Below are 72089 nucleotides of genomic sequence, written 5' to 3' on the forward strand. Positions count from 1 at the left end.
TCTCTGTGCTGTCTCTTCTCGGCGACAAGTTTGTACCTCGTATTTATGACTATTCTTTTCTTAATGTTGGAATCTCTGTTATCTGTGCTTTCACGTATACATGTATATGCTGACAATCATTATTCTTCCGTTGAAATTAATCAATGAACATATAACTGACAAAGTTTCAGAGAAGTTCGTTATACCATGCAGTAGCGTCACCAAAATGAACACCTTGCCCGATATCTTGCATCCCTCCACCGCCTCCACCCTACGCCCTTCCTCCCCTCTTTAAGCCCTCCATCCATCTCCCCCTCCCTTTGGTGGGTGTATTGTGTATTTTTCCATCGACGAATCCAGGGACATAAAGGAAACCACTCATAGATTCCGATCTTTAACGAAGCTGCGTCTTACTGAGTCATTCTGCCTAGATGCCATTGATAATGACGAATTAATGGACATAATTATCTCGCTGTTCCTACAAAGAACACTGTATACTGAGGCATCTCCACTGGAACCATTATGGGCGACGCCGATAAGGAAGTACAAAATAATATATATTTTTTTCTTTGTGACAAACAGTATACTTTCTTGGAACTGTCGACCACATCTTCGATTACGTGCGGAGGGTGTCTTCCTGTATGCTGCACGGGTGCGTGTCTTTTCTACCATGAGTTAAAGGAACTATGAGATGAAAATACATGTTGACTTGTATTGATTTATGATATCCTCGCGGGATATTCTGCTACTCACTTATGAGGCCAAAAGGATATCTAAATACAATGTAGGTGCTATATATTTTATAGTATTTCTACTATTTATCTTCAGATTACTTTGATAACGCCCACAAACGACCTTCCATCTCAAGATTCGGCTAGTGACGTCATTTGTCAATCATTGCTAAGGTAACCGAAGTGATTAACAAATGACATTGGAATGCACCTTCCCCTTGACCGAGCATAACTTACATGTTTCCTTGCAGTGTCTTTTGTTAATCATATAACATGGAAACATGCGGCTAAGGAATCTGAAGAAAAATAGTAGAAGTACGTGTACAGTACATTGTCTCATTATAAAATATATGACATGTACACGTGTATTTAGATATTCATTTAGCTACATAAGTGATGTTGAGGGCATCATGAATCAAAACAAGTTAACATGCATTTACATTACATAGTTCCTTTAATATGTAGTTCATTTAAATGCAAGGCTACCATATTCAGGCTGCCAATGTTCACACGTTATGGGGGGGGGGGGGGGGGGGGGATTCCAAAGAGCTAATGGATATAGTGTTTGTGTTGCATGCATCGCTCAAGGCAAAAAGAAGATTAATCTGGTATCAGGGAGGATGTCATTCATATTCCCTCGCAAGGACACAAAGATATTCTTGGGAGTTTTCAGAGAGCCTGCTGCAGAAGAATCAAGAAGACTTGGCCAGCTCTGGTGATGGAGAATTCCAAATTCACCCCGAATCAGACTGCCAGCAACCAAATCACGGAAATATAGTTTTATTGGCAGTGAAGATATATCCAATACAATACACATGCCTGTTTTTGTCTTTTTGTGTGTGTGTGTGTGTGTGTGTGTGTGTGTGTGTGTGTGTGTGTGTGCCACTTTAAAGACCTATGCAATGCAGAAGCATACCGGTATTGACTTGTGTTTACTTATGATACCCTGATCATCACTTATGAGGCCAAAAGAATATACACTTGTATCTAAATGTGCAATATATATTTTATATTTTTCTATCATTCTTATGATTACTTGGATACACCCACTCACAAAACACACGCACGCGCACACACACACACACACACACACACACACACACACACACACAGACACGCACACACAACACACACACTTCTAAACCAAGATTCTGTCGATGAGATTATCTATCAATTACTGCTAAAGTACTAACGTACAGCTTGTAATTAACAAAAGACACTGGAGTGCACCTTCGCCTACACTGAGCATAACTTGCATGTTTTTAAACATAGAAGACATGGAGAGATGGAAGTCAGCGTATTATAAGTCGACACAAGTCAACATTTTGTTATATTCTTGTGTGAAAAAGGAATGTAGACATCCAATCAAATCAATTCTAATCATATCAAGCAAACATGCATTTGCACTGCATAGGTCCCTTTAAACTTTTCAGTTAAACTATATCCTTTGAAGGTATACAGTCTCGTAACTGAATGTATCCCCCCTCATAGTATCAAAATAAAGAAATATGAAACGACAGTGAAAGTAGAACTCGCGACTAATCCCCAGGGATCTCAAAAACCTCGTCAAAGACCTTTCAAGGAGGGCATCAGTCTTTGATTAATGGTCTTCTGTTTTAAAGGTCCTTGTGTGACACTACATCACAGTTATCAGAATGCATTAATGATAAAATCACCACGCACAGAAGGCAAAGGCTAAACTCAGACAATACTCCTGAGGATTTCTGACAAAGTATGAGTATCTCTCTGATCGACTTTATTTACGCCTCCACAAAGTGTATCAATCATTTGTTTCCATGCCCTTGTCTGGCTGCAGGGAAGGACAAAGAGAGAGAGAGAGAGAGAGAGCAAGAAAGAGAGAGAGAGAGAAATGAATAAATACATTATTAGCGATTCACAAACAGCATACCATATTATCCCATCAACTGGGATGATGCAATTGCCACCTGGCTTCCGGGGTATGGAATACAACACGCTCCTCCTGCAGTTGGACACACAGTGTGCCAAATCTATATCACGTGAAATATGCGAGATCATATCTCTCTCTCTTTTTTCCCTCAGATTTGGACTGCATCTTGTGTTCAAGGGTTTATCTTAAATGAAATAGACTCAAGCCTAACACAAATATGACAAGACTATGGACAATCTGTATGACAGACAACTACTGGGACAAACTGCTTTACACGGTTGAACAGAAACTGAGTCCATGCTATTAAAGTCATTTGCGTACCCTTCGACAGTGAAGTCTTAAATAGTTGATGAAAAGATTGTGCATATTGCATGGTAAAAGAAATAAAACAATTCTATTTTTGTTACAGTCAGAAAGACATGGTGGCTAAAAGAAACCTGTTTATTGACGCTTACGTCAAGGGAATCAATTACCAACAAGGTACGTACAATGTTTGTTCTGACGAGTATCACTTGCTTTTTCTTTTTCAATCTGTAAGCTAGAGGGTGATGTCATCGTCACAGGAAAATGGTTCTACCGATGCCTTCCACACAGCTTCAATCCCGGAGGGAAGAATAAATCAAATTGCCTATTGCCACAGATTACTCAGACTGTTATGTAATTATTTTCCCTGGTCCAGGGGCCCAATTCATGCAGAGGTTTGCAGTAACCGCAAGCTGCAATAATTGCAGTTGCTTGTGCAGCGAACCTCAAACCAACCAACTCGATGTAGGTACTTTAGTTTTTTATTGTGACAACTGCAGTTGCTGCAACTTCCAATCACTGTCAAAGTCTTTGTACAAAACGGACCCGAGCTTTGAGAGACAAGTTACCTTGAGAACAGTTTTTATAGCAACATAATTTTGCCTATTTTTTACTTATCTTTTTTTTTGACATAAATCAACCCCATTTAGTTGCCTTTAATGTTGAAATGAATATTGATTGACTGAAGTTCAAATGTGTCATGTTATCCAGTACCCAGTAACTATGCAGCAATGCCTCAATATCCTTGCCATTATGCCTGTAACTTTTAATGCACAAGATATGGAGCTATTATGGAGCAGAATCTACCTTGCTTCAAACTCACGAACAGTTCAGAAATGCAGCTTTTTGTGCAGCAAATCACCAGTAACTGTATGCGTGCCTGACAAATTGCAAACTCGGAACAGCTTTATCATAAAACACTCGTTGACGTAGACATACATTATACAACAAACTAGATAAAATAGAATCCCTCAAATATAGGTGTATATCCAATAAAGTGCATTCAAATAGAATAAATATCTACACTGACACTATCAACCATTGCAACACATATTTCTGAATACCATCCGCTTACATCTTCTGAGCTCAACAGGAATTCCTGGAAATAACACAAACACAAACAAACAAACAGTAGTGCAGACAACAGTGGACAAACCGTGTCTTCAAGAAGACGCTATGCATCATGAATATTCAAAATGACATCACCATGGCAACCATATTGGTGATGTGGTATGCCAGACTCGGTGAAAGCCCAGTACCGACGGTGCTACATTTCACTGGTAACATAAACTATTCAGTACAACATATCATACATAACAATACAGCAAGTAAGTTGTACTATTGACCTGAAACGTTTAGCAGAAGACGTTTTCGACTACCACTCGGTCTCATCTTTCCTCTACACAGGCAAACAATACAGCAAGATGACATTTCGTTGGCAAAAGAAGACATAGGTACTTATTGGAAAACATTTATAGCACAAACATGCGTGCAATTTGCCACGTAACGACAGTAAGGAACATGGCATGTGATAAGAGGCCCAGCTGGATATTGCAAGAATACCTCCCATTAATTGTGCTAGATTTGAATCAATGCCAAACTCAATCCTCTGCTACAGATTGGCAAATACAGCATGAAATCAAAGCTTAACAAACTTTGTAGGCAAATTAACAAATAAAAAGATAAACCCCAAAAGAAAACAAAAGAAAACAAAACAGCCAAGCCCCATGCATAATGTGAATATGGATTTTGGCAAGCTTTTGCTTTGTTTGTTTGTTTTTTTTTCAATCATTAATTTGTTGCTTTCAAATAACTACAAGGGCCTATACATGTAGGTCCAGGAAGACGTAAATTAAAACAAATGAATTACTGATAAACAATTAGTTGATAACACAACAAATAAAATCCTGTATCTTGATAGAATGAACATTTGAAAACCTATAGTCGAAATCTGAGATATTCTCAATGCTCAGGTGAATCTTTTCACCTCAGTTTTGACTTCTGTCTGAAATGCGGACAGCTGGGGCACGAAGAGTCCTGCTGTTGGAAAGCAATTCATCACTTTTCTTTATTAAGCCACCGAGGATGAGCTGATAACGATATAACACACATTTCCCATAGACATCTGCCCGAGCATACTCTGGACTAGTTTTCAATGGGTTAATGGCTATTGCAAGAGGGCTTATGACAAAATAATGGCAGTGCCATATGTATGTATTACTGCACAACCCATCCTGGAAAATACATTACTGAACAAACATCACTCCACAAATGATGCACGGGTCTGAGTGCGTCAGTAGGAATTGTGTGCATACGGTAACTATGGAATGCTTACCCCACAAGGCACAGCAGGTTTAGGCGAAATTCCATAGTTACTGCATGCACGCACACAATTCCTCTTGATGCACGGAAAGACATTTACATTATTTGTTTTATAGAACGGTGACAAATTTTGCCTGAAATCTATTGTTTTATCGTATTTCTAACAATTTGCAAGTCTCTCTTTTTGGCTTGCTATAGATGAAACCATGCATCAGTTTTTACTGATGCATGGTAACGATGCATAGCTAGCCATCTCTTGTCACGTACACCAACGCTTGCCAAGCACATGAACCCGGCCTACTTCTTGTCACTGTGAACAGCAAGCCATCTCTAGCTACATGCGCCTTCTTTAGTACAAACACGTGTGACAACACGTTTGCTGCATCTATCGCCAGTGATAAGTGTGCTGCCAGTAAAAAAAGATTGACACATGGCTTTCGACCAATAAGATCGCAGGATTCTCTCTACCCGCCCTGTAAGATAGTTTATATGTATGTATATATATATATATATATATATATATATATATATATATATATATATATATATACATTTTGCCTCTCTATTATGGTGTGCATTCTATGAAAACTCCACTGCACTGAATGGATGTGATCCACACCTTCACTCCATACTTCAGGGTCACTGCAACAGAAGCTGCTGTCACGAACAGGTGACTACCCGAGCACGAGACTTGACTCGAAAGGTGACACACTATTCACGCAATGTCATTCCGACACATTTTTTTCCAATGCACACATTCGGCTGCCAAAATGGATCGTGTGGCCGGCTGACAATCGACAGTGAGGTGCAACAGAATTAGCAAGCGGCTATTTTTAGGATGCCGTGGTTAGAGAAGAGTCACGGCTTTGCATGCATCCTTGTGGAACTTGAATGTTGAGGCCGAGAAAGGGCAAGTGACTCTCAACAGACTGGCACACGCGCAAACCAAGGCCAGTTTGTATGTGTGTGTGTGTGTGTGTCAAGAATTTTTGCATGGACAACTCCTATAAATTATGACAAAACTCTGCGGTGGTAAATGACAAAGGGCAAATGAACAAATGTCCCTGCCCTTACTCACTTTTGACGCTAACTCCTCGTTCCCGTCAGGTACTTCCAAGCACCATTTGACGACTAATGACAGGATCGCCATGTATCACGCGAAAGTGACGCTTCAAGGGGTCAGATTGCAATGAAATGAGTGGAATTGTAAGAAATGCATATTCTACGAGACTCTCCCACCCAATTTGCAAAATTTGGTTTGATCTGATGCAGGAATTGTCGAAGAATATCAGGCAAGAAGTCAACAGTATTGAGATAGTTTCACACACAGAGTCAACCTGTGATAGTAGCTTTAAGATCACTTGATACGCTGCCAATACAAGACCCATCTTTGACTATGCTACTTGCACGCTATTAGCTAATTCCGTTCACGTGGCAAGGCGAGAATGATGCCTACTTCACCCACCCACATGTTTATCCAACTAATCCCAGAGTCGCATCGTTGGGATTGACAGAAGCAGATGAGAGAGTTCCTGCCTCTCAGACTCTGCAGAGAAATCGGCTCATTCTCAGTTTGCTGAAGTTTAATATGGCGGGGCCAAAATGTGGCGTTACCAGCAAACTACGCGTGTACCTTCAAGCTGAACATGCTTCCAGTGTGAAATGCAAATTTTGAATTCTCAGAAAATAAAATGCATACTGTATAACGAAAACAAAAGAAAGCAACAAGAAACATCATTTGTGGGGATGCAACGCATTTTTCTGACTTTTCAAACTGACATGATTGCCTGCCAAAAGTAGAGAGATGATTCTTGCTCCTCCTATATAACAGGTGTTTCACTCTACAATGCTCCAAAGCTTGGTACTGTTAAATAACAATAATTTAAAAAAAAAATAGATTGAATTATCAATTATTAAAAGAATTTGGAGCATTCTCAAACTTTGCCCAATGGTCAAATCCACTTCAAGCAAGCAAATCCAAGTCTCCAGGGCACAGTGAATGTGTTTCGTCCCCACAGACATTTCAATTTTAAAATCTTCAAACATATGATTAAACTTTTGCTTATTTTACAAGAGAAGTGTTTCACTTTGCACATATTTGAGCTGTAGAGAAGGAGAGAGACGCGCAGGGCCAAGGGTCGAGCTCTACTCCGAGAGCTTGGAGTAGCTCGGGGGGCTGAATCGACGTCTCAAGAACTTGAGGATGTAGAGAGGCACGTTGCTGACCAGCGTGATGACGATGACCTTCCACCAAAACGCCCACGTCGTGATGAAGTCACGATCTGGAGGATGAAATTGTACATGACAACATCAGAATTTTCATTACTCAGTTCTTGAACAGGCAATGTGAATATTCAGATAATGAGCTGATGATGTAGTTAGTACTAAATATCTTAAAATTTCATATATATATATTTTTTTTTGGCATAAATCCAATCATGCCCCAGTATCAAATCCTCTTACATCTAAGAGATCACTATTCTGAAGTTATCCAGCCAGGAATAGCACTACATGTATGTTTAAACTTTCATAGCAGAAGAATTGTATTTTTGACATTTTTTTTTTTTTATACGATCACCAAAAATTTGTGAGGTAATGACATCATCTGCTCACTAATTTGCATATGCATATCAACTGTGAGAGAATTGTCATGCAACGATTAGCAAATCTATACAATTTTGTAACTTCCTTACTTTTAAAGCGAGTTTGATCAAATTTTCACAAATGGGCTTATAAACTTTGACTCTTTCTTTTCAGTCTAACTTTTAACTGGTCTGGAATTCCCTTTTAAATGAAAAAAAAAAAGAGTTTCGTCCCTCTGCAGAGACAAGCTATAGCATGCTTCCACGAACCAAAGTAGGATGTGAAGATAAACATGGAGGCGATGTAGACGATGATGCTGAGGATCTCCGAGATGACCATCGTCCAGTGCCACGTCCGGATGGTCAGTGCCACCATGAGCAGCTCGGTGATGATGAGCGCCGTGAAGGTGATGGAGATGATGTGCAGGAACTCGCCCTCGAACAGCCAGAGGGCGCCATACATGATGATGCCGCCCTGATACACGCTGATCAGGATCCAGATGAAGAACATCTTGTACGACAACTCTCGGCCCTGCCAGAGGGAGGGACGACAAGAATTTAGGCATAAAATATCCAGCCATGCATTTCATTATTACATCACAATGAGTAGTGAAAGAGGAAAAGATTAGTGTCTTTTTTATTCAGCCAGAAAGGTAAGTACTATTTTCTCATCTCTGGATGAATGCAAGAGCAGTCCCCAAAGTGGGTTATCTTAATATCTCCAGAACTTTGCGCCGTTCAGAGGTACTGTAGACAGCATACATTTAGCCAGTCTGATTTTTTGCTAATTGGGACCTCCCAACACTTCTTGAGAGTGGTTATAATTTGCAGTCATGGAGTACAGCAATGGATAGAGAAACGAACACGTACACATCACATTCATGTCGGGATCAGAATTAATATTTACGCATGCTTTATAATTTTTGTGCAATATTCTGTCTAAAACCCTGCAACACATACAGCATATCTCTGTCGCTGGGGCTGTAAAATAGACAAGACCTCGTATCTACAAAATTGTCAAATGTTCAGGAGAGCCAAAAAACATGGCGGCCAAAGCACTGTGGTGAATGGGATAGCCTTTCCTTTGACATGCCATGGTGGCTTCATTTTTGGAGTAAGACAGTTGGGATTTAGACAGGACATCACTTACAAAACCCATTATTTGACCATTAATCGAATGGGGTTTTTTTGTGAGATGTGGACAATGAGTTACAGTTTCATACCCTGAATTTGTATTTAGATTGATGCAATATTTTTAAAGATATCATTGCGGATGGCCCTGTTGTAATTTTTTTGGGGACATACTGTATGTCCCATTCATGTCCGGATCAAAAGTCATTTAAGCACCAAAATTGCAGATACAAGGTCTTGTCACCTCAGTGACGATATACAGTAAGTGAAAGTTTGTTATGCTGAAATACAGTATATAAGAGATACAGCCAATAAATCCGACATCTTTTCCTCCCTAATTGCCTTCCATCAAAGTGTTTGCGAGGTGCAAAGCACGTACATAGTGTCTGCGTTACAATGCCATATTTTTTGCATCGAAATGCAAAGAAGGGTGCATAATAACCTCTCTTAACAAATCTAATCTGGTTGCCCATACACAGCCTCTCCCGAAAATACTCAAGCACCCCTTGGGGCAGAGTTTGGATCTGTCTGGGAAACGAGAAACCGGACCCACCTTTTGTAAGTCTTTGTAGAGCTCAGGATACCGCATCGCCGTTTCCGGTGGAACATCTTGGTCCAGGACGAGCAGAAATACGGGAAACATGGTGTATGCCGTCACGTAACTGTGCATGGAGTAAATCCACATGGCGACCTCAAAATTAGGTTTAGGTCTTACAATGATACCAGCATCTGAGTCTACAGAACTCACCCAAAGAAACCTTAGAATAATATCTCCTCTTGTAGAAATAGCAGTCTTCAATTGTCATAATGTGATATAAAATTTCTTCACCTACTGACAGCTGGGAAATACCTCATGAATCCAGAGAATATGGCAGAATTCAAAGGTAGGGGTCTCTTCATGATGCCAAATTGGGCAAAGAAAGTTTTAGTATTTTATCCGTTGACATTAAACTAGGACCAAAATAAAAGCGTGTGAATTTTTTGCTTGTAATAGCAATATAGCATTGTATCTTTGACCTCAAGATAGGTAGATTGTAGGAGTATAACTGCTATTTGTAGTTTTCTTTCATTTTTACTAGTCCTGTATTGTGAATGACTTTGCTGTTGTAGTGCAGACCAGTTACCTTTAACTGTAGTATTTGCTGCCAAAGCTGTTGTACCACTGGGAGCAGTGATTTAAAACATTTTCATATATCAAATTTGATGCATATGTGTAGGTCAGTTGTATCACAAAACATCCTACCATACAAAAAATTTTGCAATAAATTCTACAATATAAGGAGATATCAATATTTTTCTCAATAAACCATAACTGCAGAGAGTTTATTCTAGAAACAATTTGTTTAGTTATAGAACTACTGCACGTTATGTACATTTAAAAATACTTAACATTAATAATACTGATTAACATCTTTACATTTCGTTTGTCTCTATCACTAACTCACATTTTACTGTTTTGAAGTGCTAAAGCTGGGTTTTTGTTTTATGTTTATGTTTTGCAAATGGTAAATAATGTCTTTAAATGCCATGTCGTGACAACGAAATTAAAAACATGCACGATACATCTCACCAAAAATTAAAAAACTTGCATGAAAAATTCTGATTTTAGTCATAACTACTCTACCCACTCTGAAGACAGCGTGATCTGCAACAGACAGGAAGTTAAATGGTGAGATTTGATATTGAAAGAAAGAAAGAAAACAAACTATATCCAACAGACAGCAAGCCTTGGGGGACAAGACGTAGACAAACAGACTCCACATACTGCAATGACACATAACACGAAAAAGAAGGAAAAAAACTTACTCTACAAGGAGCACATCCCAGCAAAGGGGATAGAAGAGTAAAGTTGAGATATCATAGAATACTTAGAAACAAAAATGAAATAAAAAGAATGGAGGACACAACAATACCATATGTCCCCCCTTCCCCCCAAAAAAAAAACCCAAAAAAACTATGGGACCCTCCGCAACGATAACTTTACAAATAATGAATCAATCCAAATACAATTTCAGGGTATGAAACTATAACTTATTACCCACACCCTACAGAAAACCCATCCGATTTGCTTCAGTGGTCAAAGAGAAATGAGGATCTTTGTAGAGCATGTCAGGAATCCCTTCCCTCCAAGTTATGTCCATTGTGTTCACAGTTCCAAGAGCATTCAAGTGCTGAACTTGGAAGAAATGGACCCATGACATGCTTTACAATGATCCACATTTCTCTGTGACCATTTAACCAAATTGAATGGGGTCTTTTGCAAAATGTAGGTAAGAAGTTACAGTTTCATTCCCTGAAATAGCATTCATATTGTTTAATCATTTTGAAAGTTATTAATGCAAAAATCTGATAGTAATTTTTTTGGGGGACATACTGTACAGGTTAACAAGATGATAAGGGGAAGAGCATACCTCATACAGTAAGAGGGATAAAAAAAAAAAAAAGAAAGACGAAAGAAAGCAAGAAAGAAATAAAGAACGGAACAAGGTATAAGAACACTTACCCGACAGAGAGCACGCCCTGATAGAGGGCGACAGACGAGAAGTAGAAGAGAGAGGAGAAGACGGCCTGCATGGTGGATATGATGAGGCCTCGGTGCATGACGAAGTGGCTGAGGGAAGCGGAGCGCTTGTAGTTATTCCTCCCGTGCACCATCAGCAGTCTACCAAGGTAGCGGAACTGGGTGAGGGAGAAGTCTGCCGCTAGGGAGGCCTGCTTCCCTTCCTAATGGGGGAGGGATGAAAAAAGGATGAGCAGATTAGAGGAGGGATAGATGGATGGAAAGATGGATGGATAGAAAGATGTATGGATAAAAAGATGGAAGGATGGATGGATGGTGCAATGGATAGGTGGAGAAGTCTGCTGCAATGGGAAGTCTGTTTCCCTTCCTGATCGAGGAAGGATGAAAAAGGATGAACAGATTAGTGGATGGACAAATGGATGGATGGATAAATGGATGGATGGATGAATGATGTGTGGAAAGATAGATGGTTAGATGGAGGGATGGATAGATAGAGAAGTCTGCTGCAAAGGGCGATCTGCTTCCCTTCCTTGCTGACATAGAGGGAGGAAAAAGGATGAGCTAATTATTGGATACGTAGATGTGAAGATAAATGAATGATGCACAGGGAGATATTCACCTTGGGATACAAAATGAGTGGCTGCTGGCCGCGTTAGGCAGGTGACCACTATAGAAAGGGTCTATAATACAGCAAGTTTATGCGGGGGATTTTTCATTGGCCGCTATAAGCAGGTGGCTGCTGTAGACAGGTTTGACTGTAGTCGAATTTCATTCTGTAGTTTCACTTCCTACGACTGACCTATCAGACTTTGTGAAAAACATGAAAACCAAATTGCACAACAGTGCTTTCTCAATCACTTGCAATTTGCACAAAGAAAGATTTTCAACTGAACCTTTAACCCTGAAATAGTACAGACATTTTCTGGAATGTGCACAGTCAGTGAAGTACACAGTCGGGCCTTTCTATAAGTATGTTCTGACCATACTCACATTCACGAAAGAATGCATGGGGTACTGTGAAACCTGCCAACACTATAAAACATTCTACTACTGGGAAAATCTCCAAAGAATATATCATCATTCTCCCCACTTTCAGCCCAAGAAAGCAAAGGTCATACCATATTGCAACTGATTGACAAATTGCCCTACATTGACGTAAATAAGTACTGAATTGATCAGTGTTTTAGTAGTAGCCATGATAAAGAAATCATAGGCGTACATACTTGAGCAGGATTCGAACCTACGACCTCCTGATCTCTAGACAGGCGTCATCTCCACTAGACCACCGAGCTTTCCGCCCGACAGCAAGTGTTGGTTCTAATCCTTATAGCATGCAGCGGGTACTGCGTAATTATTCAAATTCATGAAATTCTTGCGTCGAGATGTTTCATGTCGATGTAGGGCAATTCGTCAATCAGTTGCAATGAAAACATCTCGACTTCATGAATTTGAATCATACCATGTCATTAACCCTTTTTGAGCCATTGAGTCAAATATACACACATGACACATACACCTGTAGTCAGGTAATTAATGTAGCATGCAGAGGGTTAATGTCACTAAGGTTAACATGAGCCACAACTAAGGCATAGCAGCTGAGACTACAAAGCTCACCTTTCCAGTGATACCAACTCCTGCATTGGCAGCCTGAATCATGCTGACATCGTTGCCTCCGTCACCTTGGTAACAGAAAAAGACACAGAGTACAATGAAGGCAAATTACACTTAATACACTTGAGAGTGTCTTACAATCGATATGGTCAACTTACTGTTGCAGATCATTTTCAATGCTTTTTTTTTTTCTCCTCATAAACAGGTCCTCATATGCAAGTCACAAAGACTTGACTTTTTTTTTTTCCTGGAATACATCCATCCTTGCAGTTTGACTCATTTTAACAATGGTCTTATAATCTTTTCCACTGTTCACTTGTCTTGCTTTGAAAATATCACACATTTTCAACAGAGCAGGCCAAGAAAGTACTTGGTTGGAGGTAGCAAAATGATATACAAGGCACATGTGGATATCTGTAGCATGAGTGATAATGCATAACAAGTGTATCCAAATATCCACCACAAAAAAGAAAAGGGGGGGGGGGACAGAAAAAGCACAATATTGGAAAGGAATTATGATACGTTATCATTGCATGCACTTTGAAGACAGTTTCTAGATGTCTGCTCTTGTTTAATATAACCTTTCAGATAGCTTAATAAGAACAAATAAATATGATCTGCTTTGTATCTAAAACTCTCATGGATATGTGGATGGTGGGTGTGGGGGGGGGGGGGGGGGGGAGGTGGTGTTTGGGAGGAGAAAGGAGGTCAAATTCTCAAGCTAGATCTGGTCTTACCGATGGCGCAGGTCCGCTTGCCGGTGTGAGTCTTGAGGAGGTTGACAATGTCTGCCTTCTGGGTCGGCGAGCACCGGCACACGACCACCGCCGGGCACTGGCAGGCGAGCTCCATGAATTCATGCTCGTAAAACTTCAGGCAAACCTGTCGAGCAGAGAAAAAGAAAGTTTTTTTTGAAATGGACAAGAATTCCAGCATGCACTTGACTCTTGGCACATACAGTTAGACAGTTATAATCACAGTCAATCTTTGATCTTTGATCACCCCTGCCTATTTCTAGTCACAGTCAATGTTGATACCAGCAAACTTTAGACAAAATCATCTCTCGATCTACTATCATTCTAGTAATAATGTCCATGCTATTGATGTCAACAACAGTCATCATCCTAATCATCACTATCATCATCATCATAATTCATATGGTCCTTTCTGCCATGGGTAGCTTGTTGAACGTGAGGTCCGATTTTCAAAGGGACCTTGCCTCTATCATTATCCCAGGGCCCCATTTCATAAAGAGTTGATATGATAGCAACTCTTGCTGGAATGGCAATTGTCATGGTAATGACAAAAATCCAGCTTTCTGATTGGCTGTTGCTATTGGAAGTTGTCATTCCAGCAGGATTTGCCGTCCTAACATCTTTTATGAAATGGTGAAAAGGTGAAAAGGTGAAAAGGGACATAGTGAACAAAACATCTTGACCACAGACGTATGCACCAGACGGGATTCGAACCCAGGGACCTCAAGTTCTAGAGTCCAGAGCCTGGTCCACTAGACCACAGCGCTCCTCCAACAGACTGCACCCACCTCCAGGGATTCCCCCATGATGACCAGGGCACAGTCACTCTTTCTCCGGAAGGAGTTCAGCTCCGAGTGGGCCTCCGACCGGTTGCTGACCTTCTTGAAAACAAAGATGTCCTGCCGTGTGGACACCAGCTTGGAGCTCTTGGCGATGCAGCAGGCCGTCTCCAGCTTGTCACCCGTCAACATCCAAATCTTCAAGGAGGAAGATTTTCAACAGCATATCAGATTGAGGATAAAATTTGTTGACATGTTTCCAAAAATTGATAGGCTTTGTTATTGTTTTTTTTTTCTTAAGAACAGCATCTCAACCTCACTCTCATGAAATTCTTCAACAGACAAGGAAATCATAATATTTAGCCAGCTGAGATAATGTTCAATGATATAAAGCTCATAATATCATACAAGTTCATCAGTTTTACACCTAAAATATCTAGGCAATGAACAGTTTTGTAAAAGACACTTAGAATAATTTTCGTATTAGAATAATTTTTATCACCACCATTGTCAACACCACTATTATTATCATCATCACCACCACCATCACCATAATTATCATCACCATCATCACTATCACCATTACAACCACCATCATCATTCACACCATCATCACCACTGCTACCATTTCCACCATCACCATCATCACCAACACTATTACTAACATCATTATCACAACCAACACCATTTACCGCCATCACCACCACGATCACCATAACAACCACCACCATCATCGTCTTCACCACCACCACCACCACCATCATCATCATCATCATCATTATCATCATCACCCCATCACCACTCCTGTCATCATCATCCCATAATCACAGTGGTGTCATCATCTGATCATTCTACCGGTGCTAATCCCAGAGCTGATGTACCTTGATGCCTGCATTCCTGAGCATCTCCAGGGTCGGTCTGACGTCCTGCTGGAGTTTGTCCTCCACCCCCGTCAGACAGAGGAGCTCCAGGTCCCTCTCGATGCTCTCCACCACAGCTGCCACCTTGACTGGCCGGTCCACTATGCTCAGCTTTGCCTGTGTGTATCGGTTCTATAGGGAGCAGGGTGGTTGAGAAATGATGCAAGGAGTAATTCCACATTTTTCTCATGTGAACAACATGTAAATGCATCACTGACGATGAATCTTCTGGGCTGAAATTGATTCCGATGCTTTTCTTGATGAAGGCATATTGAAATAATGTGTGAACTCCCATGAATAGGAAACACATACAAGTTTGTTTAGACAGTCAGTTGTATTACAGGGTTCATACTCTTTCTCATGAATTAAATTCTATGACTTTCCATGAACATTTTAGACAGAATTCATGACCTTTCCATGACTTTTACACAATTCTTTTTTTAATACATTAAATTGAAAATTTGATCTCAAATGAAGGCGTAGCAAAGGGAATACATACACATCTCACACAAACAACAGATAAACTTCTATAATTTTTGCAATTCCATGATTTTCCACGACCTTTTGATGAAAACATCAATTTTTCATGACTTTCAAGGCCTGGAAAAAGACTAGGCCAAATTAGATGACTTTCCTGGTTTTCCATGACCCGTGTGAACCCTGTATTACTAATTCTAGACCACATTCTAGTTTATGATTTGTTTCTCACAGGAATTCTGCTAAATTATAAAGATTTTACTTTTACGTTTTCCCTTCAGTGACAATCATTTCAACAATTGGGTAAATGCAGCAGCTGGATTTGAGCAACAACTACGCAATAAAGGTGAGTTGATACTGTGATACATGTATGCGTGACATGCCAATGCATATAATGCATATTATATGTGTAGGGTATAACACAAAGTGAAATCAAGATTATGGTTGGGGGGAAAACTGAAGTATCGATATTCTTGCCATACATTTCTTCTTCATAATAGCAAGGATCAGCTGAAAAAAAAGTGTAGTTTACAAAAGAATTGTATAGTCAAATGCAAACCTGACAACTGCGGTAAAGTATTGTCAATAAATAATGAGAAATAACATTTGACGGCTTTCTTTCAAATCTTGATTAACTAAGATCAAATTGCACTGGGGATTTTGAAAAGAGGAAATCAACGAAGGACCAACCTCAAAGTCTGTATACTGTTCCTCGGTCAGTGTCCGCTTGCCAACAACCAGTGTTCTAAGGCCTTCTCTCGCCATATTGCCACTCTGAAGAAAAGAGGATGCATAAAATTCTCACTAAAATGTAACCTTCTTTCCTTCCTGGAGCAAGAGGAAGCGAGTTTTCAATCCTAGCAAAATCTTTGTCAGAGGCAAAATGACCTCTGACGAAGATTCTGCTAGTATCAAAAGCTCAGGTCTCTATTGACTCCTTACTCCACTGGCTCGATATCATTGGATATTATGCAGTTTTCAACAGCTTTATTGCCTAAATATCTTTTCTTCTTGTGTAAATAAAGACATACCATCATAGAATATCTTTTCTACCATACTTTTCAAAGAAACCAGGGAGAATTATCAAAACTTATAACTGCATCGATACATGGTTTCCTAAAAAATTCAATAAAATCACCCAAACAATTTTATATCAGACTATTTATCAGATAGGCTAAGGGTCTACATTTTACACTCTGGAAGTCTTTCAATGTTTCCTGGTTTTCAAGTTTCACTGTGACGTTCTCAGAGCAAAGACACAGAAATCCTGCAAATCTTGCAGTGAAGAGTATCTGAAGAGCAATTCTCAGTTCCATGTGTGCTGCAATTTTCTAAACTTTACCATATCAAAATACCTAATATGCTGTGACCCAATATCTTTCAACCATCTCTCCATTCAAACAGATGACACGGAGAAAACGTTGACTGCTAATGAAATTAAAATCAAGGGCCTTATCCACTGAAAAGATTGGTGCCATGCATCAAAATACCTTGTACAGAATAAGGTTAAAAGAAATTGTTTACCACTGGGAGCAGTGATTTAAAAAATGTTTCAGATATCACATTTGATGCATATGTGTAGGTCAATTGTATCACAAAACATCCTATGATACAAAAATTTTGCAATAAAACCTAAAATACAAGGAGATATCACAATTTTTCTCAGTAAACCATAACGGTAGATGGTTTAGTCTAGAAACCCTTTATTTTTAGCTATTGTTCACATTTTGTACATTTAGCAATACTTAACATTAATAATACTGATTCAAATTTTTACATTGGTTGTTTCTGTTCCTGACTCACATATTAGAACTATTTTGAAGCACTAAAGCTGGGTTTTCGTTTCATCTGCAAATGGTGAATAATGCCTTTAATAAACATACATGATGAGACTTGGGTAAAACGTACCTCCTCCTCAAGCCAGTCATTATATTGGACGATGGAATTCATGACCGTGTCGGCGCCCTTCATGTAGAAGATTATTTGACCCGTCTTCTCCTCCTGTGAGATTTAAATGAAAGAAAAATTATCGAACTGAGCAATAATCCTGTCTTGACTTACACAAGATTTACCTACCAGGCCACCCTCTTGCCATTCTGTGATGAACGATGCATTCTCTGGAAATTTTCAGTGGACAATCTTGAATGCCAACGTGTCATGGCAAAGTTGTGTGGATGATTCTACATTGGAAAAAATAATTTCCTCTGTTTCATTCAACCTGAAGGTTTACTGGATTTCTCCCTCATCAGCTACCTTTAGGTCAATATTCCCCAACCTGCACAAAATTGGGTTTGAATCTCTACCAAACTGATGTAGACTGTATAATCATACAACCAATAGTCATCATCATCAGCAACATTTTCTGCTTACTGCAACATATATGTGATTCATGCCAAAATTTGAAATAATGAAATTCTAGATCAAAAGTCATAAGATGAACAAGATAACCAAAGGATTATTGTCCAGATCTGATATTTTCCAATAACTGGTACTCTGCATAATCAGGTTTGAGGAAATGAACATTTCTGTTTTTGTTTTGTTTTGTTTTTACACTATTTGATATGCTCAATGTGAAATGTCAGGCCACACTTGATGCTGTGAATCCAGAGGTATAGGTGGGATCTTTTATCATAATAAGGATGTTAATGGCATGTCAGTCCCTGCCCACATGAAATTTATAATTCAATTCAACACCATGTTCAATGGAAAGGGTAAATCAGACAAAGAGAATGGTCATGGAATGATAATTTAGATAAAATATACTTAAATCTTTCTATTCTTGGGGGTGGTAGTGGTAATTTGCTGTACTATTTTCATTCAATTTGTTACAATGAAAACTGAAATGTGTGTCTCAATTATTGTTACCTTTGTTGATTTGTACATGTATATCCAAGAGAAGAAATGCTACTGAAGGAACTATTTTTGTTATGTTCTACAGTAATACCAAACTGAATTGCTGATTTGGTTTTATCTGAATGCAAGTGAATAAATATTATAGGGGGGAAAAAAATGAGGGTATGGCTTAAATCTGAAAGAAGCTAGAGTTCTTCAGGGTTGAGTAGAACTCACCCTGACAATAATCCCCATGCGCTTGGTCTCTGACGTAAAGGGGAAGATCTGAAGGATGGAGTAGTCGTCCAGCTGCCCTGTTGGGGTACGCAGCACCATGGAGTTGAGGTTGCGCTTGACGAGGGTCAGGTCGACCGTCTCCGTCCACGTCACCAGGGCGACCTGGACACCAAAATGGCAGAGTTGATGTCAAGTACTGTAAAACCAGAAATCTTTGCGGCATGATAACTTTTGTGAGTTGAAGGCAGCGACCTTTTTCGCTATATGAAATTTTTATGAATTACCATTAGCATTCAATTCATGGTACCTCTACATGCCATGCTTCAGTACCAATGCACTTGTAAGAGTTTTCTCCGGTTTCAGTGTCACATCCACGTTTTTGTCATTCAAATTATGTTTTAACCAGTTGAGCATGAGTCCCGAGTGTATTTGGGCAAGTGTCTATGGGAAATGTGTGTTGCAGCAAAATCAGACTGTCCTCAATGGGTCAAAAGTGGAAATATTTTGTAGTCATCTCCCCTTAAAAGCAAAGATATCTTTGGCAATGATGCATGCACAGATACAGCAGTCTCATTCTGGCAGGAGACCATGTACCATGCACATCAAACAAGGCATTAGTTGGAATTATCCATCTGATCTTTGAAACAGTTGGAAACACACAAGGCAAAATTTTCCCTTTAAGTACCGTACCTCATCTGGACTGGAAGCCTGGTATACAATCTTGTCCTCCTCCCGTGTGTCGTTAATGACCAGGCCATCCGCCTCCTGTTCCTGGACGGGGGTCACGTTGTGGCAGAGGGCCAGCGCCTTGACCGACTCCAGCACCCGGGTGACCACCGTGCGCCTCACGGCCGACTTGCGGGCCGGCGTGGCCCCGCCCCCGCTGCCGGGGGTCTGGGAGTAGGCGGACAGGAGGTGCGTTTTGACTTCGTCCAAGCTGTCATTGCTGAAGGCGACTGTGCCAAGGTGCAGCTTCTTGAACACCTAGGTGCAAGGAGGTAAGTCATAAATTGACACTTCATCCACAAATATATTTATTCATAATGATGCGGAGGCTGCGGAACCCATAGGTCGGGGGGGCGGGGTGTAGCCTCCCCCCTCCACTTTTAGTCTGGGAAAAAAAAATCAGAAAAAAAATTGGAAGAAATCACAGCACTCATACTTTCTGAAGGTACCGTCCTTAGACTCTTCCCATCTAATGTGTGTGTGTGTTGGGGGGGGGGGGGGGGGGGGGTACCACTGACCCGCAGTGCCCCCCTCAGCCTGTAGGCCCCCCCCCCCCACCTTACGAAACATTCCACATCCCCTTAGACAAAACACACTTTCCTCCCTTTTATTTGAAGACTTGTAATCTTTGTACTAAACCTTTTGTTTACCCCACATGCACTTGCTGATAATTGTATATACCAGGATGCATTACACTATTGTTATGGTGCTGGAAAGTTCACTGTCATATGTTGGCTGTCGATAAAGAAAACTATCACTGTCATAGTCAACAAAAAAACTAACAGATGTATGTAGTTTGCCCTGGGCCACCACATTCATCATGAAGTTGAATGAGGTACCAATTAAGGGTTTGTAAAGACAAATATCCACATAATGCAAAACTGCCAAAGTTTTGAACGGGAAAAATAATGTGGAACAACTGCTGATTGATACAAAACACAGCAAAACTGCCTATGCCTGTATACCTAAATACTGCAGTGTACACACAGGCAAACACAAATAACAGCATAGGACGTAAAGTGAAAGCAAGAATGAGCAAAATTCTCTCGTTCGCACCATCTCGTTCTGCGTCAGCGTCCCCGTCTTGTCGGACAGGAGATACGTGATTCTCCCCAGCTCCTCCGGAATGGTCGTCGTTCTCACCACGGTGCCCGGGATCGCCGAGTCTCGCATGATGAGGAACGAGTAGACGATCTTGCCCATGTCAAGGTTGACTCTCAAACTGTAGAGTTAAAAACAAATAAATAAAAAAATGAGTCATCCACATGTGCATATTCAGGACAGTATACTGGGCAAAGGCTGGGCAAATACTTTAACTACATTTAATTTTCACAATGAACATCTTAAATTGCAGCTGGTTGATTTTCAATACTCTTCATACAGTGCAATGAATATAAAAAACCGGTACTTGCTACTACCACTACTACTACTACTACTACTACTACTACTACTACTACTACTACTACTACTACTACTACTACTACTACTACTACTACTACTACTACTACTACTTCTACTACTACTACTACTACTACTACTACTACTACTACTACTACTACTACTACTACTACTACTACTACTACTAACAACTACTACTAGCTACCACAACTACTACTACTACTACTTTTACTACTACTACTACTACTACTACTACTTCAGTTGATTGACATACAAGGATAAGTAGTGAATCACATTATACCTTTGACTTTTCCATGACAAATTATTCTCTTTTCATTCAATGCTTACCACATCAATCATATGTTAACAATTATATCCACTTTATTCTATCATTATCTATAATGTGATTTACAGAAGAATCTGGAGTAGAGACAAGTGTTTGCATTTTTTTTGTGTGTGTGTTTAGCATTTGCATTTTTCCCCCTCTATGCACAAATCTAGTTTGCAGTATTCCCTCTATAAATGGGGCTAGGGACTGGCAATGAATTTAGGGAAATTGACGTGGGGATTAATCTTTGTTTAATAGATAGAAACAGCTCCTGAATGGGATTATTTGCTCATCTGAGAATGTTCGACTGAAAAGAAAATTGATTGAGATGTCACTGGCATGTGACCTCTTCCTTGTTTTGTACATAAAATCCTCACAATCTTTTCTTTCTGATCTTGAGAGAGAAAATCGCCATCACTCTGATTTGGTCTATGTGAGGTTACACAACATCTCATGTGGGAGGAGAGAACATCTGTACCTCTATACAAATTTCAGATCAATTTGAAGGAAAATGCAGATGACTGGTATAAACAAGACTGTGTGATCAGTGTTGAAGGACTACAACTATAACTGAGAACAGTCCAAAAAGTGTCATATAAAATCAAATATTAATCACATTAAAAACAGTTACTTATGATAAATCACCTAGGATGATTAAGCACAGTCCATAAAATGCCATATCAAATTAAATACTGACATTCTAGAACAGTTACAAATGAAGTTATCAAACTATCATTAATTTTTTTTCAGATCTTTATTCATTAGCTGTTCTAATATGCTTGTTTGAAATTCACTATATTCTCAAACTATTATTCATTCTTTTATTTGTATTTATCTGCTGTTCTAATATGATTGTTTGCAATTCATTATATTCTCTGAGGAGTACATCCAAAACCTACGAGTAGATCACTGTTAGTATCATCAGGCAGTCTAGAACTGCTTTAATCACTCACCTGAGAGGGATTATAGATGAAAAGAGAAGAACATATCTCAAGAAGTATCTGAACCACGGCCCGCCAAAGCCCTGAAAATGAGAAGAAACATACACTGGAAATAGCAGCCTAATTTTTTCCTTCTTCTTTCCCCCTTCATGAAAATCTATTCGTGATGTGAGAACTTCATTATGGCTTGGCAGAAATATGAATGTAAAATTTGTGATGCACCATAACTCTAAACAACCATAGTATCATCAGCATTCTTACCACTCACATGGACATGTATATTGTTTAATGAGTAAATGCATATAGGATATGATTAGTTAGATATAGGGAATACCTTTCTTTTACAAGGTCCATGGGGTGTAACACCCTCTGCAATCATATGTAACTCTGCAATGGGTTCATGGATAACATGAACTTTTGTAGTCTTTTGAAGGTCTCCCCCTTTTTTTTTTTTGTCTAGACTATCCATGCTTTTCACCAGGATCATTCTGGATGACAACAAATGAGCCACTTGGGAAAATTCAAACACTTGAGTTTGAAAAATGAGCTCCAGTGCTTTCACTTTACTGGCTTTTGACATTTACCCTGACATCCTAAAAATGTGAAAACACAAAACAGGACAAATTGAGAACTGCTTTCACTGCAATGACTACCAAAGTATTCCAAGACCTATGCAAGGTTGAAAGACAGAGAACGAGAGATTAAAGGTCCTGTTTACCATCGGGAGCAGTGATTTTAAAAATGTTCAAGTTATCACATTTGATGCATATGTGTAGGTCAGTTGTACCACGAAACATCCTACCATATAAAATTTCTGCAATAAAGCCTAGAATATAGGGAGATATCAGTATTTTTCTCAGTAAACCATAACTGTAGACAGTTTAGTCTGAAAACATTTTTATTATAACTATTGTTCACATTTTGTGTATTACTTAACATCGATTATACAGGTTCAAATTTTTACAGTGGTTGTTTCTATCCCTAACTCACATCTTGGAACTATTTTAAACCACTAATGCTGGATTTTTGTTTCATCTACAAATGGTAAATTATGCCTTTAAAAGAAAGAGAGATTGATAGAAAGAGAGAGAGAGAGAGAAGGAGGGGAGAGAGAGAATGACCCACCTTCAGTGCAATCATGGTGACGGCTAGCGCCAGGGTGAGGAGGAACAGCACTTTGGTCTGGTTGTTGACCTCCAGGTCGGTCAGGCCGTACTTGATCGTTGGGCTGGATGTGTTCATGACGGCCCTGGTCTCCGACCCTGTGTAGATGACCACACCGAGTGCCTGCCCTGTTGGGTGAGCAGAGGTCAGAGAGAGGTTATGTGATTATCACCCTTTTTTTTTATTTCAAACTGTAAAAGAAGCTTAAAGAAAGCACAATGGCAAACAAGGATCATGATTCAGGTTGCATTAACCCTATTCTAACTGGGTTTATTTGAGACCAAGTTTTTACGGGGGGGGGGGGGGGATCAATTTGACCCCCCCCCCCCTTCAGATCTCGGCCGCTGATGGTGCGATTGCCGCAAAATTTTGCCTGAACATAGAGCCGGATGTCAACTACAAGATTACACAGTCATACAATCCAAAAATGTTGATTTTCTATTTTTAGTAAATTAATTATGCAAATTTATGCATGAAATCATATTCTCCCCTGTAAATCCATTAAAAAGACTGAAGGATTTCTAAATTTTTGTGTCAGAATTCCTCAAGACACATTAAACAATTTTCTTGTAAAACAAGGAAAAGTAGAAATTACGCGGTGCGTAATATATGTCCCCGCCGGAAGTAGCATTTTGTAGCAAAATGTGCAATATAGGTAAAAAATCAAGGTCAAAGGTCAAAGAAGCCAAAGGTCAAAATTCTGTGTACAAGTTTTGAAGCCCTCACCTAATGCCATCACATAAAGCAAACGGAATCGAAATCGGGTTAGAAATGGCGAAGGAGTAGCATTTTGTAGCCAATGTACAATACAGGTAAAAAATCAAGGTCAAAGGTCAAAGAAGGCAAAGGTCAAAATTCTGTGTAGAAGTTTTGAAGCCCTCACCTAGTGCCATCACATAAAGCAAACGGAATCGAAATCGGGTTAGAAATGGCGAAGGAGTAGCATTTTGTAGCAAAATGTACAATATAGGTCAAAAATCAAGGTCAAAGGTCAAAGAAGGCAAAGGTCAAAATTCTGTGTAGAAGTTTTGAAGCCCTCACCTAGTGCCATCACATAAAGCAAACGGAATCGAAATCGGGTTAGAAATGGCGAAGGAGTAGCATTTTGTAGCAAAATGTACAATATAGGTCAAAAATCAAGGTCAAAGGTCAAAGAAGTCAAAGGTCAAAATTCTGTGTAGAAGTTTTGAAGCCCTCACCTAGTGCCATCATATAAAGCAAACGGAATCGAAATCGGGTTAGAAATGGCGAAGGAGTAGCATTTTGTAGCAAAATGTACAATATAGGTCAAAGGTCAAGGTCAAAGGTCACGACTGAAATTCTGAGTAGAAGTTTCAAAGCTCCCATGTAGTGCTATCATATAAAGCAAACAGAATCAAAATTGGCTCATAAATGACAGAGAAGTAGCAAATTGAAGATTTTGATCACACACGGACGCACACACGGACACACGGACGGACGGACACACGGACGGACGGACGGACACACGGACACACACACGTATGGAGCCCGTTTCATAGTCCCCTGCTCGAACTCGTTCGGCGGGGACAAAAATAGCACAATCAAAATCAATTTCTTTTGTTTTATATTTTGTTAAGTTCTTATGTATTTCATTGTTTTTTCAACCTTTTGTTTTCTATTGTTTTTTTCCCAAAATTTATTGCAGGCACTCTTTCAAGCTTATCTACATTAGAATTAATTAATTTCAATGATTTAAAGTTGAAATAATCTAATTTATGTCAATTTAACAAAAAAACACAATTTGCATTGGATTGGCACACGATATCATGAATTAGAGCCATTTTCGGGTTGACATGCATATGCAAAACATTATGTAACATCAGAACGAAGTACCTAGACGTCGCAAATTTGGTCTCAAAATATGCGGGAGACTTCAATGAAAAAAGTCACGAAACGACGCGGCAAAATCTTTGCGCGTTGCGGAATCGTGGCGCGAAACGTCGAGGGGGGGGGGTCAATTTGACCTCAGAAGCTTAAAGAAAGCACAATGGCAATTTGACCCCCCCCCCCTCCAGTTAGAATAGGGTTAAAGGAATGGTATAGTTTTGTGTGAGGCCAGGCTTCAGGTTTCTAATCTTTTTTTTTTAATGAGATAATCAGAAACCTCTTATGAAATATGAAAGTGCACATAATTCCATGAGGAATTTAACATTTGTTAAAGGTGGGACATCACCTTTTATCAGGATCACTTTTTTTCACTTTGTTTTGGGATATCTCAGCTATTTTCATCAAATAACCTTGGACTTTCTCTTAGAATGGTATGCTCTGTACGATTCCATAAGTGGTTTCTTCGTATCTTGCAAAAAGTTCACAGCTCAGTCCTCATCTCCACCAATACTATACCATCCCTTTAACTTTGCAAAGAAGAAATGTAGCATTGCACATTAGCATATAGCTAAACATATAATTCAAAGGCATGTTGTGGCAACCTTGGCATTGCAGACTGAATAGAAGAGGACAGTATCACTTTGTGGGAAAGAAATTAATGTGTTTGTTTTCCAAACTCTACTCTCCACATACTTTTCCTCTTCTCTCTAAAGCATTGACGCACCCTGAGCACGATTTCGATAGACCATTGCACTATAGAAATGTTCACTATAATTATCATCATTATACTTCTATCTGCATGTAGGTACCATACAGTGTCCACGTCATGTGTCAAACTTTGAGGAACTACTAAAAGGGAGAAATGACTTTGCTTCTCAATATTCTTTCATATAGCTACACTCACATAGCATTCCAACTGAAAAGAACCATGTCAAGTACGAACCAGAGTGGTAAATAAAGTAATCCCCCATAAATGGCATATTTCTGGAGTAAAGTATGTGTATGTCAAGACCCTGCACATTCCACTGTAAAAAGTGTTGATGCACTGCATCATGTCAAGTGATGAGGTTAATACAACATAGGTTGATACACTGTGGTGTACAGTGTACCTGAACACTATATCCCCTTGTTTAATGCACAGTGTTCTTATCAATGGTGTAGAGTACATCTGAGTATATTTGAACACCTACATCCCCTTGTTCTAAGGTGTAGATCCCTACTCAAACACCAGACTCACTTCCTTTTCACACAATCACATGATGGTGTGAGATACTCCATGAATAACACTAGTCTCACCTCCTTTTCATGCACAAGTAAAGTAAGGCAAAGTATACAATGGTGTAATGTGTTCTGGAAAAGTCCTCCTTGGTGTAGGATGTGTACACCAGGAATAACACCAGACTCACCTGATGCCACCACAGTGTTAGCCCAAAGTGTGTTCTCAATGTTGAGGGCATCTTGCGTAGACCCAGTCTCTTCTATGAGGGTGAAGGTCCCCACAAAGCTGTGTATGTCCTTCTGAGGCTTTTCAGCATACACATTGCCATTCAGCTCAATGAGATCCTAAGAAATATAAAACAATACAAGAAATTCAGAGTCCCCCTACATTGAGACTAAACAGCCATCATAAGTGAAGAATGAGATCCAAATATACAGTATGTGGATTGAATTAATGCAGCAATACTAGTAGAACACATCAGTGATGTTTGAGAAAAAATGGACATTCAGTTGAAAAGTTAAACATATTCAAAGTTTCAGTGTCGCCATCACGGGATAAAAGCCTCCATTAGTTCATGACGTCACTATAGGACAGCAATAGAATGAAAAATACAAAGGGAATTCCACATATTTTAATCACTTATGAAAAGCACACATTCCCTAAACTTTCTACTGACATATATTCAGAGTAATATCATTCCCCTATTTTCTGAAAGGGGTAATTCAAGCACTCTTTCATTATGCTAGAATGATTGAATATTGTCAGACTTTGAAACAGAGGGTTGTGAGGTGATTGCATCTGTGGATGTTTTTACTGGTGATGTCCTAGCACCGGGCACAACGAACTATCAAAAAACTAGACTGACGCAATTGAAGACACCAACGACAACTTATCTGCCAGTCCACGCCCCACAACTGCTCAGCCTCTTAACTTTTTATTACATCCTTATTTGTGCTTGCATACAAAACAAAGTAGCTGCTTCAGCAAATGCATATTCACGCATCCCCTTTATAGACAACAGTAATCTAAACATTGCCTTAAACAACTGACTAATTTACATTTGTCACTGTGACCAATATTCCTCTTTGGTGGAAACATGTGATACTTCTATGATATTACTTTATAAATGTTAGATTCCAGTGACACTGCTGTTTCTCTAATTTCACTTTTTTTTTTCCCCATACAGTAAACAAGTTCCTTTAAGTAGATATAAACATGCAGCAGCACTTCAACTCTTTTTCCATACAGTTAAATCAAGTTCCTTTAATGTAGATATAAACATGCAGGGGCACTCCACTTCGAGTCCTAGCTACATCCCCCGGGAATTTTTGTTGAAGAGCCAACAGAGCTATTTACTTCATCTTTTGCTAATCTCTGGCAGCTCTGCACCGCTAGTCTTAGCTTCCAGTCTGTTTCTCCATCCAGCTGGTCGGTTCGTATAAAACAGGAACCTAGGGCAGACAACAGGGGACACAAGCAAACATTTGAAGAGGATACGAACTACCAAATGATGTTATTAACAACAACAACAAAAACAAACAAAACAAAACAAAACAAAACAAACAAACAAAACAAACAAACAAAACAAAACACACAAAAAAGAAACAGACATATTCAGACAAAGTAGTGTTATCTCCATATCATCATATTCAGACACATTTTTTTTTCTTCGTAAGTCATAGCACTGTCAAATGCAACACACGAATGCTAAATCTGATATGTACACGAGAAATAGAATTAATGCAAAAGTGGAAATTTTGTGCATTTCACCCGACAAGAAACTAGCGCAATAATGAAAGCACACAAAAATTTTCTTGCTATGTATATCATGTTTTGATTCTGTGGAATTACAAACACATGAAATTCATCTTGACCGGCCAAGCACAAAAAAATTACTCATGCAAAAATTTGTTTTCACAGTACCCACTGAATTACACACAATCATACATCTTATGCACTGATTTCATATAATGCACCTACTCATTCCAGGCTTATTTACATGTTCTGTATACACCAGTTACAAAGATACCTGTATTGTTGAGTGTACTTGTACTACACAAGAATGCAAGATGCAATCTCTCAATGTCTGTGAGAAAAGTCATACTGTTGCCCCACTAGAATAACATGGCTATCTTCAGCATCAGTTCTTGTGTAAAAATAGGAAAGTGGAGTGCATTTCAAATATACAAATTTGTTGGCTTATCTCTCCCATCTCCTTCCCACCAATGAATTTTGTGCACGCTTGATGAGACAGCTGTTTTGGAAAAATGCTTGCTGCTTGTGTGTTGGTTATGATGTAAGATCATTCAGATGTTTATTCTATTCATTGCAAAGTATAAAGTATACTCTCCACAAAACAGAAAGAAGAAAGTAATAATTTTAGACAGCACACTGTGTAACACAATATCAGATGGATATGGAATCTTGCTGAAACTTTCCTCGATCTTTGAAAAGCCCTCAAAGTAAATCTACTCTGTTATGTCTGGCCTTTCGACCTCCTGCTCTAATGAAACAAAAGAAAAGTCGAAACAACAACCCCTCACTCACACATCACTTCATGTGCGAGAGAAATGACGATAAGTGCCTTTCCATGTTATATAAAAAAAAAAACAACTATGTGTTCTGCCAACATCTTCAGAAGCATGATACACATGTCTGCCTCAAGTCAATGCCCCTATTGACTTTTTCATAGCATGCTAGACTGGCTGCTAACCGAAACGTGAAATTGATGGTTACCACTTACCATTTTTCTCTGTCGTCCGCAATAACACCATATCTGCAGGCACTCTTTGATTCTGGAATTTGTGGTTGCAAAGAATAAAACAAGTATTACACATCACATGTGCACATCTGATAGATTAACATACATAAACATATTGAACACACACACACACACATACATTCACAATCCTTAGACATATACAGTATACACATTAAGGACATTATCAATCCTGTATAATTATCATGGGACACTACTAAAAGAATGAGTGCATGTTTTATCCCCTTCCAAAATAATATGAGTGAATGTGAATGCACTGTTACTTTGTAATTAGCATAGTTTTGTCACATGCATACTAATAAACAGCTGAAGACATCATATACACTGAAATGTGCTGTCACTTTTAAGTTAGTTTGTGTACCATTTGCATTCCTATCTAAGGACTCTAAATTGCACTGCCAAAGTTATCAATTAAGTTTGTTTAAAAAAAAAAAAACTGTTTCATTATTATATTGTTGTTGGTACGTCCACCACGGAGGTTATGGTTTTGTTGCCGTTGGTTTGTTTGTTTGTTTGTCTGTTCGCTTGTTTGTTAGCTTGTTTGTCTGTTTGCAAAACAACTCAAGAAGTTATGAACAGATTTGGAGGAAATTTTCAAGGAAAGTTGATGCTGACACAGAGAACAGACTAATACATTTTGATGGTGATCTGAAACCCCATCTGGATCCAGGATTTTTTTTTCAATTTTTCAAAGATTCTTCAATCATAAGGGGCAACAAATGAAGTATTTCAAGCTGTGTGTATTTGAGGTGCACATAGGTGCACCTCAAATGTGTGCTCTACATGTAGGCGCAGCAAGAAGCTAAGGTAGAGATGCTAGATTTATCACTGGGGTATAGGATCATTTTTAGCATGTATCTAGATGTGCATAAAATGCTGCTAGTTTAGCTGCTTGGTAGAGATCTGCGCTTTCTGAGTGCTTTTCTAGTTGTTGATGTTTCAGCATGTCTTCTATTTGAGAGCTTCCAATGAACGCACCATTTGTTTTCAGTAAGTCTTTAACATGCTGGTATCAGTCGGACATCAAACATATGGAACCCATTTGGCACGATTGTGCTGTATAATTCACTGCCATTCACGGGTGAATTAGTAATGGCTGATGCTGCAGTAAGTTTGCAGAACACCGAAGGACTGTACCAGTAAAATCTTGCTGAATACCTGTCTATGGATATAAATCCTTTTGAGCTGATCATAATTTTTTTCTTGAAAAAAGGGGAGGAAATTCTGATCATTGTGGAGGCAGAAAATTTATATCACATGAGTGAAGTAAGATTTGATAATATGCCTTACAGGTATGAGTTGTAACAATGGTTGAAATGTACTCAATGGGAAGAGTTAGATACATATTGTACTACCACAGAATGACAAAAAAAAAAACCAACTAGAAATGTCGCTATGGCGACTGGTATGCCTCCGCCATAATGCATGGTTCTCCGAATAGGTCTATAGCACAATGTCTTGACAAAGTGTGATAACAGCTTCACATAACTGGCAAAATATTAAAATGACAGGTTTGTCACAAATGCATTGAGTGTTCACTATCCTTGAACAAGGTTTATTTGGATGAATGGCTATACTGCCTAAGAGTGCAGGTATTTGGGGATTTGAGGATTTTTGTACCCAACTTTTGACCCTCTTATGAGTTTAAAGAAGAAGTGAGATTTAGCACTTTCACTTGACATTTGACATTCTGACATTTGACCTTCAGGCGAGAAACTTCCAAGAGAATCTGTATTGGGTAATATGCATGCACTAAGTTTCAAGAAAAATCCTGCAGGCATTGCATAGATAAGAGAGTAATAATGACATTTTGATGAGTTGACCTTGACCTTGACCTTTCACCCCCTGACCTTTGACCTTTCACCCCTTAATTCCCTACATGATCACTGCCAGTCAGTACATGCATAAATACTAAATTCCATGAAGATACCTTGAAATATTTGTGAGATATGGAGAAAAATGTGAAATTTTAACATTTTCACTTGACCTTTGACCTCATGACCCAAAGCTCTCTCTGGAGAATCTTTATTCGGTAGGTCATGAATACACCAAGTTTCAAAAAAATACCTCCAGGCATTGCATTGATATAGGGGAAATAGTGAAATTTTGAGCATTTGACCTTGACCTTTTGACCTTTGACCTTGATCATGTGCGCCCAAAAGTTGATAGGCACAACTTCGCCCACTCATACATATACATGCCAAGTTTCATTAGGATACCTCTAACAGTTTTTTAGATACGCTGTCCACAAAATAACATTACGGACGGAAGGACGGACGGAAGGACGGACGGACGGACGGACGGACGGACGGACGGACGGACAACCCGAAAACATAATGCCTCCCGCGACACTTTGTGGCGGAGGCATAAAAAAAAAAACCCAACAACAGTCAATTGGATAAATCCATCCATGGAAGAGAAAACTCTAGTGAGGTAAAATTTGAGTTCATAAGTACATATAGTGTATAATGTTTCTTCAGTGGGAGAAGTGTACGGCATGAAGATTCAGCATAGGAAAACAAAAAAGAGGGCAATAAATCTGGCACGTTCTATTTATGAAAAGCTACCAAAGCCCGATGTGGAGATTAACATATTTCGAGCTGAGCGAACAGATGGTGAGCGCACGCTTGGTCAGCCTTGCCGACAAAGAATGCACGCCCCAGCGGACAGCAGAATACAGGCAGCTCTGACTGCTACGATGTAATTGCATATTTTGTAGCAAAAGGTGGGCTTAAGCGTGAATTGTATATTGTATGTAAGTGTGACAAATGGCATTGGTGAGGTGACAGCAGGCATGCTTCTATATTACATTGTAGTTTCACTGGTGATGGACACAACACTTAACCCGTTGAGGACGAGTCCCGAGTATACTCAGACACATGTCTATGGGAAATGCATGTTGAAGCAAAATCAGTCTGTCCTCAATGGGTTAAAAACAGGTAGTTACTGAATACCTGAGTGTTAACCGTTTCCATACACCAACAAAATATCTATTTTTAGGTGTATATGATAATAAATCCATGGCAAAGAGAATTTTATTGTCATTAACTTCAAATTCATCTCACTCCATAATTTAAAAAACAAAAACAAAACTGAACAACACAGTTTAAAATGAGAAACCAACAAACTGATACAATAAAATGTGACAATTACATGAAAGTAGAAGGGTAGACTGCAGACAGAAAGAAATACCATGTGCAAGATGTAAACAGCTACCCTGATAACAATAAAATTCAATAAGAAATAGCACATATACTGTATGACTACAGAGACATTTGAATCTCAATGTCTGGATAAAACCTTCATTATTTACAGTTATCTATACAGAAAAGTGAGTGCCTATGTTTGTTTGTTTTTTTTATGAAAGAAGAAAAACAGATTGTACAGCTCTACATCTCCAAGACAAACCTGCATTAGTTACCAAAAGTGTTAAAGTAAAAAGAGGATTTTGGGCATGTTTCTCTATCAGATCTTATTTTTAGTTCATAGCAAATCTATGTCAAATGTAATTTGTCTCTTGCTGAGAGAATAATCATGATCATCCGTACAGAAACTGCACGACTTAATCTCAGGTGATATCTTGTAAATGTGCTGGTACACTACACAATCATTTATCCACACACTGACACACATACACACAACTCTGCACACAACAAACCACATGAAGGATTGCCATTTGAAATGCATTGGGCATTGTGACGATTAAAACAACGTGAAACTAGAGCAAGTCAACTTTTGTGCACAGTTATCTAGGGTGCTTTCATTTCTACTGCACTCACTATCTCTGACATACAGACATGATTCTTCATGCATATTTTGATGAAGTTAATTGATATTCGCCACCCACCAAGAACTGATTTGTAACCATCTAAAAAGCATGAAGGGTATACATTCCTATTAAGTTTCTCTCCATTAGACCAAATGATATTCTTGCATTTACTGTATATCACATGGACTTTGTGACTCGCAATAATACAAATGAGCTGTACAACTGTCACCAGGGTGGGAAATCCCTAACTTTTCTCATAAAAAGGATTATACATATCCATTTCAAATTCTATCACTGCAGTTGTTGACTGTGATTTCCACCACTCGCATGATTCTATGGCTGGTTCTAATTCGCAAACTATATTATACTCACATAATATATAGCATATACAGTACATACTCTTCATGTAAACTATTGGGATGCTTTCCAAAGTAATTCACCTGTATTCAAATTGTATCTTTATTTTTTATTTTTTTTTTGGACAAAACAAGTAGCATACAATGTGTGATTACCCACTGATAAAGCCACAACCAAGTGACTATGTATACTTGCATCACAAAAAATAAAATAAAATAAAATCTTTGAGGTTCTTTAGACAAAGTTCTATTAACTCTATCCTTGTTCCTCACACGGCACTACACTAGAAAAAAAAATCATGTTACCCTTGTGCTTCAATCATTACATTGGTTGACAATAGAATTATAAATTCTATTCCAAATACTCTTGCTAATGGTTCATTGTGTCCATGGCACTGCCCTGACTATAATGTGTCTTTCATTCAGCAATATACACTATTAATAACTATGCTCATCTGACTCCATTTCATAATATATGTTGTATCAAAAGTTCAAACCAAATAATCGCTCATTCGCTCACGCAGCACTCTCTCCATTACTTTGGAATATATTGACACTGGATATTGGGGAAACTCACAATATTGGTGTACTTAAAGGTACTGTAAACTCCAATTACATCTTTCTAATTTTGCATACATTAAGTTTGTTTTCTTCTATATTGTTTGTGTTTGTCACATATTTTGTTCCCTATTTGTATTAATTCCCATTCTCACCTGCCCTTGCAATGGTATGACACAAGATAGGAGGGTTTGGAAGGTTTAAAACTCACCTTCTCAACCAGAATGAGATCAGATACTTGGATCTCTGAGCTGGGCACCTTGACCAGTCCAGTCCTGGTCAGCTTGTAGTATTGCTGCATGTTGACCTCCCGATCTCTCCTGTACCGCCGGAAGTCATCCAGCGCCTCGCGACACATTGTCACGAATATAACAAAAGCCTGCCAATAGAGGGCGGTTGAAATGCAGCTTGATGGTACAGTGTGATTTCCCATAATGATGAAATGCACAACGTACAATTTGTATGATGATGACTTTTCACAAATACACACAGAAACACAGAAACAGCGGAAAATACGTCTTTTGATCATAATCACCACATGCGCCAAGTTTGTTTAAATAGCTTACAAACTGGAGATGAATTTCAATCTGCAAGCCTTTTTCCAGATTTGGGAGCCATGGCGCATTGTTACCATGGCAACACACTTCGGCTAGTCTAAAATTTTGTTTTATACAACTGATATCACAGTCACCATCCACGTAGGCCAATTTTCTTCAGAATCAGAAAAAAACCCTGAAGAATTCTAATTTGCAAGGCTTTTTCCTGATTTCCGGCCATGATGTATTATTATCATGGCAACATACACTTCAAAAGTGTATCTTGCACAACTTTACGTCAAGTTTTTCATGTGTGCCAATTTTCTAGTTAATCAATGACAAACTGGAAAAGAATTAGATTTGCAAGCATTTTTACCTGATTTGATAAATGTGCCATTACCATGGCAAAGCACATTCAGCTAAGTTGAAATGTGTCCTGCACAACTTTGTATTGAGCTCAGCACATATAATACCAAATTTCTTTTGAATTGCACGAAAACTGGAGAAATAATTTGATTTGTAACATTTGTAACAGACTGACAGCCTGCCCACCCATCCGACTGACCACACACTGATTCCTATAGAAACTCTTTCAAACTAGGTTTGGTTGGGATATAAAAACAAATTTGACGATAATGATAAAATAATATCAGAGGTATTTTTATAATGTCCCTTACCACTCTGTCTGAGTGTTCAAAGAGCACAAATAATTCCCTAGCAAGACTTTGATAATTCAGCACCTTCATTCTTCTTCACAGTCAGACCGCAACGTCCTGAAAAGCCTTCGCATTTATCGTACGCGTATGCATGGACCTCGCGGACATGAATACGTAATGAGCTGGGAGACCACCTTTTTAGAGTGTCTGTAAATCTAAACGACATTATCAATCTTCATGATTTATACATCAATAAAAAGCTGAAGAGTTGTACTTTGATGAAATTCGACCATTTAAAAGGTTATGACATATAAAATATACTGAACAAGGAAATTATAAAACACAAAATTTGCATATTTTTCATTTTTCTTAAGGGGTACACTAGACCAACGAAATTAAGGTGGACCAAAATGGAAGAGGTATAAAATGAAAGAGGAAATATCATTCTATGAAAACATGATGACTTTATGTGGACTGATCCTATGAACGGGTCAGGTTGGCAAATAAATCATTGCATTGTACAGTTAATTTTTGACGAGATTTCAGTTTGCCGCGAATACGCGTTTCTGATTGGTTAATTCCCTCTGAGTGGAGAGTTGAACGAACCTCGCGGAATGACAGTAAACGTGTACTCTACATAACAGTAATACACTGTGTGTAGATGACAGTGTACTACCCTATGGCGTGTGTGTGTGTGTGTGCGCGCGCATAATGTATGTATACGCGCTCAGGTTCAGGCAACTGCAGCTAAGATCACCACGTAAACAACAAGAACAACACTCCACTCTGATCGACAGCTCAACTTTGGCTTGAACTTTGCACAACTAGATAGAGTAGCGTGCATTAATAAATAGCATACAAATCAAAAATAAAAGATCTAGCATTAAGTTTGCGCACACGAGTTCTTTGGGGCTCTCTATTTGGTATTAGAATAATTATTCCTTATTAATCCACTGTATACATCGCTGAGTAATTTATCTAATGATACCCTGGCAGCGCATGATCATTCATGTATCTCAAATTGCCACACTGTGACATTTACTCGACAAGACTTTCAATTTTTATTGTTTTCTAAGCGAGGGACCAATTCAGTTCTTACTGTGCTATCATAACAAGTATATCTAAAACGTTGACTATCATTCATGTGGTGATGCAACCTATGAACGGGTCGGGTTGGCAATAAATAGAAAGCCTTGTTCTAATTTGTCTCAGGGTCGTTTGGAAAATATCGATATATTGCAGAGATATGAATAATGGTATCATAAGCTCATTTTATATAATGTAAGCATTAAAAGGTGTGATTTATTTCAAATATTCACAAACCATGTCAATTAGTCGCGGATAGTAGATCTTCATGTCGTCAATAAGTGAATCTCGTAGACCATGCATTTTGTCTCTGAATTATCTCGCAAAATCTCGGGTGCTGAGAAGGACATGCGCAAAAACCTGCGCGTACGATAAATTTTTGATTTGAGCTCATTAACAGCAGCGTTGCGGTCTGACTGTTCACATCTACTGGTATTCATCTCAAGGTCATACTAACTCGTCTTTTCTTCTCTCTTTGAGGGTCCGATGAAGAATTGGGTGCCTTGATTAATTAATGACATCAAATGCTTTCATGCATATCAAAATCAATATGTCTGACTGTGCAGATTCATTGAGTGGAGTGATATACTGTACAAAAGGCTTGCATTCAGTTCAAGCCAAGTTGCTCGCATATGATGCCACTGGGTCAAAAGAGTAATGGTCATCCCAACGACACTTCTTAAGTCTGAGGATTCACACACACACAAAAATGATTTCAGAGGGGACCAATATTACAAACATTCACATTGTTCATATGGAAATTTGAGTCTCTGAAAGGTCGGATGGGGGGGGGGGGGGGGGGGGACTTAGTATCAACTTGATGTTTTTCAAGGTTTTCGACTGAGACCAATCAGAATGTGAGTGTTGGCAAAAGATCCTCCTCAAAATAACCTACCAAAGTTGGTGCTGCATATAAAACAGCATAGAGGATATTCCACAGATTCTGTTAAAATCGAATTTGAACAGTCTAACAAAGGGACATCATCCTTCCACTGGCATTAAATACAGCATTTACATGTGCCATCGATCTAGTGACAGATCCTGGGGAGCAGAGGGTCATATTGAGTGAATTACATGTATACAGATGTACATGTACAAAGTGTAAGGACAAGGGAGAGATAGAATATATTTATAGACAATCCAACAAATATCAAACCTGGACAAGATGTTGACATATGACTTTTCAGATTCTTTCAAAATGTTTTCATGGATTCTGCTGATTGGATCCTCAGTGTAAGAGCATTTCAGAGAAATAATAAACGTGACGGCAGAAATAAACATTCAAACATCCTTCCAGGAATCCGGGGATACTACATGTCAGTTGTATGAGAATCTCTTAGGAAGTATATTTATTATGTAAGGTGTCAAAGGTCAAAGGTTACTCACGAGAGGAGCCCAGTAGGTGTAGAGATAGCCTATTCTGAGCGCTGGAATGAACTGGGAGAGAGCCATCAGTAGGAAGTAGAGATTGAGGAACAGCTTGAACTGGTAGTATAAAACCTAGAGGAGAGGTACAACAATGATGACATGATTATCAAACCACACACTGCACTCAAATCACATTATTTTCATTCATTTTGACACACACAACAAAGAATATACATTGCATGTACCTGCATGCTGAAATATATATGGGTAGTCTTTTTCTATAAAAAGGTAAAGCTCCCTAGCTATGGCTATATTGTGTTTCTCTTATGTAAGTCTTGTGCATTATTGATTGATTGGGTTCTGTTAGAGTATGTAAACTGAAATATCAAACAGAAATTACCAATATCATACACTTACTACATGTCCTTCAGTTATAATACCTACACAAAAAAAAGGACATACAGAAAATTTTAATGCATCTTTTTTCCCTATTCATCCTGTTTATTTAGGTCACAAAATTGCTGTCTGCTCATTTGCATGCAAGTTGAGTCCACACTTTCCAGAATCAAACAATACCATCTTTCTATTGTTGTCTGGGGCTAAACGCACAACACGATGAAAGTACTCAAAATATCAAAATCTCTGCAGCCTAGTCTGTAACTTAGGAATTAAATCTGTATCTATAAGAAGAAGAAAAATTATAGTATGCCTATTTCTATAGAACTTTAAATATTAATAAGCTTTAAATATGACCATATATTGTAGATATTACATCATACCCCTTTGTATCAATCTCTGTGTTATTAAGAGGAAATACAGAAATCAGAGGTGCATAGCATTTAATTATACATTGTACGTTGGATTAAAAAGAGCTTCGCTCAGAAAATTGAGCTGAGTGAATGTAAATATGGCTTTAGATATGAAAACATGCACAAAAGCACAAACTTTACCAAGCACAGTATATGCTGTTAACTAGCAATAACTGAACCAATAGACTATAGAATTGTAATGTCACGCACAACATGATCATGGATGTGTTGACTTTTGATGCTCATACTGCATAAAAATATCAGTACACTACTGTACATAACACTGTTTGGAAGAAATCTACATGCAAAGAGCAGATATTGAAAAAACAACAACTAGTAGTATTATCTGCCTAGAAACTGCCTAGCTATAGGTTTCTTTTACAATGTATCTGTTACATATGGTGCAAATCAAAGAGTTCTGTGAGGGGTTTACAACCACTGCAGCGAGTTCATACCGGGACCATGACCTAGTTTAATACACCTGACTTATCCTCAGTGACATTAGTAATAGGCAGGACTCAACTACACATTGGACAAAATATAAACCAAACAGATTGTTGACAATAACTCCACAATCCCCTTGGTACTGCACAAGCCCAGGCGTATGTGTGTCTTTGTGTATAGGGCACTTTGTACAATTTGAAAACACTATATGCACGCTTTGCCAACAACATCAGTATGAATAAATAACCAAACCCTCACACACAGTTTACACAGGGTTTGCTGTTTGGACTCAAACCTCGAGCCTCCTCTAACTTACAATGTATGCTGGCTAGGGCGGTTGACAGGGTACATTATAAAATGCAAACATTTATGCACTGAGAACTGCAAACAAGTGCTCTCTCGATTAATAGCTCAGACCAAAACTTGTAATCCTAGACGTTTTCGGCTGTTCGGAAGGTGCAACACAAATGTGAACCTTAAATAGTCAACCAGACCATCAGCTCCTGATATCAAGGGTTAGCTATTGACAGAACTGACCAATCATTTCAACAATTCTATCCTATGTTCACAGATCAACAAACATTAGAGCCACATATATTGACTTAAGATTCTAGCACAGTTGCGAATGTCCAGTTCACAGATTCAGTAATACCAGTGACCCACATTGGTCAATATTGCTAATAATGCATTACTACTGGTGCAGTGATACATGATACACTGTAGTCTGCATGCAGTTGAAGGCACATTGACACCAAAGTTCTCAGTGTTGATGGACAAACATGGGACTTCATGTCTGGATCAACAGAGTATATTTGATTTCCAACATTGCAACTGATTTCTGAAAGGGGGGGGGGGTGCACACTCCACATACAAGTGTAAATCTGTTGAAATACTGGTTTAATTCTTGTAGTTTACTGTTTCATTTTGGATACACTGTCTAATATAATTCCCTTTGAGTGACTGCATTCTATGATTCTGAAGAAATTCTGGCACAGATGATTGAAAATGTCATTTCCATTGCTCCAAATATGGAGGTGGTATCTTTTTTTTTCATTATATTGTAATGTAGTGACATATTATGTCAATACTACATTGTATATCTTTCACTACACATGTTGGAATAACAGGCTTTTGCCATAGAGTCTACACATACAGTCACATTAGACCTCATTCCTCTCATGAACCCACAGGATCCAATTACACCTACATCAGTAGGAAAGTAATTGGACTAATTGCATGCATTTCTCATGAAATTCAATCTTCTGCGCCTAGCTCACTATCCTGCTACACCCAACAACTAGGCACATAAAAGGCACCTGCTACTCAAGTGCTAAAAATATACACGTAACATGGAGCTAGTAGCTCTATGCATTGAAAGCAGTGGTGGACAGGCCAATTCAAACAGTGTACTGTACGGAGAAAGATGACTGTCCCATTCCAACAACAAGTGCTGCATAAATCTAACCTCAATAGATATATTGAATCAGGCATGATGAATGATGTCATATTTCCCTAGCTGAAAAAAAGGTCACTTCTTTGTCACTGTAAAAAAAAATGGGTCACCTCCTTGTCAATCTATCCATAATATTCTCAAGCAATACATCTGAAATGTAGATATTCTGAGTTATCTGATGTACTTGTATGTTGTTAGTGTGCATACTTTTCAAGGCTTACCATTTGTCTTGTACCTAATGTACACTGCATTTTCTTTGATAAACCTACTGTACAATACAATATTTTCGCAGCATGAAATTTTCGCGAATGGGAGCCAAAGGCCTTATTCACAACATGAAATTTTTGCGAGTTGCCTAACATTCAATGCATAATAGCATAGACAAGATCTTTAGTGTGCATTTTAAGTTTGCAAAACTCTGCTCCAGCAAAATTAAAATGCACGCGAACATTCCTCGTTTTACAGTAACTTTAAAACATCATTGAGCTTTTCTTTTCTTTTTTCCAAAATCTATACTCTATGTTATAAACGGCAAATGAAAAGCATGAAGAGGGACAAGCCTAAATGCATTTTACAAATTACATGTCATGTTACCATTGATATCTTACAAAGAGATACTAAAGATACTCGACATAAGATAATCACCAATCTTGTGTTTACCCCCTTTAAGCATGACAAGCAGATTCACAAGCTGCAGGCTTTAATAAAAGACTACCTCACTCCCAATCCCCCAGTGCGCTTCCAGATCAATGGGCACAACCCTATCCAAATCAGAAGCCAAGATGATGATGATGATGAGTTCGGTCATGGGAGACCAGCAGAGCATCCTGGATGATCTCCGCATCCCAGACGACCCCACGGGAAAAACAGGGGAGGGAGGAGGATGGGATGGTGAGTGGGGGAGGGGGAAGATGGTGGTGTGGTCTAAATAAGTTACTAGTATCTAATGGGCTGAACTCTGCCGTTTCTCAATCCATGTCATGTTACTTCTTCTGCGATCGGTCTCCCATCCTACTATACAGTTTCTGAAATTTTTTTTTTTTTTCTTACAGCCTGAGGTACCACAAACTGTTTATTCACCTGCTCCATCCAATAAAGATTCTGAGGCAGGAGTTCACATAGCATTCATCAGTTGTTGCTAGAAGCACTAACTGTAGAGTAAGCCTCTGGCGGGCTTTTTAAGGCAATCCTTTGTGAGCAAAACATTCGTACAATTTGCATGCACTACAGAAAAAGTGTAAGACTGGAAAGAAAAAGCTCACAACTACAGGATATACAGAGTTAGACCCGATTAAATTGGATTGGAAAGCAGGTGTTTGTATTTTATAATCTGAGCAAGAATTACTTCAGGTGGGGGCCAGAATCATTAAGCAATTCCAATCAACCAACATTCAAAACATTTCTACATAAAAGAATTTAGAATTTCAATGGCTCTATTTTATAAATGGAATATAATCTACCTAAAAATGTAAGACAAACTACTAATTAACATTGATTTAAAAAAAATCTGGGACCTTGAAAAAAGTATAAGATCTCTGTATGTAATTGATTATATTCTGCAGTAGCTGTACAAGCACCCAACAATGGTACACAGGATATCATCATGTTAAAAGAACCCGTATAAACCTCTCTAGGGGCAGATAGTTACTTTCCCAATGTTTTTAAACCACACCGTCAATTCAATTGAAGTTGATATTGAGACTCATAAACCATCAATCAGTAGCTAAAACTGGATATGTATACAATAAGTATAAATTACATAGATTTAAAACATTGAATAAATAATGAAAAATGTGATACAAATACACTACATAGCATGACACTGTAAACACCACCCCCCCCCCCAAAAAAAAAAAAAACAACAACAACAACAACAACAACAATGTAAATTAGACAGCATTGTTTGAGTGACCAACTTACAAGTGGTAGGAATGTGAAGATGTTGTATTTTTGGTTGCAGATCTTGTTGGGTGGATATTTCTCCTGGCGGGGACCTGGCTTGCCCAGCCAGACTGTGCGGGGATACAGCTCTTTCTCTGGCTTGCATCTCCTCTTCAGTGTGTCGTAACAACTGGGAAGATATACAAAATAACAAATATCCACATAATTTAGGTATTGCATAGATACTGAAAACCACAAATATATGACTGTTTATCAGTAGAATGCATAGCAAGTACTGTACATACAATGTATAATAACATAGTCACTATCTTGTATACATACATGTACATTGTAGGTGTGCATATTTTTGGTTAGAGTGTGCAATCACAATTTATTCCTTGATGTAACAATGAATGTTGAAGAGCTTTAATAAGCACATTAGCCTTCTGCAATGGGTATCTTTTCACACATCCATCTGTGATGATCAAACTATCTTGCCTGGAAAAAGTTAGAATAGAAAATGATCGTCACTATAAACATGTTCAAATTTGTAGGATCATTCCTCAAAAGACTATATAACAACATAAAAATTCAAACAGCAGCAAAAAAAATAAAAAGTCACCTCTCATTGAAGTATATTACATGCCATTGATATTCAGATGTTTGTAAGGCCAGGTAAAAAAGAAAAAAAAAAAGAAAGACAAAAGAAAGTAGTTTCTAGTCTGGATTTTTGGAAAGAGGTGATGAGGGAGGCCATTACTATTTGATCTTTTTTTATCTGAAGCTGCTACACAGCACAAGGTGCTCGCAAGCTCGTACAGTGAGTTTAAAACATACATAAACTAGCCCATAGTATTTCATAACTTTATCTGGGAATCCAAAGTCAGGTAAAATTTGAAGATTTACCATTAATGTTGATGCTTTCTACACATTTCGTAATGACACTACAGCATTGCCGTATGCATACCGTACGTATTGTAACAATGACTGCACTGTATGTATCATATACCACAACCAACAAGGCCTAGTCGGTTGTGGTATTATGTACACATGATACAACCCCTAGAGGGGTGTGTTTATTAATTCACTTGACTGGCACATATAGGGTACACAACTTTCAGGAGTTCTGGCACTAATAAACACACAGCTGTTTGGATTACGAAGTTAAATTAACATGTTTCGGAAATAACTTAAAAAGTGCGATTGCAAATGCATTTGAGCCAGAAATGCGTTTCTGTAGAGTTGGTAAACACAAAATCATTTTGAAACGTGTTTATAGCTCGGAGGATTCTTGGCTGGTGCTACAAACTGTACATAGTGGTTGTGATGCGACAGTGAATACGCACAATCAGAGATTCTAAAATACATGTGTGCATGAAATCACGATCAATAGGTAAATTTCTGGTGTTTTTTTTGGCCGTCCAAGAGTAGGAAAAAAAAGAAGCTGATGTAGCAACTCCAAAAAATGTGAACAGGGACGCGAGTAGCAAATTTATAATTGTTTTTATCAGCATTTTGAAAAATGATAGTAAAAAGATTGACGCAGCTCCAAATCCGGATGCACAAGGACAAGAAACTGCTTTCTTGTTTTACTCGGCCTATAAATGTAATAAATCAGCATTTGTGTACCAACTTCAGCCATTACACACTGTACATCACAGTGTCTTTTGTAATAGATAACAGTGCATATCTACAATGCACAGAAACATGGGAAGAAAATATATACTGTTGAGTCGGTTTGATTTTGCTAAAAAACAACACAGCATTTCCCATAGACACTTGCCCAAGTATACTCGGGACTCATCCTAAATGAGGTAATAAGCCAGTTCGGAGTTCTACTTTGCGCATGAGCAGAAAAAGGTCATTCGTATCACCAGGCATGTTGGTTTTTAAATTCACTGGGATTTAAGCATCTGTGATGTAATGATTATTCATGTAATCCTTATAAATGCTGCTTGTCAGCACGTCCACCTGACAGTAAAAGTGGTATTTGGCAATATCAATGAAAGAGACTGTTAATATATTAAATGCAAAATAATGAAATGGATGCTTTCCCAGGTGTTAATTGACGGATCATTCTGGTCATCTGGTCTACGCAAGTTCATTCTTTGTTTGAACAGGATTGATGAATCTCATGAATTGTTACGTAAAAGCTTATGCATTATGTCGCTCTGAAAACTAGTACAGTGCCCCTAGCTGACTGAGAAAGAAGAAAGGTCATTCATACCAATGTGCCCATCAGTTAACTCCGAACTGGCTTATTACAGACCGGTCCCATTTGATGCCTTCAAGCAAGGCCACACTAAACTATGGGATTGTACATGTACTATTAAACATATCCTATCATGATCTATCACCCACTTTCACGATACCTACAACCTTTTATATGCCTTGCTGCATGACTTGCGTAAGATCCAAGTGTACCAGCAAATACTTGCAGTTTCAAGACATATGTCCATTCCTTTATGATACTGTCTGTGCTGCCCCCTCCCAATCTCCCTAAGTTCATTGCTCTTAGGAAAGTGTAGTTTGAATGTGAGGGATTTTATGCCAGCATTCATCACGATCAATGTAGGTTAACATATATGTTTGCTGAGCACTTCTCCTTAAACAACAAATAAACCCAAGACAAAACAAAAACGGACAGTTTGTAACAGGAAGTATGACATTTCTGTCATGTTACACATCATACGTAACTGCACGTACATGCTGTATGTACATTTTGTATGTACGTAAAACAAGCCATGCATTATATTAAAGGACAAGTTCACCTTCGTAAACATAAGGATTGAGAGACAATGCAGCAATATTAGTAGAACACATCAGTGAAAGTTTGAGGAAAATTGGACAATCTATGCAAAAGTTAGGAATTTTTAAAATTTTTGTGTTGGAACCGCTGGATGAGGAGACTACTAAGGCTTGTGATGTCATATGAGTACAGCAGTATAAAGAAAATGTAAAGAAAATTCAACATATTTTCACTTTTTCCGCATAATAAAAGAGCACTTGACTTGCCTCTTTCTAAAGGCAATGGGAATAATATTTAATACCCAAAATATACGTCAGTGACGAGTCGAAGGAATGTGTACTTTTTTCAAAAGATGACATTTTGTGAAATTCTCTTTATATCTTCCTTATACTAATATTGTTGTACGCATGTGACATCATACACTGCAGTAGTCTTCTCATCCAGCAGTGACTGCACAAAAACTTCAAAAATTCATAACTTTTGAACGGAGTGTCCGATTTTCCTCAAACTTTTAATGATGTGTTCTACTAATATTGCTACGTATTCTCTCAATCCTTATGTTAATGAATGTGAACTTGTCCTTTGAAATGACAAGAACAGCACTCCAAGAGCAAAGACCTCCGCCAATTTAGCCAGGTACTCGTGAATTTCCACAAAACATGCAGGCAATTTCCCATTACAAAAGCCTTTTGTTCACATCATCAGTGGAGCATGTGCTTTAGTGCGCGTATTTAAACCTCCAGTACACGCAGCTACATGTACATGTACATGTAGAACTCCCAAGTTCATTGACCTTATACGCCAAAATTCCAAAAATCCATAAAAATCCATAAAAATTCCTGGATCACTACCAAAACTTAATCATCTGTTCCTAGTGTCATTATCGACTTTTCCTGCTATTTCCATTCAAATCCACTCACAACTTTTTGAGTTACTCAGCAAATAAGCAAACCAAAGCTGATGATCACTTAAAGGGATAGTACAGTATTGGTAGAGGTGAGAATTGGGCTTTGAACTTTTTGTGAGATAAACCATTTGTAAAATAATACAGAGCGTACCTTTTTAAGAGGAATTCAAAGTTCATTTGACGAAAATCTGTTTAAGAATGGCTGAGACATCAATAAATAAAGTAAAACAAAGCGATCGTAATAAAAGGTGGGTCCCACATTTTATTAGAATTGCCCTGTTTTGGGTACCGTATCTCAGCCATTTCAAAACCAATTTTCATCAAATAAATATTGAATTCCTTTTGGAATTACATGCTCTTGAATCATATGTCATAAGAGGTTTCTCATAATAGCCTGTCCTCATTTAAGAAATTTTTGAAAATATACCTTCTAGCAAATCACACATAGTCAATCTATCATATCATTTGTCTTATGTTTTTGTTTTGTTTTGTTATGTAATGTTTTGTTGTATTTGTTTGTATTCTGTCCATGTCTACACTTTGTACCTTAAAAATCAATTATTTTGTGCATGTACATAAGGGAACTTACTTTACAAGGCCTTTTTGGCTTTATTCAAGTTCTTTTTTTTTTTCATTTTCACAGTTATGTAAATGATTGATTATCTTTTTGTTCTGTATTGTAAACTCAATACTGTTGTATTGTTTTATAAGAAAATGAGATGAATAAACGAATTGAATTGAATTGAATTGAAAATAATCTCACCCCAGAATGTTAGAAACCCGAGGTTAGGTCTCAACCAAAACCATACGATCCCGTTAACCTCCTCCTTCCTTGGCTGAGGCAATAACTTACTGCATTTATCAGACAAATTGTATGCTGTGGTACGGGATAACGAGAACACCACATCCTGCTTGAAACAACTTCCTCTCACTCCGGTTCCTACACTCTTCAGGATAACATACTGCAGAACTTTTTGTGAAATGGTGTGCTTTATGATATGAAACTATTTCTGATGGTATAAAGCCATCAAAAGGAAGTGCTATACTGTACTGTATTGGAGGAAATATTACATTTCTTTGACAGGATCATACCTACAACTGAGGTTATGAGATAATTAATGGATCAGATCATTCATGATATTTAAAATGAAATAAAGTATACCCCAAGAGAAAACAACAACAAACAAATAAACAAAAAACAAATGATCAAAGAAAAACCATACAAGGAAGAGAGATATGTTACATGTACTTCAATTCAGGAGGGTTGGGAGGTCTGTCTTTCTGTCTGTTGCAAATAAGCAGCTCACAAAAAGCTAACAAGTTCTTTGATTTGTGTTACAACTACATAAATGATACAGATTTACACATCATGACACTCTCACCATCTCTAAGATTTTTCCTTAGATCTGATTCAACCCACTGTTACTCTGAACAGTTTTCAATCTATACAACTCTCTGTGTTAAAGCAAACTCCAGTTTAGGACTTTACCATCGAAGTGTCATAACTTCTGAAAAGTATCATGTGTTTGATTTTACTCAAAATGAATTCATCTTGCTCATAAGCTGTTGAATCTGAATTCTTCACAAGGTCTACAGCTTTTTACAAATTGTACCAAATTTTACCACATGTTGGCAATATGTATCAAATTTTCACAAAAATTTTGATTCATGCATGTAGGGCTACTCAAAATAAGCTGACTTGCATACCGGTAATTACAAAACAAATATGATTGTAACTTGTTGTTAGTATGACATTCCCACTGCATTGCAAGAATGAAGCCAAGTATGAACTAGAAAAGCACTCAGACAGCGCAGACCTCCGCCAAGCAGCTCATTTCCACCCATTACACATGCATGCTGAAAATTGCGCGGTTTTCCAATGTAATAGAAGCCTTTTGTTTATGTCATCAGTTTCCAGCTATGTGGCACTTCGCCCGAGCAAACCTCAAATATACGCAGGTTGAACTCCCACATTCACTGACCAGATCTGCAAAAAGATTTGAAAATCCACAAAAAATCCCAGGTCACTTCCAAAATCTAATCATCTGTTCCTTGTGTCATTATCAACTTTATCTGCAAGTTTCATTCTAATCCATTCACAACTTTTTAAATTCATTTTGCAAAACAGACACACAAACAAATCAATGCCAATGAAAACAGTTAACCTCCTCCTTCATTGGCAGATGTTTGAAATTTGAATGAATGTGTGTGTATGAATGATACCAGCTACACAAACATGTTTTTATGCTTGTACAACTACAAGTGTATTATTTCACCTTGCACAAGAATTGCTGATATTGCACAGGCAGCGAGTAATGGGATCCTGTCTTCGAGTTCCTCGTCGAGTAAGGGACTCCTGTTCGTTGTCGAAACCATCTTCACCCATCACCATCGGAAGATCCTCCAACGAATCCTCGTCGGAACCAACACTGGTGTGAGAAGTGAAATGAAATGCAATGATAAATTTTATTAACGTCTATCCATAAAACTCACAACATTCTCTCAATCAAACCCAACTACCAACCTTCGCCTATGCAATGTAACACTTGTGTGCCACTGACATGATTTTGACCTCATAACCAGCACAAAGCAATACTGCTAACTGCATACATTGTACAGTTTACTACGTGTACAATGTAGTGATCACACTGTAAATTGATATAAAACTGGGCGAATAAAGTACCGGTAATAAAAATGTGTTAACTTACTATTCACCTACGCACACTGTGATGTTAGTGAATCATGAAGTTGTTTGGCATTCTTTAATATTTGTAATTTTAGCTCTCCCTTCCCATCCCACCCCCTAAACAAACACACCACTCATTTGTAAAGCCTCATACGTCCTCACTTGTTGCGTAAGTATGCAAACATAAACACAGTCCGCACACACACAAACACATTGTACTGTATGTAACCATACAAATGATGTTACAGTCACAAGGACAAGCCAGTTGAATAGTAAATTGTAGAGCTCTATTCACTCATATTCAATCTGCAATTTTTGTAGAATTATTTTTTCAACCTTTGTTATTAAACGGGTGCTGTTCGTTATTCCGAAGGTTTGCTGTTCCGAAGGTTCGTTATTCCGAAGGGTCGTTACTCCGAAACACGCAAATTCCCTATATCTACAGGTTCGTTAATCCGAAAATGAAAAAGGGTTCGTTAATCCGAAAATTTGTGGAGTTATTCCGAAGGTTCGTTATTCCGAAGATTGGTTAATCCGAAAATAAAAGTCAGAACAATGAACCTTCGGAATAACGAATCTTAGGAATAAAGAGCCTTCGGAATAACGAACCTTCGGAATAACGAGCTGTAACCTGTTAAACATTGTGGATTATGACATTGTCTGCTTTGTTTTTTTGACCTTATATTTAAAGGCACTGTTATTTCCCCTTATTTTTTGCTTGTTTTTGTTATTCAGAGGCATCTATAATTCCTGTTTTATTTAAAATGAAAGAGGCCATCAGATCTCAGCAAAGGGGCTTAGTTTTCATGTGAACCAAGTTACAACATGTACAGTACATCAATTATGCCCTAGTCCCAAATCCTAAGTACACCTTACATGTACATACTGATGATTTCAAATGGAGTTAATTAGCCGGCAATAACATCATTTTGCACTTTTATAGCAGAGTAGAATTTTCATTTTTTTTTCTCCCAACCTGCAGTATTGGACAGATTGGATTATCTCAATAGGCTCTTTGGTAAACAACAACAACAACTACAAAAACAACAACAACAAAGCTGTGCACTACAAGGAAGATTATGGCACTGGAGAAGTACCACCAGGTATTAAAAGGGTACCACGTAGTGGCAAGATTCTTAATATCAGCACACTGTGTATCATAGCTGTTATCATATAGAACGAAAAGGTACGCATGGGATTACATACATGTAAGCGTCATTAGCAATAAAAATGATAATATTCACGCAGACACGAAAAACAAGCTCAAAATCAAACTAACAAACCGAACTAAACACAGTTCAATTACACATCTGCTTAGTAAATTGCGAACATGACACACGACTGTGAAATTCAGGCGTTTTACTTGACCGAAAGATCAGTCTGTATCTGGTCGTTGGGGCCATGGGGGGGGGGGGGGGGGGATACAATGTTCCGCGGAGATTGCGTCTGGCTTCACGGATGCCCTCACTGGAGGAGAGCGATAACGTCAGAAAAATAAAGACTCCTCCGGACAGACGGATCTTTCTGTCCAGCCGCGCAAAGAAAATGCATCGCACACACTGATGCCATTATTCATATTTCACCAGAGATTCAGAATCACCTGGTCCTGATCCTGGACGGTCACGATATTCGAAACTGCAGTAGATTGTCTATCTTATGGCATATTTGAGGCAAAACTTCAATTAATTTGTGCTTTACTTTTGGAATAAACAAGCTGCAGATCCTAAGGGTGACGATAGGTGGTACCCTCAATCATACAACAAATTCAAAGATTATATTGGCAATCTAACAGTTACCATGACGGCATGCACAGAATTTGTCAGAAAGAACACCGTCCGCGTCCACACAACGAAAAATTATCAAGTCAAGTGTAAGCAGACGTAAACTTATGGCTTCTAATCTCCAGGTCCCACAGATCATGCCCATGATATCCTTTACAGTGACTCTTAGGTACACTTTAAAATACAAATTTAAACGACAAACAAGCGAACGAGCGTGGGGAGTGCAGCGACACAACGGTTTGCGTCAACGAGAACACGTACACAATATAGCGGTACGCTGGTCTTCGTCTTCCCCGTATCTTCGGCGTAGGTTCTTCGACAATATGGGTGCACACAAACATCCACTGCAAAAAATCTCGTTCCACGTGAATTCACGTCACACCTTCCACTAATATCGAAATGTTACACACCCACACGATCAAAATCTCAATTAAAGTATGTCTTTGATATTCTAAATGTTATAAGTGGGGCACATACCTCTCTAGCTCGTGATATTTAGCGTGACTGATTGATATCCCTGTGAGATTTCTTCGTGGATTGACAATACGTGCAGCAGTGTAATCCGCCATACTACGACTTCCGGAAAGGCCATCCTAGCAGCATCATGGGTAATTATATTCATGACTGCACGGTTCGGAGCTATGCAAATAACGTGGTTGTACACAAACCAACAGTGCAGTTTATGTCGCATGATGAAAATTTCTTGCGAAATATTTTCGCGAAATTACGCATCCGTATAAAAATACTCCAATTCTACTTCTATGACAGAATGGTCATATGCCTAGGATTTTGCCTGACCTAGCAGCAGCATCATGCGATGTAAAATCCAGCAATAGATCAATGGCTGAAGAGGATGAATTAATTCAATTTAATAAAAGGACTACGCTGGGCAAGAAAGATAATCAACAAATGAAATATGAATTTAAAGCGTTGACATTACACTTACTCCCTCCGTGAGTTAAACATTGTTAGTCAACATTATTGGTCTATGCAGCGCTGTAAAACTTGGTGAATGTGACACCACATTATCAATGTCTGCATATGGCCTAATTGGCCTACATCATTAGGCCTATATTCCCTCGCGATAATTAGAAACAACAAACATAGTTTAGCCTACAATACAATTAACAAAATGCACACTAGAATTATTTTTTCCCTCCAGACGCTCTTTTTTACTTCAATAAAAGATAAGAGTGAATGATAAATTCTAGAAATACGAACCTTATTACCAGTACAGCATCAACATCAGACTGATCACGTGTACTATTCGACAAAGTGAAGACTCGGCTAACACTCCTCGAAGGCAGGCGTGTCTGCATCACCGCGCAATGTTGCAATTTCGCAACCATGCAAAATAGCTCACGCTTGCCCGAGCTGGAGAAAATGCGAATACGAATACAACAACATTCTATACTCAAAATCAGCAAAGTCGGGTTGTCATCATCAATCATAAGGTGCAAATCAGAGACAGATAAAATGAAGAGAGTCGGTGGTGTGATGTCGAGCTGGCTTTGCAATAATTACTTATCTCTCCTTCTCCCTCTCTTTTAAATGTTTCTCTCTCGATCTCCTCTCTCTCTTCTCCTTTTATTCGTCTGTTTGTTTGTTTGTTTGTTTGTTTGTCTGTTTGTTCATTTTCCATTTAAGAAGACGACTGGATAGCCTATATTCATCTGCGTTAGGCTGGTCTTCCATGGGGTCCAGTTGGATGTGAGGTGGGACCACTTCACCGGGTTAAACACCCTGCTCTTAATTGCGATGAATGAATTTAAGCGGGATCTTTTACGTGCATGAGTTGTCACTCTCTCATTATGCACGGGACCTCCATTTTATGACCTATCTGGGGGAGAGAGTGTTTTGCTTCTTGTCAGAGGGGACGGTATGCTTACACACAACATTGACAAGTCCAGACTCGGGTTCTTCTATCACACTCTACACTCTTTTTCTCTCCCCATCAGCTCAGACAACTTAGGTTTGTGTCAGTAAGTTTCTGTGTTATTGATGATAAAATACTGTCTACTCTCTAAAAAAAAATCGAGTGAAAATTTTCACTCTAAAAAGAGTGAATACAAAAAAGAGTGAATTTCGAGTGAAATTGGAGTGAATTTTGAGTGAAAATGCTCATTTTCACTCATTTTGGAGTGACGTCAGGGATCACTCGAACAATTTTGCAATTATTCAACATGTTGATGATCTACAGGTAGTCAAATGTGGCTTGATCTGTATCATATATAGTGTATAGCCGTATTTACATATTTTCTTAATTTACCTATATAGGGGGATAGGTAATAATTATGATATCATTGAATGGCCTTTCTTTCGGGAGGTACCAGATAAATATTGCCCGCACTGAAAACATATTGCCCTCGTCTTCGACTCGGGCAATATGCTTTCAGTTTGGGCAATATTTTCTGGTACCTCCCTCAGGGCCAGTCAATATTATATAATTATTACCTATACGAGGGAGTTTTGCGAGGCAATTCCGGTTGTTATTTTGCAGGGTTAAAGGTCAGCAGTCAATATGCTTTTCGCCACGTCGCTGCGTAGCAGTAACAGCAAACAGTGCAATCTTCCTGTTTGGGGAGGTGGGAAGAGAAAGAGTGGAATCTCTCTACCCACCTCCCTGCTTTAAACGTAAACATTCCGATCGACCACGAAAAGAAAACATTCCAGGACGTCCAGGGTGTCAGTTACACGCACCGCAGAAGAATGCTGATAAATCAACTCATACAAGGTCAACCACTTACAGTAGCACTAGGCAATGACTAGTCCATTTGTGATCAGTAATTGCACAGTGACCATCAGTTTTACAACTCTCTAACTTTAAACAGAGAAGTAAAAATAAAGTGTAAGAACGTTCAAAAGTTTGAAGTTTGCCTGTTACAACTACATGTATCTTTGAAGTTGGAGTTGAATGATATACATTGATGAATAATTTTGCAATTATTCAACATGTTGATGGTCTACAGGTAGTGAAATGTGGCTTGATCTGTATCATTATATAGTTTATAGCCGTATTTACATATTTTGTTAATTTACCTAGGGGGATAGGCAATAATTATGATATTGACTGGCCTTTCTTTCGGGAGGTACCAGATAAATATTGCCCGCACTGAAAACATATTGCCCTCGTCTTCGACTCGGGCAATATGCTTTCAGTTTGGGCAATATTTTCTGGTACCTCCCTCAGGGCCAGTCAATATTATATAGATATTCCTTGCCTATTGCCTCTGAACATACGCCCGGGGCACCTCTATTGAAAAAAAGAAAAAAATATATAAAAGATATATATGGAATACATAACATCACCAGTTTATGCGTATAGGCACTTATACTTGGTGTTGGTTATCCGGAGCTCTTCTTCATTCATCAGTTCTTATCAGAGTCAGATACAATGAAAATAATAGGAATATTATATAATGTTTAATCTATTATATATATAATAATAATATATATATGTATATAAAGTGTAAAAACAGTCGTATAAACACCGCAGGAGCCAACATTTTTTTTGTTGGCTCCTGCGGTGTTTATACGACTGTTTTTACACTTGATATCTATATTTACTACACACGGACGCAGAACTTTCATATTTTGATTATATATATATATATGATGATGATGAAGTCTTGTATAGCGCCGGTATCCGCCAAGTCAGGCGCTCATGGCGCTTGCTCCAAAATAAATACATAATTCAGCTTAAATTAAAAATTAAATTAAAAAAAAAAAAATATATATATATATATATATATATATATATATAAAGGCGTTGACATTCTAGCCAGGGGTACGCAGGAATGAAAAATTTGCAAATCAAACCATGCAGGCAATCAAATTTGTTTTACCAAATCAATATTGTATAACATACACTTACATAATATGCATATTCAGTGGTTATATGACTTATTCTAAATCGGAAAGGGAGACGTACGCATCAGTAATCGGGTTTCTTAATGCCCAATTCAGGTAAGGAAAATGTTGTCCAAAGCACCCCATGTAATGTCAAGAATTCTCTGGTTCAAGAGTCTCTCCATCAAGAATTGGTTCCTGATTGCAGCACACACAAGTGCTATATTCTCACTCTGTTAATAGCTGTAGATGTGTTTTCATCTCCTTTCTTTTTATATAATGTCCTTTGAGATATTCATATACGGCTCTTGGCTTAACGGACTTATCTTACTTTTTGTTCAGAATATTCAAACCATGTAATATACGGTTTCTGGCAGCATGTCGAACTTTCTCCCCTTAGATTACGCCCGAGTATATCGTGAAGAAAAATATACGCGAAAACAATAAAAAAAAAAGTGAAAAAGAAAATGATGAATGATATCATTATAATTATATTTCCAGTTCTGGTCAATAGTACACTGCAAAAACAGTGGTGTTAGATTTAACACCACTGGTGTTGAATCTAACACCGGCCGAACTTCAATAAAGGACCACACCATCTGGTGTTGAAGTAACACCGTCTCTGGTGTTAAAATATCCAACACCCATGGGTGTTAAAGGGTGTAAAAATATACCAACACCAGCCTCGGTGTTTTTTCAACACTTAAGAGAGTGTTAAGAAGTTGACACCATAATGGTGTTCATTTGTCATCCCAACACCAGTTATGGTGTAAGTTCAACACCCGTGGTGTTAAAATATACCAACACCAGCTTTGGTGTTGCTTAGATTATTGATAAGTTGACACCACTATGGTGTTCTTTTGACACCCTTTAACACCAATGACGGTGTAACTTCAACACTATTTGTTGTTAGAATCTATACCCCAACACCTGTCATGGTGTTATTCTAACACTTCAAAGTGTTATAAGTTTGCATTATTTGGTGTTTATTTGACACCACAGAAGTGCTGATTCAACGCTTCAGAGTGAGAAATAAATTCCAAGTGATGCCAACTTATTAACAATTTGAAGTGTCGATACCTCGACATCATTTCACACTCTCCACATTCAATCGCACAAAATAACACAGTAATGTAAGTAGGTGAAAGACAGTCACGTGCTACTAGGTTGATCAAAATATTTAATAAATTCTGTCTGTCACAACAAAACACAATAATTCTATTACATGTAATGAAAGCCTCATCTCTACAATAAAAGTATCAAAATGGAATAACTTTGACCCTGTCAGTTGGTTCTTTGATTATCTATGCAAATGAGATACATTATGGCTATTGTAGGCTAAAATATCAAATTTAAATACTCACTCTGAATACCTTTGGCCTTCTTGGCACTATCAAGTTGAATTTTCAAATGAAATTGATACTAGTATTATATCTTCTTGGCTCTATCATTCAAATGTTCAAATTGAATTGCCTACTCAGCTGTATAATTCAAATATTCAACATAGATCATCCAGTCTGGTTGTAAAATGTTAACATAAAAAAAAAATTATACTCTTTCTTTTGATCAATGCTATTGCAAGTGATGATACAAGCATGTGAAATTCGGATCATTTAAATATTCAAATGACACACATAAGGCCTTCTTGGGCCAATATTTTCAACTCGAACTGGATGTAATTGATACCCCCACCTAAAACTTAGAGAGTTAGCTCAATTCATGATATTCTTGTATGCCTTTTGTTGAAAAAAAGTACAATGTAACAAAAGTTATTACCATAGCAAGATTACTCAACAGTGAGATCAGTGTGCGACTCATTTTAAGATTACACTGGTTACATGAGCGAAACCTCAAGTCAAATGCTAGAAAACTGAGGGAGCATGGGAGCTCACCCAATTCACAGTATTTTTTGTTTGATTTTCATTTTAAAAGATGGTTGCCATTACATTAGCACTCTGTTCAATATTTCAGGCCAGATGCTCAGAAACTGAGGGAGATTGCATAATCAACTGTTGTGTAAGTTTTTAATTTGAAAATGTCACTGCCATGATAACACTTTCTTTGACCGATACAAAAGATGACATTTGCACATTAGCGCACTACAGTGGTCACGTGCCAAATTTCAAGTCAAATGCCTAAAACATGAGGGAATTATGAGTCAATCACAATATCTTCGATTGCTTTGTATTAAAAAAAAAATAAGTTAGCATGGCAACGCATTGTTTAACATTGATGAGAAAAGTGTTTTGCACATCTAGAATTTATCTTGTCACAATATATAGGTGTCATATCTCAAGGTTATTGCTAAAAATTGAGAGAGTAAGCTCAATCCACTTGTAGTTTATACGATTCTCATTACAAAATATCATTAACTTGACAACATACTATTTGACAATGACGAAAAATAAAATTTGCACAGGTACATAATACAGTGGTCACATGTGCCAAATTTAAAGTCAAATGCTCAAAATCTGAGGAAGTTAGCTGAATCCACATTGTACTTGTGGATGATTTGTATGAAGATGCTGTTGCCATGGAAACGGATTTATGACCCCCACAAAAAGTGTCTTGCACGATAACATATTATCATAGTGACCATGTATGTATCAAATTCAAATTTAAATGCTAAAAAAAAAAGAAACTAAGAGAGCAGCGTGATCCACACAATTTTGTACGATTTGTTTAAAAACTGCAATTGCCATGGCAACAGAATTCTGGACAATCGAATTTCAACAGAATTGATTTAAAACTGAGTAGCTTGATCCACATTCTGTATTTGTAATCTTTATGAAAATTTGATGTTACCATGGTAATGCATTACTCCATACTGACACATGTAAACTAGGACATGTAAAAATTACAAGGTCGTTGTTCAATGTCCTCTGGACTAAAGGTAATCACCTCCTCATCAAAAACTGTCATCGACTATAATGGAGAGTACTGCTTCATCAACTGTATACAACTTGTATCATCAGTCTCTATCTCGGTTCCTCCATAGAACTGGACTTGGAGTATCTTCACAGTTTCATTGTCACAATGATGATTCTTCAAGTGTCTTCTAAAACCATTGAACGAATCAAATTATGTCCGTACACAGGCCCCCTGGGCGCAATTTATTGTTTGTCCATCACTCAGTCCATGTTCGTATGGCAAACAGTGAAAAAAAAGCAGTTTCAGTGGGAACTCCTAAAGAATGCATCACTTCATTATCTATTTGAAAGTTTAGATCTCGGTTCACGAACTCGGGGTAATTCCAAATGTCCAAAGGTTGATGAGAGGTTTTGCATACCGTAGACAAAACACATATTTAATGTGCTTTGAACAATGTGTCGAAGGCACTCTGAATGATATCACCAGGGCAGGGTAGTACCAAGTGGTCAACAATGAAGTAATATTGGTACACATGTATGTTATCCTTCTGACGTCCTCTGTCAAGCAAGCTGCATCTTCTGATCTTCAAGCAAGCAAGCTGCATCAAGAGCTGCATCTTCTTCTGCTTTCCCTCTTCAAGTGGTGATCAAAACTAGCATTAGGCTGAAAATGTAAGGAAACAATGAAAAACAAACAGACATTGTATGAATCTATTACAAATAAAAACTAGACAAATTTGACTGTGACCTTTATTTCGATTCCATAATGCAATTTGATAGACTCAGTCATACATAGGCTTAACACATTTTATTCACATTTATGATTATTTTAACAGATTTCAAGCTATCACACACACGGAGGGATGGACTACTCAAAACCATAACAATTCAGGCACCACTTCTTGGCAGAGGATAATAAATGGATCTTATTCCATTTTACTTAAAGATCACTATAATTTCACAATTAAAACTCACTTATACCTATTTTTTCTTAAAGAAGCTTTGAAATTTATCACTTTTCTCTTATTCGTGACTGATCAAAAAGCAACTTCAAAATTTCAGCCTACATATGGGGAAGACAATCTTTAAAGTTCAAGGATCGACTTTGAAGCATTCACGAGTAAAGTTCTCGTCGACATCAGGACATAACCCTGACAAAGGCAAGTGCGCAAAAATATTCACAACATCCAAAAAAAAAAGTTAACCTGTGAAATATTGAAAAGCAAGTGATCTTAATAAATTACATAGTCCAACAACACAAAAAACCCCAGAAAATTTCCCTTGACCTCTAATTTCTTTTCTAATACAAAAACAGATCATAGAAAGTAGAAAATGCAAAATCAATTAAACTCGTAAAAATCAATTTCATTTTCAGAATACCAAAGTACTGTGAGTTCTAATTGCCTGTCCAAAATGACTCATAAAGGCTTGTTCAGATATGATGAGTCAAACTCCGGCAACATTTTAGTGCACAAATCAATGCGATATGAGATGGTAAAAAACAAACAAATAAACAGATCAAAATGCAACAAAACAAAACAAAAACACTGAGGCAAGAGGAATATATTTTGCCACACAGTGGCAAGAAGTTATGGTGCAATCAAGCTCAAAAGTAAGTGAAGATACAATGTCATGAGTTTATCTTTATCTTATTTTTTTTTTTGAGTCATGTGCATTCATTAACATAATGAAAGTGGCGTGGTTCGGCGCACCATATCTGAACACTAAAAATGTCAGGGGGTTTGTCGCATCATATTTGAACAAACCTTATAGTCATGTAGACTTACCTTTTGAAATCGGATAAGGTAGTCTATAGCCAAAGCCACAGCAATCTTGCACAATCCTTGCGCCCTGGTTCACAGGTGGAAGCAGATAGAGTACAAGAAGGATTTGCAGGTTACTTACATTCTATGCTGTGTTGTAAGAAATGCATGTTATATACAATATATTCTACGACTCATTAACAAAGTATCCAGGTACATTTGTATCAACAGAAATTATCAGTGAATTGCACTGCATAATCAGGGAGCATTAAGTAAAACATATGATCCTTCATGTAGGATGAACCCATGGGTTGTTGTGTGACTTCTTTAACCCATTGAAAGTCCCGAGTATACTGGGGCAGTTGTCTATGGCAAATGCGTGTTGTAAAATCAGTCCGTCCTCAACTCAAGAAAAAAAACTCTTCTTTATTTCATCAGCATCTCCAAAATAACAAAATTACATTACATATTGATTTGTGACTGTGAACTTTTATATTACAATTGAGTTTGGTGAAATCCATTCATCTGCCTTTGAAAAATCAAAGTCACAAGATATTTCCTGCATTTTTTTTTCATAATTGATTATTGACCTCATGACCCTTATCGACTCCAGGGAAACGTTTGATAAAATGTATTGTCAGATGCAAAGATTTCAGCTACTTATAACAGTTGTCACCAATGACAAGTTTTGTGGAACGCCCCCTGGATTTACATAGCCTTACCAAGTTTCATTCACAGATGATTGTTTTCAACTTGCGGCATGATACACAAGAAACGATATTGGATGGATAGACATCTAGAACATAAAAAAGGGGCTTTCAAAACCTATAGTATTGTGCATACCCTGACTGCTACCAGGTCTGGTGGTACACTATTTGATGATTGCTCCAAGTCTCATGAATCCACATCAGTTTTCCGCATGTGTTCTCCCAGCAATCTCAACAGCTTGACTGTGGTTTCTGAAGGCTTTCCTCTTGCTAGCTTGACAAGACCTTCCACCAAAAACTGGCCACTGCTCAAAAAAGCTTGGCATCGTTGCCTGGGAGAAGGAGTGAGAAGTACTGTTCAACCTGCAAGTGTAAGGACCATGAACATACATAATTATCAAGTGGCTACAAGTCCACAAACTGTCAAACTGGTGTGCAAGGTGTGATGCACTGGCTTAGGATTCAAAGTACTGAACATCCACATAACTGCACTAGTGTATTTACTGTATACAAGTGCATGAAACAGATTTATCTTGTGTGCATGAAAGATTTGATCAGAACTGCAGAAAACAAAGGGTTTTGTTCAGGTGGCTTCAGATTAATTCAGTCGGTGATTCTATTATATATACCTACTTGAGATATGCTCATAATTTCAAGTTCGTTTTAATTAGCCACGGGGGGGGGGGGGGGGGGGGGGGGCAATAATATCCTGCTTCCAGGTATTCATCATCTTTATGCAGTGTACATTTATGCAAATATTATTTGAGGAGAAATGGAAAAATCAAATGCCATTTTGCAATTGATCTACTCTCATTTTCAAGGTTTTTTAGATAGATAATAAAAGGTCTTTTTGCAATTCTGTCATTTTCAAGATTCTCAAGTGCACTATTGCCAATATCATTAAGTGTGGCAATAACATAAGTATGGGGAAGAGGCATATTCCAGACGGGATTTTTTTTTTTCAAGAGATTATTTCAACAAATACTACCATCAAAGTAGACGTATATTCCTTCACCTGAATCATGAAAAAAACGATGATACATGTATTCCATTTTGACTCATTTGTGAAATTTAGGATCAGTTCTCAGACAGAGAACAACTGCCAGTTATTAATATGGGCTGTGATTCTGTTTCTCGCTACCCTTGAACTCGCACCTTACAATTAGATCTAGAGTCTAGAGTCTTAACATGGACTCGGTGGAAATACCGGTTTTACATGCATGTGACGTCATCAACTTTATAAGAGCATATTCTTATATAATGTAAATTTGTAAGCGGTTAGCAAACTCGTAAATAGTAGTACTCATATTAGAAACTAGTTAGTAGATTCTAACGTAAGATCCACGCGCAAACACTAGCGTCCTATATAGGCCCCTACGTTCCTACGTGTACACTGTAGCTACTGAAAACATCACGTAACCTGTTGTGATAAACAAAAATCGGGTCGGGAGAACCCCCCACCCAGCCCCTTTAATCGGGTATTTACGCTCTTTTTAGAGCGATATTTGCTCACTAGTACCTAGTACTAATTTAAACCTAACAATTTGGACCTAGAACAGTTACAGTAGGCCCTACAAAAAATATAGTAGGCCTAGGGGCCTACCAGTATACCTACGAACATGTACAAACCTACGAACATGTACACACAAACATTGTTCGAACATCGTCTTCGTGCACGTCAGTAGCGGGTAATGATTTGCGCGCTAACAAAGATCCGCACCAGAGCCTCAGAGGTAAGAAAACTACATCAATAACAATACAAAATGCCACGGAACCTTTTATATTTAAAATTTGATGATATTTTTAAAATGCAATTATCGGACAAAGGAACCCTCAGCGAAATTCAGACTCAATGCACCGCTGCAGCGCGTTGGTGTTATGGCCTATTATGTATGGCAAACACTATAGGCTACATGTACTTAGTATGCTGCGCTACATAGTATACTATAGTATTACGTGCGTGCAAAGACAAAGTTGTCTATAATATGCGATGAAATCCGTGAAAATCATGCACATCGTTTATGATAGAAAATAACTGGTACAGGAAATAATTACCTTAAAAGATACTTATCCCCGCTGACAGACTTAGCAAAGTCACCATCATAGATTCAATGTCATTTTTAGCCCCAGACGACATCGAAAACCTGACTATCGCGATGACAGACGTTGACGACTCCGCGCCACAGCAACAAATTTCAGGCATTGGCATGTGTAACCAATGAGATCATCGGACTGCGAACACGTGACTTTCTCTGGTGGACAACTAACACCGATACGGTGTTATTAGTGAAAACCCCCTTTTCACGACAAAACTATAACACCACTTGGGTGTCATTTTAACACCGAGAATCTAACACCCAATGAATGAGAGAATGTTGGTGTTAAATTAACACCGAAGGGTGTCAAATTGTGTCAATTTAACACCAAATTTAACACCCACAGTTTGACACCCGGTTGGTGTTACACTTTTAACACCGCATTTTTTGCAGTGTACAGACACACATACAAATGTACACCTCAGTATTACCAAATCAATACACACACAAAATACACCATTTCTACGGATGTTGAGCTCTGTTTTATGTATTTTGTTATACAAATGATGCACAGGATAGAGTGCGTTAGTGTAGGCGTAGTGCACTCGAGGGTATTTACAATTGTGAAACATGCACGAGGCGAAGCCGAGTGCATGTTGCACTACATTGTAAATACCCGAGAGTGAGCTACGCCTACACTAACGCACTCTATCCTGTGCATCATTTGTTTTATAAAATGGGTCGAAAATTCGAAAACTAACATCATTTTTCAGCGTTTTTCACGTACCTTTGTGGGTCAAGACGTCCGAAGATGTTCGTCCCAAACTTTTACGCACGTCGCACTCGCGGAAGTCCCGCACATACAGTATAAGTATAATGGGGGGTTGGGTTTCCGGACACCCGCATGAAAACTTACTTATTTTACATAGAATATGCACCCTTTACCTTAAAGACTTGATATAGACTCCTCATTTAGGCCTACTAGACAACATACTCTGAAAACGGCGTGAGAATTAACCTGCTAAATCGTTGGATTTGCTCTTCAAAGTGACTCCATGTACGCGTCCGGTCCCATAACGCTTGGTCTACTGTACTGTACAAAGTGTACGTATAGTACATACAGTATACGTACGTACGCCACATATGTTATGCACAAGGGAAGACAGGCCGGCCGGCCGGCAGCCCGAACTAGAAGTTGTTTACAGGATTGACAGCGCGTACGCGTATGCATGCAATTCATCAAAGGAGCCGCCGCGCGCACAGACGATCGGCAATCTACCATAGGATTACAGGCAGTGCAGTTGTACTGAAGTAAAGGAAGGAGGTGTGTCTCATTTCAGCGCTTCCTATTGGCTACATTCTTGAACCCATTTTATAAAGGAGAATAATGCTGTCTTATTTGAGTTGTTATTGAAGATTTCATTTAGGTTGTAGAATGAACTATCGAAGAATATGTGAGGAGAATGCGTAATATTGTTTCATGCCATATCGTTTTAATGAATAATTTTGCAATCGCTCATTAATTCATCATCACGCGTTTGACATGTTGTTCAGCCCATTGTCAGTACACCATAATATTGATCCCAAGGAAAAAAAAAAACAGCAATATAGAGTTGAAAAAGCACTATACCACATCAGTATGATTATGAAATGTACGTAAGTCACAAATGGTACACATATACTTTTATTCTTACCTAATATACTCAATACGTGTAGATAACACTAGTACACTATACCCAGTGAGTGAACTTTCGGAGTATCATTCTAGGTTCGCCATTTTGTCTATGAAAGTCACAAGATTAACGTTATTTCTGTTATAAAGAGACATTTTCTTCTCATTGTTGGTACAAGCATTTCGACTTATTTTTAAAAGAATAAGACGAAATTATTTCTTGTACACAACTTCAAAATAACGGTTGTCTCGAACAAACAGTGCACACAGTTGTTCCAGAAAAAAAAAACACATATAATTTGATTGGCAAAGGGCTAAGAGAAAGAAATTAAAGGAATTTTAAACATTTATATTTAATAACTCGTTAACAATTTCCGTTTACCCATCACCATGGATTATAACCATCGTCTACAGTATTTAATATAGTCGATATGCAATCGATTTACCGTCACCTAATTCATAAGCATTCAATCTAAGCATTACACAACTGTAGTTTAATTTTGGTCAGTGTAGATAATAATTTTACGTTCGATGATCATCGGGATAACGCATTTGCCGAAAAGAAAACAGAAATTAACACTTTGAACAACAATACACTGTGACATGACCAAGATAATTTGAGATCAAATTCCCTCAAGGCAAGCACAAAACTTTAATAAAATCTTGTACTGACGTTGATTTATTCATAAATGGGCTCGCGCGCACCTTCCAATTTTCATGTACTTGAAGCATATCAACTTTACATGAAGGATATTTTTCACGATGAGTTGTTATACAAGTAGTTTCATTGGTTTTTCCGGTCCAATTTCGCACTCTTAGTCAATGCAAAAATATAGATTTAGACCGGGGGCCCAGAGCATTTATTCAGCTGAAAAGGGTCACACTTTTTGATGGTCTCATCATGTAAGGATGTGGCCAAGGGTCAATAAAATGAATTGCTGGCAAGTCACATCCTGTACCGTAAGCCTAGGGACCACATAAAGGGACCCCGAAAAATGGATTTATTCAGCCGAAGGGGGTCACGGACAAAAATTGGTGGATATTGTTCCTTTGGGTGTACTTATCATGAAAACAGCAATGCCAGCTATTTTATCCTGTACGGGGCCCCAGACAGTAGCCCCAAAGGGCCCCAGAAATATGGTGTTATTCAGCTGAAAAGGGTCACGGCTAATTTCTTTTGCAATGGAAGTAGATCCCATCAGAGATATCCAAAACACCAATGCCAGCTATTTTATCCTGTACGGGGCCCTAGACAGTAGCCCCAAAGGGCCCCACCCCCCATAGGCCTACGTATAAACACACACAAACATTGATTTTATTCAATTAAAAAGATTCAGGGCTAATTTCTTTTGCAATGGAAGGAGTACCAATCAGAGATATCCAAAATACCAAAGCCAGCTATTTTATCCTGTACGGGCCCCAGACAGTAGCCCCAAAGTGCCCCACCCCCTATAAGCCCTACGTACAAACACACACACACACACACATTGACTTTATTCAGCTGATAAGAGTAACGGCTAATTTCATTTGCAATGGAAGTAGTACCCATCAGAGACATACAAAACACCAAAGCCAGTTATTTTGTCCTCTACGGGCCTAGACAGTAGCCCCAAAGTGCCCCCCCCCCCAACACACATATACTCACACAATAGTTTCATTCAGCTGAAAAAGGGTCACGGCTAATTTCTTTTGCAATGGCATTAGTACCCATCAGAGAAATCCAAAATACCAAAGCCAGTTATTTTATCCTGCATGGGGCCCCAGACAGTAGCCCCAGACAGTAGCCCCAAATTGCCCCCTTACCCCCTCCCCTTCCCCCTCCCCCCCCCCCCCCCCCCACACACACACACATTGATTTTATTCAGCTGAAAAGGGTCACGGCTACTTGCTTTTGCAATCGGAAGTAGTACTCATCAGAGATATCCAAAGCACTAAAGCCAGTTATTTCATCCTGTACGGGGCCCCAGACAGTAGCCCCAAAGTGCCCCCTACACACACACACACATATATTGGTTTCATTCAGCCGAAAAGGGTCACGGCTAATTTCTTTTGCAATGGAAGTAGTATCCATCGGATATCAAAATACCAAAGTCAGATATCTTATCCTGCACGGGGTCCCGTACAGTAGCTCCAAAGTGTTTTGCTTTATTCTCTTTATTGTGTGCATCTCTTCTTCTTAAATATGCGCTCCTTCGTCTTCATTTTCGCGACAACGACAACGCGCCCTCCTCATCATCATCAGTTTTGCTGTTCTGGCAAACATTTTCCAGCGTATCGGCTACGTTCGATTTTAGAGCGGCGAGAGCGGAAGACGTGCATAATTGAGTCTGGGAAAGCGTAGGAACAGCGTAGCTAAAGCGGCCAACAGCGTTACCTGCATCGAAGCAGGAATGAAGCGTCGTAGGAACAGGCCTTGATTTTATACGAGAGTATATAGAGAACTTAGTGAGAGCGTCGTTAAAGCGGGAAGGTCGTGCTTTGATCAAGCGGCGTAGCAGCGGGACCATGTCGTCGGTGTCTAGTTTAGACTATATTTCCCGTTCTTGTGCCGCTGTTACTACGGTCAGAAAAACCTGGAATTGTTACGCTCATCCCGCGGTATTTACACTGTCACTGCTCTCTCCCCGTTTGAGCTACGATTCAAAATAGGTCAATCTTGATGGGGAGATGAGGAAGAAATTTTGAACCAGTTCAAAATTTCTTCCCGATCTGTAAAATTGCCAGATCCAACCCCATCACCCAAACGCTGCTGCTACGATGCTCCCGGTCCCCGTACACTTTTGCCGCTCTCTCCCGATCTGACAGATTGAATAGATCGGGATGCAGATCTTGATAGTGGAATTACATGTGGGGACACTTTAGGAACACTCCGTGGGGCCCCGTACAGCTATATAACTGGTTTCGGTGTTTTTGACACCTCCTTGAGTACTACTTCCATTGCAAAAGAAATTATAGCAATGATTCTTTTCACTTAGAATATAATAATACGGGAGCACTTTTCAGCTACTGGCTGGGGGCCCCTTAACTGGATGGGTTTGTGTTTTACGTATCTCAGCTGTTAATTCCACTGCCAAGGAAAATAGGCATACAGGACTGTTTTCACCTAAAAACAATTAATTCATATGGGGTGGGAATACCTTGGGGCTATACCTGTCAAGGGCCCTGCATCCGGGCCAATATCGCACCTCTTTTAATCGAATTCTTTAATGTTGAATTAAATTTAGCAAAAACTTCGCCTAGATGACATGGTAGTTCAATGTCATATTAATCTCTTCATTCAAATTTATTTTGAAACATTCACATTACCTCTAACCTTATTCTAAATAACACTTTTTCAACTGAAATCCATACGATATAAGACAAGTACCATTCCACTATCCGTTCATTCATAAATTCATAATGATATAGTCACGTGATTACATGCTGCGCTCGTTCATTCAAATTGATTTCTGGCCATCTAATTTAACATGTTCTGCAGTCAATTAAACAGATATGTTCATGCTTGGCCTCTTTCCTTATTTTCTTTCGTCGTAGTTATTGTTTTGTAAGCATCATAGCATTTCATGTTTTCGTATTCGTTTAAGAGACTTTGACACCATTTTTTAACGTGCTTTTTTAATCCAAAGAAGTAAGAAGCCACAAATTATCTGGCCGTTACGAGCGCTTTATTCCGAGCGGTCGGCCAGTTACAAGAAGTCAAGGTTATGATCCTCAAATGTTTTTTTTTTTTTTTTATAATTCTTTCTATGTCTTCTAGAGATATACGTCTGTATATATTGTGCTGTCATGACTATAAAAAATGAAGTTAAGCTGCATTACTGGTACACGTATATGCCTATAATGACATGTACATGTATATGAAAGAGAAGGAGCGTTACCAGTCTGGTTACAGAACAACCAAATCCAGTTATACTAGATAAGAAATATGACACTTTTACTGCTTTATAACAGTAATTTACAGATGAAACGAAAACACACATAGAAAGACATGTTAAAAAGATCTGAAACAAAGAAATAGCATGATTTGAATTTGAATGAACACGTTTGGAATTTGACTGTCTTTCGCGAAATTTAATGACTGAAATACACTTTTCGGCAAGTCAAGGCGAATTTGAATGAACGTAGGGTACCAGCCAATTTGAATACCCATTTTACGAATTCGAACCTTCTATCAAAATTAATGAACCAACAAAAGTGCGAAATTGGCTGGGAAAACCTAACTGGCTTTGATGTTTTGGGTATCTATGATGTAAACTAAAACCTACTTCGATTGTAAAAGAAAAACAACTATGACTCTTTTCAGCTAAATGATGTCATAATAATTATGTGGGGGAGGGGCACTTTATGGCTACTGTAACCTGGGCCCAGTACAAGATGAAATGACTGGTTTTCGTAATATGGTCATCTTGGTTGTGCACTATACAGAAGTATGCTTCCTTTGCAAATTTCTTGAGTGTTTTGCTACTGTAACCTATGGGACCCCGTATACAGGATAAGATGACTTGCTTTAGTGTTTGTGATATCTCTGTTCAGTAGGCCCTGATATTAACGTTACAAAAGAATTTGTAAGACCATTTTCAGCTGATTCACAGTACATGTATAATGGATGGGACACTGTGGAGCTACTGTCTAGGGCTCTGTGCAGGATGAAATAACTAGCCTTGGTGTGTTGAATATCTCTGATAGGTACTTCTTCCAGTGCAAAAGAAATTACCCGTGTTTGGGGCTATACTGTGCGGGGCCCCATACAGGATAAGATAACTGGCTTTGGTATTTTGGATATCTCTGATGGGTACTACTTCCATTGCAAAAGAAATTAGCCGTGACCCTTTTCAGCTGAATGAAACTAGTGTGTGTGTGTGTGTGTGTGTGTGTGTGTGTGTGTGTGTGTGTGTGTGTGTGTGTGTGTATGTGTGTGTATGTGGAGAGGGGGGGCACTTTGGGGCTACTGTCTGGGGCCCCGTTCAGGATAAAATAACTGGCTTTGGTGCTTTGGATATCTCTGATGGGTATACTTCCATTGCAAAAGAAATTAGCCGTGACCCATTTTGGAGGAATGAAACTAATGTGTGTGTGTGTGTGTGTGTGTGTGTGTGTGTGTGTGTGTGTGTGTGTGTGTGTGTGTATGTGGAGAGGGGGGGGGGGGCACTTTGGGGCTACTGTCTGCGGCCCCGTTCAGGATAAAATAACTGGCTTTGGTGCTTTGGATATCTCTGATGGGTATACTTCCATTGCAAAAGAAATTAGCCGTGACCCTTTTCAGCTGAATGAAACTAGTGTGTGTGTGTGTGTGTGTGTGTGTGTGTGTGTGTGTGTGTGTGTGTGTGTGTTGGGGGGGGGGGGGTGCACTTCGGGGCTACTGTCTGGGACCCCGTGCAGGATAAAATAACTGGCTTTAGTGTTTTGGATATCTCTGATGAGTATGCCTACTACCAATTGCAAAAAATAAAGAAAGTAGCCATGACCCTTTTCAGCTGAACAAAATCAATGTGTGTGTGTGGGGGGGGGGGGGGGGGGAGGGAGCAATTTGGGGCTACTGACTGGGGCCCCGTGCAGGATAAAATAGCTGGCTTTGGTATTTTGGATATCTCTGATGGGTACTACTTCCATTGCAAAAGAAATTAGCCGTGACTCTTTTCAGCTGAATGAAACTAGTGTGGGTGTGTGTGTTTGGGGGGGGGGGGGGGGAGCTCCTTTGGGGCTACTGTCCGGGGCCCCGTACTGGATAACATAGCTGACTTTGGTGTTTTTGATATCTCTGATGGGTACTCCTTCCATTGCAAATGAAATTAGCCGTGACTCTTCTCAGCTGCACGAATGAAATCAATGTTTGTGTGTGTTTGTACGTATGGCCTATGGGGGTGGGGCACTTTGGGGCTACTGTCTGGGGCCCCGTACAGGATAAAATAGCTGGTATTGGTGTTTTAAATATCTCTGATGGGAACTACTTCAATTGCAAAAGAAATTAGCCGTGACTCTTTTCAACTGAATAAAATCAATGTTTGTGTGTGTTTGTACGTAGGCCTATGGGGGGTGGGGCCCTTTGGGGCTACTGTCTAGGGCCCCGTACAGGATAAAATAGCTGGCATTGGTGTTTTCATGATAAGTACACCCAAAGGAACAATATCCACCAACTTTTGTCCGTGACCCCCTTCGGCTGAATAAATCCATTTTTCGAGGTCCCTTTTTGTGGTCCCTAGGCTTACGGTACAGGATGTGACTTGCCAGCAATGCATTTTATTGACCCTTGGACACATCCCTATATGATGAGACCATTAAAAAGTGTGACCCTTTTCAGCTGAATAAATCTTCTGGGCCCCCGGTCTATAGGTTTGTGGGCGTGTCACCTGGCAGTGTTTACGTTTTTCCTCTCGATCTCCCCACCGCACGCGCACACATTCAAGTGCACCAGGCACGCACAAGGGAGCCCGACGTACGCGTTCCGATAAACAGTGCATGCATGCAGCGCTAGCGGTCGTCACGAATATCGGAACACTGTTGTGTGTATAATGTTATGTGTGCTGTAGCACATTCTATTTTTAAGCATGACAGCATGTCAACATCTATCCTGATAATTAAACATCCAAAGATTCCCCTTTAGGTTGAGGCTTGTGCTCGGAGTGGAAAAGGCTCGTCACCAGGTGAGGTTGTTAATTATTTGGAGCTGTAAACATAATATTGATATACAACTCTGTATGAACAGTAGCAGTAGGTTACCTTGACCGAAAGATCGGTCTGTATCTGTCCGTCGGGGAATGTTCCGCGGAGACTGCGTCTGGCTTCACGGATCCCCCCCGTCTACGGAGGACAGCGTTAATGGCAAAATATAAAAAAGTCCTCCGGACAGACGGATCTTTCTGTCTATAGGTTACCTAACTACACGCAGCCGCTGTCGCCACAGCGGTCTGGTCAGGCTATAGGTTACCTAAATGCGTGTGTGTCGGTGTGTGTAACATAACTGTCATAATTATATTGTTAGGCGAAGGCTAGGTTATATGGATACCAATGTCCATAATAGACCATGTCCATTCATGTCCATGGATGATTCTGTCTTGGATGAATTATTTGAGTGTACGCCTATAGGCCCTATTAAAGTACAAAGGGTATGCAGTGAAGGTAGGTTTTACAACGCCGTATCCAGTAGCTCAACTGCATTGTAAAAAACCTCTTAAAGGACAAGTTCACCTTCATAAACATAAGGATTGAGAGAATGCAACAATATTAGTAGAACACATCAGTGAAAGTTTGAGGAAAATTGGGCAATCGATGCAAAAGTTATGAATTTTTAAAATTTTTGTGTTGGAACCGCTGGATGAGGAGACTACTACAGCTTGTGAGTCATATGCGCACAACAGTATAAAGAAAATGTAGATCTCTAAAGAAAATTCAACATATTTTCACTTTTTTTCGCATAATAATAGAGCACTTGAATTGCCTCTTTCTAAAGACAGGGGGAATAATATTACCCATAACATTTGTCGGTAACGAGTCGGAGGAATGTGTACTTTTTTCAAAAGATGAAATTTTGTGAAATTCTCTTTATATTTTCCTTATATTGTTGTATGCATGTGACATCTAAGTTATTCACACACTGCAGTAGTCTTCTCATCCAGCGGTTACTGCACAAAAACTTCAAAAATTCATAACTTTTGAACGGATTGTCCGATTTTCCTCAAACTTTCAATGATGTGTTCTACTAATATTGCTACATTCTCTCAATCTTTATGTTTATGAAGGTGAACTTGTCCTTTAACTTCTAACTATACACAGCCCAGTCGCTGTGTGGTTACATGGTACGTCGCGATAGCTATAACAGCGTCTGGTCGGACTACTTTGTCTAAGTAAGGCGGGGGGGGGGGGGGGTGTGGATGTGGTGGCTAAAAACAATCAAACATTAACCAGTAACCATACAAGATTACAAGTCAACAAGTTAAGTTACTTAACTTGTTGTAATCTTGTATGGTTACTGGTTAATGTTTGATTGTTTGTAGCCACCACATCCACACCCCCCCCCCCCTGCCTTACAATAGACTTGGGTGGGTACTATCTTTAATGTAGAAAAAACAAACAAACAAAAACAATCGTCTTGTAATTTGTGCTATCTGTGGTATTGTGTGGATCCAAGTGAAGCCATCCTCAGCTCTGCCAGCTAGCAGCGAAGTTGACCAATAAAAGATCGGTCTGTATCTTGCAGGGATATGTTCAGTGGAGACTGTCTGGCTTAATGGAATCCCCTCCTGTACAGATTGATGATACAAAGGCTGATCTCCTATGGAGGAAAGCCGTAAGAGTAAAAAATGATAAAAGACCCCTCCGGACAGACGGACTTTTCTGTCTAGCGTTGAAGTTGTGTTTGCTGTTTAAATGTTTTGTTTGGGTATTGAGAACAGCACATGAGACTTGCTTTTCATAGGCACATGGCTGTAAGTCTGTATTATAGTATAGTGCCAGGAGTCATACATGTAAGCATGGCAAGATATCTGTACCATTAAAAATCACTGTATTTAGTCCTTAATCCTACGGATTCACGTCATACAGTGTTTACTAGACTGCAAATGTGAATGATGACACTGCAACAGATTTCACTAGGATGCTGATGCACAGATGATTCACATTGGAACCTATTGTGTGTTTAACAAACAGAAATGATCATTTATTCAA

The 72089-nt window shown here is 38.7% G+C and overlaps 1 protein-coding gene across 1 annotated transcript; it reads right to left on the reverse strand.

Moving 5' to 3' along the window:
* Nucleotides 1-7175: 7175 nt before the first annotated feature.
* On the reverse strand, nucleotides 7176-51163 carry LOC139717050 (probable phospholipid-transporting ATPase IIB). Its single transcript, XM_071628560.1, has 23 exons — nucleotides 51009-51163; nucleotides 48341-48493; nucleotides 42448-42598; nucleotides 37840-37953; nucleotides 34387-34554; nucleotides 29457-29508; nucleotides 28070-28164; nucleotides 26901-27057; nucleotides 23608-23774; nucleotides 22495-22565; nucleotides 20872-21037; nucleotides 19780-20073; nucleotides 19090-19251; nucleotides 17929-18021; nucleotides 16711-16794; nucleotides 15505-15675; nucleotides 14633-14821; nucleotides 13827-13971; nucleotides 13093-13157; nucleotides 11461-11681; nucleotides 9511-9619; nucleotides 8097-8358; nucleotides 7176-7526 (listed from the first exon to the last, which is right to left on the reverse strand). The coding sequence occupies exons 1-23, from the start codon at nucleotides 51098-51100 to the stop codon at nucleotides 7390-7392; spliced, it is 3318 nt and encodes a 1105-aa protein (XP_071484661.1). The 5' UTR covers nucleotides 51101-51163; the 3' UTR covers nucleotides 7176-7389.
* Nucleotides 51164-72089: the final 20926 nt, after the last annotated feature.

The sequence above is a fragment of the Diadema antillarum genome, unplaced genomic scaffold (assembly GCF_040938485.1).
Source record: "Diadema antillarum isolate AM-2024a unplaced genomic scaffold, OU_Dant_1.0 scf00000071, whole genome shotgun sequence".
Classification (NCBI taxonomy): Eukaryota; Metazoa; Echinodermata; class Echinoidea; order Diadematoida; family Diadematidae; genus Diadema; species Diadema antillarum.

Coding starts and splice junctions, on each gene's coding strand:
- LOC139717050 (XM_071628560.1), bottom strand. CDS start 51,100: ATGGCGGATTACACTGCTGCACGTATTGTCAATCCACGAAGAAATCTC. Junction 16,795..17,928: donor ATGACTGGCTTGAGGAGGAG/GTACGTTTTACC, acceptor TCTTTTCTTCAG/AGTGGCAATATGGCGAGAGA. Junction 9,620..11,460: donor CAGGGCGTGCTCTCTGTCGG/GTAAGTGTTCTT, acceptor CTCCATGCACAG/TTACGTGACGGCATACACCA.